We start from the raw sequence: 72,089 nt of genomic DNA, 5'->3' as shown, positions 1-72,089 counted from the left end.
CATGACAACCGTTTTTTGAGATCGGAAAGGGGTATTGTTGGTCGACTTCATGCCCACTGGGACCACAATTAACGCTGACAGGTACTGTGAGACTCTGAAAAAACTCAAACGGGCAATTCAGAACCGGAGAAGAGGAATGTTGAGCAAGGGAGTACACATTCTCCATGACAAAACTCGCCCAAATATCGCTCGGCAAACTGTTGCACTCCTGCAGCAGTTTCAGTGGAACGTAATCATCCACCCCATGACTTGGCGCCCAGTGACTATCACCTGTTCCTTAGGTTAAAAGAACATTTGGCCGGAAAGCGATCCAGCTCCGACGACGTGGTGAAAGAAGAGGTTCATAACAATATGAACAGCATGGTGACGAGCTGGTATGACATGGGCATACAAAAACTGCCACAGCGTCTACAAAAATGCATCGACAGAAATGGTAAAAATGTCGAAAAATAGCTAAATGTTCAAGGTGTAAACTGATGTAAATCATTGTAGAAATAAACAGGTCTAAGTACTTATAAAAAAATAGGAGACCTTACTTTTGGGATTACCCTCGTAAAGAAATTGCGTTTTTTGGAGTGACCGTAGTAGAGAGAGAGAGAACAAAATTTTAGTAGACAAGAAGTCTATTACCGGTTTAAAGAACTAGCAGAGCATTGACTTCAGGTGATTCAGGTAAACAGAAAACAGAATTATGGATCCCGAAAGAGAATATGAAACTCGTTTCTTGAACATACTAACTCATTGTCTTAATTATTGTACTATCTGAGCCATTCGGCTTCCTTTTATCAAATTCTTTTGCGATGGTTTAGCTGCGCCTTCTCATTTCTTGGATAATTCGATTGTTCTCTCGAAATTTTGCCGTCAGAGCAGCGAGTTCGAGGCTGTTTGGGCCCTCGCGCGCTGCCGTGGGTTGTTTTCGAGAATAGCGCCGTGGATTGTGTGGTGGCTCCCTGCGACGTGTCGCGAATGACACAGACTGCGACAACAGGCGCCGGGCAGTCGGCTGCGGTGTGTCTAAGATGGCTTACTTGAGTAGCAGTGTGGGTCTGCTTCCCATTGCTAGAGGCAATTGTGTCTCGAAGGATTCTGTTACCATCCCGAAGAGCATATCAGGAGATGCTATGCTACTTTGGACTACCGTGAAGCGGACTCTTGTGGAGTATGCAATGAATTGGTGACATTGTGAGAACCTTATCAGTTATCCTTCGTCTGGTGTCCTGTCGCCACCGGCTTAATCCCAGCTGGTCTAGAGAGCTAAGCTGTACGCCGGTTTCTTCTACCGAGTCTTCATGAAGGCAGTGAGAATTTTTGTACTGCTCACACTGTTCCCGCTCCCTGGTTACATCTGAAAGCCGAGTTATGTTTATTCTCTAGTCAGAGCTTGAACAATGCTGTGAGCTCAAGTTGGTCGTGTTTTGTTAACATTCAAATCAATAGCTATTGCACGTAACAAGCGCATAAGCGCCATCCTTTATGTTTTAGTTTGGCTGGTTGCTTGTGGTAACGAATCAATGTTCCAGGCGTTTCTACCCAAATGTTGTTCTTTGTTAACGGGGTGTAGTGGCCCCTTGATGACTGGCGTTTTGTTAAAAATCCAGGAAGCAACCATTTGACAGTGGGGCTAGTACTTGTGTGTTATTATTTGGAGCCAGGCTCTTACTTGGAAGGTCTTACTATATTAATCTGGGCTTTAATTTATTGTGTTGTATGCTAGTCAGTGTTCCAATTTGTCATCTCGTAAGCTAGTCAATGGTAATTATTACTTGGTGTTTCTTACAGAAAATCACTATTTAATTCGAAGCTTTCGTTACTGTTTTCTTGGACCTACCAGTGTTTCTAATGACATGCATCTGCTCCTATGCGTAAATACCGTTAGAAAAAGCTGTGCCAGAGATTTACATTATTTGGTATTTATGTTAACATTGATTTTTAAATTTTAAAGTGTACAGTAGCTGAAGTTATGTAATTATTATTGCTCTTTCGAAAATCTGTTCACTGCAGTGAACTATGCTGGAACGGCTTTTATAAGTTTTACTAATGTACATGGGAATTGCAAGATCATTCTTCTGGAATTATTATTATTATTATTAGCGAATGTCCCCATGGGAGAACGATAAGCAGGTGATTAACATTTCTTAATGTTCTTCTTATTTTCCCAGTATTTCTTCATTGCCTCCCCAAAGGCCTTCTTCCTTTCTTCGGTCCACTTTGGTCGGAAAGGTTTAGATTCCGTCTCTGGAGTAAACTTCCACTTGTCGATTTTTCTTCTGAATGTATCCCGGTCTGATGTGTTTGTTATGTCAATTTTTGCCTTTTTCAAATCCTTCTTAACTTCAGTTACCCAGGGTATTGTTGCCTTAAGTGATGTCATATAGTCCAATAGACGTTTAGTTAACCTGTTTCCAGGTAATCTGTCTATATGTCCATAAAACTTCATCCGCCTCTTCCTGATATCTGCCTCGATGTTTGATATTTTTTCGGTTGTCTCGGTAGTCTGCAGCCTGTATCCATCTTGTGTGTATCGTGGTCCTAGGATTTTTCTAATAATTTTTCTCTCTACTTTCTTAATTTCGTGTAAATCTAATTTTCTATTCAGGGAGAGTGTTTCACTTGCATATGTGACTGTTGGTTTGATGACTGTGTTGTAGTGTCTGATTTTAGTGCCTTTTGATAGACATTTCTTGTTATATATATTTTGGATAAGTCCGAATGCTTTCTTGATTTTCTGTAATCGGTTTTTTTGTGCTATTTTCTCAAGTCCTGTTGGTTCAATAACTTCACCGAGATACTTAAAGTTCTAGACTCTAGTTATTTCACCATACTTTGTTTTTAGTTTCGAAATATCTAATTTTGAGCAGATGAATTCTGTCTTCTCAAAGGAGATTTGCAGGCCAACCTTCTCAGCACATTCTTTAAGTGTCTCAATTTGTTTTACTGCTGTTTCTTCACTGTCAGTTATAATTGCCAAGTCATCTGCAAACGCTAAGTAAGGGATGTTCAATTTTCCTTTACCTCTTCCTAGTTCAATTGGCTTCCAAAAGCTTTGTTTCCTTAGTGTTACTTCCCACTCTTTCATAACTTTGTCCAAAACTATATTGAATAATAGTGGTGAGATCCCATCTCCTTGTCTTACTCCTGTTTTAATTGAGAATGGTTCCGAAATTTCCCCTCTGAATTTAATTTTTGATTTGGTTTCTGTTAGTGTTTGTTCAATTAGTTTTCGGGTTTTAGTGTCTAGGCCTCGTTCTTCGAGAATGTGACATAGAGACTGTCTGTCTATGGAATCGTATGCCTTTTTGAAATCAACGAATGTGCAGATTATTGGTTTTGACCTGATTGCTTTAATCTTTAAAATAGTTTTAAGGTTGAATATCCGTTCCGGGCATGATCTATTAGGACGAAAGCCTGCTTGGTAGTCTGAAATTGTATGTTCTAGTTGTTCTTGTGCCCTCTTTAGGAGACATGCAGATAGAATTTTGTAGGTAACTGGTAAAAGTGAAATGCCTCTGTAGTTGTTTACGTCTGATCTCTCTCCCTTTTTGTGCAATGGGTGAATTAGTGCACACTTCCACTCCTCTGGGATATTTTCTGTCTGCCAAATTTCTTGGATGATGCTAGTGATCTCTTTTAACGAATTTGGACCAAGGTTTTTCAGTAGTTCAGCTACAATTCCATCTTCTCCCGATGATTTATTATTTTTGAGTTTTCTAATGTGACTATAAATTTCTTCTTGAGATGGTGGTAGTGAAGTCTCATTCGTGTGTTCTGGTTGTAATCTGGGGAATCTTGTACTTGGTTGCGGGCAATTTAGGAGTTGTGAGAAATATTTAGCTAGTTCTTGGCAATTTTCTTTGTTAGTTAGTGCCAATTTTCCATTCTGTTTCCGGAAGCAGAGATTTTGTGGAGTGTATCCTTTGATTTGATTTGCGAATATTTTATAAAAATCTTGAGTGTTGTGGTTCTTAAAGTTTTCTTCAATTGTGTTTAGCTGTTCATTAAGGTATTTTCTTTTAGTTTGTCTAAGTATTTTAGCTGTTTGTTTTCTCACTTTGAAAAATGTTTGTTGTGTGGTTTCTGATTTGTCACAATTGTAATTTAAAAAGGCTTGTTGTCTCTCTTCTAATGCGTTATCACAATTCGAATTCCACCATGGATGCTTGGATATTTTCTTTAACGGAATCAAATCTCTTGATTTCTGTATAATTTTCGTTCGGAAATCTTTCCAGTTGTTTGTTGGTTGTTTATCCCATGCTTCTGTAATTTCTGATTCCTTGATATTTTTCAAGTCAAATTTGGGAATTAGTGGTGATTTCCTTTGGCGTTTCCTTTTTGGAGTGAATTTAATTTTAACTCTGGTAAGGTAGTGGTCAGAATCTATATTTGCCCCTCTGCGGACTTGAACGTCGTGTATTTCTTTCTGGAAGTCATAGGAGATCGCAACATGGTCTATTTGAAATTCACCAAGCTGAAGGTTTGGTGATCTCCATGTTTTTTGTTTCTTGGGGTCTTTTCGAAGTGATGTTGTCACGATTTTTAGGTTGTTTTGCTGACATAACTCGATGAGTCTCATGCCGTTCTTGTTTGTGAATTTGTGTGCAGGGTAATTACCGACTGTTTTTTTATATTTCCTCTCTTTGCCAATTTGCGCGTTGAAATCCCCTAGAAGAATTTTTACATCCTCCTCTGGAATTTTGGACATTTCAGTTTCGAGTTTTTCCCAAAATTTTTCTGTCTTCTCCGGTTCTTTTTTGTTGGCAATGTTGGTAGGTGCATGAACATTAATAAATGTATATATTTTGTTGGTGTGCTTGATTCGCATGGTCATTAGTCTGTTACTGATTTGATTCATGTCTATAACAGAGTCAAGGGTGTCCTTATTTACAATAAAAGCCATGCCAAATATTGCAGCTCCTTTGCCAATTTTCTTGTCTGTTTTACTTTTAAAGATACGGTAATTGTTGTAGTCTATTGTTTCTGAATCAGTGAATCTGGTCTCTTGGAGAGCAAGGATTTGAATTTTCTGTTTGTTGAGTTCTGTTGTAAGATTATGAAGTTTGCCTGTCTGAATTAGTGTCTGAATGTTAAAAGTGCCAATAAATGTATGGGACTTTCGTGGACGTTTACTAGAGAACTCCGACTTTCTCTGTCGTACGAGCCCAAGCTCCCCAGAATCCGATAGCTTGGTTGTCGCCACAGGGCGAGTGGATTGGCCACCTGGGGTAATATTAATTTTACTTGTACGAATCATACTGCTTGTAATTAAGTTCCAGCTAATGCTGGGTAGTTAGAACCAGGGATTGTTAGTTCCTGGAGCTTGGTGTTCAGCCGCACCTCATATGGTGAACAGACGCTGGCCAGAGTACCGGTGGTTGCCACACAGACGTGTCTGGGCTTTTCAATATGCTTTATCTTGTTGATAATGCTTGCCTCTTCCGCCAGTTCCGTCGTACCGATGATCTTCATCTCCGTCTTCACTACCGTTGAGGTCTTCGCCGTATCCCTGGCAAGGGACCCTCACAAGGTACTATCACCCGGGCCAGGTGAACCAAGGTTTTTTTACGAGGTGTTACTCCTCCCCCTCCTCCTTTTACAACCGGGCTTGGGACCGGCTTAGGCGGAGTTATTCTTCTGGAATTGAATTATGTCAAAATTCGCGGAGACTGTATAAAATTAATGTCACTTCTGAAACCATATTTTCCTGAGATACTGTCTGTGTGTAATTTTTGACTTCATGTGCGCTGCCATAGAAGTGTTATGCTGTCATTTTTGTAACATGGTGTCATCAGAAAATGGAATACAAATTAGGGGATTTGACGTTTAATTATGAAGAAAAACTGAGTATTGAGCTTTAATGTTAATACCCAATCTCCATCTAATAAATAATTTTTGGTAAAATGTGTAAAGTAATTTGTGTCCTGCACCTTAGCACGTTCTCCTCGCTCCTATCGCTACACTATCGACTTTCGGTACATTTGGTTTGCACATGGTAATTTATTAAAGTACTTTACGATATCAAGAAAGAAAATTCGTCCATTGTTTGGTGTTTCAGTGAGTTTCGTGATTTTACGTTAGGTTGTGGGAACTAGCGTGGGAACTAGCCGCGGAAACTACCAGCGCAGTCAGCTCGTAAACGAACGGAAGTGTCTTTGAAATTCTCTTAAGCTTTATGGTCTTGAGTGGAGATTTTAGTCAATTGACACCGGCGAGGCGAATGGTGGATTGAGAGGCTCTCTGCGGACTGTCTCTCATTCATCGCGCTGGGCACGTGCGAGGCGGCAACTCGCTGACACAAGCGGGCAGGCGCCGCGGGACCCGTGGCGTGGAGTGGGGCGGAGGGGGGGGGGGGGGGAGGGGGCCCAGCGCTGGCTGCTGCGGGCAGGAGGGGCGCCACCATGCATAAACCATGGCGCAGCCAAGCCGAGTGCAGGCGTCCCAGGCGGTCACGTCCTTACACAGACGGCGCTAACTCTGATGCGACCATCTTCTTCACAACTTAGGACCAAGACGCACAGACAATATTTCCACTTTATTTTCATTCAAACTCAGCAGTATTGATATAAAACTTCCTGCCAAATTAAACCCGTGTGCCGGACAGGGACTCGAACCGGGAACCTTTTCGTTTGGTTAAACCGAGCGAAACACGATCTATAGATCCATTGATTACGAAGATTGTTTACTTTTTTATATATTTTTGTGCTTTACCGATTTTCTTAAAAACTGATAGAAAAGATGATTTTGTATACATGTTCACATACCATTTCAAGGGAAGAACATCTCCCAATACTTTTACTGAAACTAGACACAAACCTTTTACTCATCTGCAAGAAACTTCGGTTTTCTTTTCAGCGAATTACATCAAGAAATAAACACGTACAAAAGCAGTTAAAACGCTAATTATTTTCCAGTGCACAATATGAAATTAACAGTTAATTTCTTTAAAACTGCAACAGTATAACAAATATCTAGAGTGACATAAAATTAGCACTGTAATACACTGAGGTGACGTTTCCTACTGTGGTGTTGGACCTCATCTTTCCCGACGTAGAGCAAAAACTGACGTGGTATGGACTCAACAAGTCTTGATGTCCCCTGCAGAAATACTGCTTTATGCTGCCTCGATATCCGACCATAATTGCGAAAGTGTTGTCGGTGCAGGACTCTGTACACGAACTGAGCTCTCGATTCTTTCCATCAAGTGTTCGATGGGGCAAAATCATTCGCTTTAATTGTCCAGAAAGTTCTTCGCATCAATGGCGACCAATTGGGGCCCATAGATATGGCGTGCTGTCATTCATAAAAACTCAATCTTGTTTGGGAACATGAACTTCACGAATGACTGGAAATGGTCTCCAAATAGCCGAACATAATCGTTTCCAGTCAATGATCGGTTAACATGGACCAGAGACCCAATTTATACGATGTAAACACAGTCCATACATTATGGAGCCATCACCAACTTGCACAGTGCCTTGTTGACAACTTCGGTAGATGGCTTCGTGGGACACGCTCCGCACTATAACCCTAAAATCAGCTCTTATCAGCTGAAATCGGAACTCATCTGGCGAAACCACAGTTTTGCAGTCGTCTAGGTTCCAACTGACATTGTCACGAACCTAGGAGAGCCACAGCAGGCGATGTGCTTTCAGCAAAGACACTCGCGTCGGTCGTCTGCTCCTATAACTCATTTACGCCAAATTTCGCCAAGTCGAACACTGGTGTGGACCTTGTTCGGTGTAGTGCGGGCTATGAAAGCGTGCTTGTGAAGTCGGGTCGTAGGCATACTTATTACTTGGCCTGCCAATTGGAGTTGCCTACGCTTCTGATATTGTGAAACGTTGGACTGGTTCGTGATGTAATAAATTTCATTATTCAGTATCTCCGTCTCTCACCGGACTCCCGATTCCTGTCATTGCCGATTTTCAGATGTTAGAAGCTTTTGCACCTCCCTTTTAGTTAGTGTTCAGCTTTGTCAACCACAGAGAACAATATTGCGTTTAATGGCTTTGTAGAACTTCGGTTTCGCAGAAGGTGATACGACTTTCGACTTGAACGTATCCCTGAGGGCCTGTAGAGATTTAGAGTGAGCAGAAATTCTTTCGTTTAAATCCAAGGGCATTTGATTACAAAAACTGTAACAATTTTCCAGGTATCTGAACTAAACAACAGATTTGAACATGTCACTGTCAACTGTAAAGTGCTCTTGTGCATATATAATTCTACCTACTTGGATATGTTCAGTTTTTTATTGATGAGTAGTCCTGCTTTACTTTCTGCTGTGGCGATCCTTTCTACATCTACGTCTACATCTACTTCTACATCTACATCTACACCCATACTCCGAAAGCCACCTGACGGTGTGTGGCGGAGGCTACCTTGAGTACCTCTATCGGTTCTTCCTTCTATTCCAGTCTCGCATTGTTCGTGGAAAGAAAGATCGCCGGTATCCCTCTGCGTGGGCTCTAATCTCTCTGATTTTGTCCTCATGGTCTCTTCGCGAGATATACGTAGGAGGGAGCAATATACTGCTTGACTCCTCGGTGAAGGTATATTCTCGAAACTTCAATAAAAGCCCGTACCAAGCTACTGAGCGTCTGTCTTGCAGAGTCTTCCACTGGAGTTTATCTATCATCTCTGTAACGCTTTCGCGATTACTAAATGATCCTGTAACGAAGCGCGCTGCTCTCCGTTGGATCTTCTATATCTCTTCTGTCAACCCTATCTGGTACGGATCCCACACTGCTGAGCAGTATTCAAACAGTGGGCGAAGAAGTGTACTGTAACCTGCTTCCTTTGTTTTCGTACTGCATTTTCTTAGGATTCTTCCAATGAATTGGCATCTGCTTTATCGACGATTAATTTTATATGGTCATTTCATTTTAAATCATTCCTAATGCCTACTCCCAGATAATTTATGGAATTAACTGCTTCCAGTTGCTGACCTGCTATATTGTAGCTAAATGATTAAGGATCTTTCTTTCTATGTATTCGCAGCACATTACACTTGTATACATTGAGATTCAATTGCCATTGCCTGCACCATGCGTCAATTCGTTACAGACTCTCCTGCATTTCAGTACAATTTTCCATTGTTAAAACCTCTCGATATACTACAGCATCATCTCCCCAAAATCATGCTCACTCCCGTTCACTAACACTATGTCGGCCTCACAATCAAGCATCTGAAACATGTTCACGGTAAACAAATCCACCACACTTGTAAAATACTTTTATTGACCAAAGTCTATACGCTACCACAGTTTCGGGATCCTAGCCTCATCATCATGCGTATGTGAAATCTGAAGTAAAACAACAGTTGTAATTTACGCCATTATACAATTAAGAAATTTCAAAGAAATGAAGATTAACACTTACAAACTGAAAACTCAGATAAAATTATTAAAAAGTATCCTACCTAACAGTAGTAGGACGTCAGGTCCATGCCCAAACAATATCTCGTATATCTTAATTAGTTCTTATACATTTGATTGTTGATCTAGAACAAGTAACAAGATGAATTCTCGACTGTTACTCTCACAGCGTAGTTTAAAATCACCAGCTGCCAAAAGCACTCAGATATGACCCTCTTTAACCTTCTCCACCTCCAATGTGATCGCTGTCTGTGTCCACTCAGTGGCCACACCCCGTGCGACTACGGTGACGTCCGGCTGACAGTAACTAGAAAAAACAGTTTGTCAGAGCTCTCTCTCTCCTCTCTATTCGTCTTCATGCAGCGACTGACTCCAACACCTTCAAGCCCTGTCCGCCGTACGAACGCATCAGCTACCACATCAGTCCAGTTCCTGGCGATGCGACGAAGGCTTCTCCACCACTTCCAATGCGGCGCCGCTAGTCAGCAGTGGTCGATGCTTCAGTGAATATTCTAGGTATGTAGCGCCACGGTTCCTGCGCATGTGCTGAGTAAACTTTTATCTTTAATGGAGTTTCATTCGTGACGTGCGAGGATGAGATGTCAATGTGCGCTCTTCAACCAAAAGTAATTTAAAATGCAAAGACATTTTAAAATATTTAAACACTTATACGTTTTTCTGAATGCCATTAAAAAAAACTATTTTATGTCGATAATATTAAAATTATTTTGTTGTTTTTGAAACCAAACACTGAAAAAAACGTTTTGCTGCGAGAATGAAGTACTTCACTGCACTTTATTATACAGACGTGTTCAAATTATTAGATTAAAGATTCTTTTTTCCAAAACTTTACATTTATTACAAATTTACACCCACATACAGATTATATTTGTACATTCTATACTTTGTATGCATGCCTTCGTTCTTAATCAACATTTTATCCTGTTTGGCATAGTTTTCATTTACTTTTCACATGACTTTTAATATAATTGTCATGGTAACAGGTTTCCTCTAGTTTCTCCATGAGATCCTGTTTGACGGTTATTGTAAATTTCCTTATCCTCTATAAATTTTCAATTGGGTTCATATCAGGGTTATTCCCTGGCCAGGGGAACATTTTCAGTTGGTTTTCTTCCAAGTACTTGGAAACACTTTTGGCTTTGTGACAAGGTGCCCCATCATGCACAAAAATAGCATCTTTATTAGGAAACCGCTTATTTATTTGGGGGAAAAGTTCATTTTCTAGGATTTATTTATATTGTTCTTGCCTCAGTGTCCCTTCAACAATGTATATTATCTGCCAGGACCTTTCACGGACATCACACTCCAGACCACAACGGAAGTTGGATGCTTCACACTTCAACTTTGAAGTGTTCTCCAGGTCTGCGTCGAACATATTGGCTGCTTTCTTCCATCACAGTGAATACAGATTCATTACTGAAGCATACCTGAAGCATGGGTACAAAATTGCAAGTTGAAAAAGTTGGGAATAGTAGCATAGGAGACCTCAACAGTCCCAGAATTCAAATGTGCATTTCTCCGGTATCAATAAAATATCATAATTTCAACCCAAAACTCCTAACATTAGAAATCAGACCCACTTAATTTACCGTATCGTTGCACATACCTTAGCTCAGTCCTCACTTGTCCACTCCTGAAGTTGTTTAGCCCACTGCAATCTCTTGGTTTTCACGATTATCTGCTTTTCCATGATTATCTGCTTTTTCCTTAGTCAGCATGTCTTTAAACCGCATTCAAACAGCCTCCTCCTTACTGTCTCAGGTGAAACTTCCAACACGCAAACCTTTCAGTTGATGGCTCATGTCTGGAAGTAAGTTTACAGTTAATTGTTGCCATGTTTGTAAGTCTTGTCATTGTTACAGGACTGAGTTTTCTTTTATGCCCACATTTTCCTTTCATGTTTGGCTTGCATTCACCAGCTTTCTGCACTGAAAGTTACATTCTGCTGACAGTTTTCTGTGATATTTTCATTCTGTTAGCAATTTCTTGTCGTGTGTAACGATTGTCAGCAGGAAGTGCTACCACAGCCGAAACTTTCCGAGGTGAAACGTCTTTTGTCTTCCCCATAACCTCACTTACTTTGGAAACTCCACGATTTATTCCTATAGCTAAAAACATGCAACATCACAGGCTACATAATGTCTTGTTACTTAGCAAGAAATGGATAGAATAAATACCAAGCTGAAGTACACCACAGCAACATAAAACATTACTGGAAACACAGTTTCAAAGTATGTACATAGACAACTAACACCAACACGATTTGGAGGGAAAATGACAAATCTAACACCTAACATCATGTCTAAACGCCTTTGTTCTTACGTCTGCGCGACGACTATTTGCTTTGTTAATCTTGTACCTACTCCACACTTCGAAAACAGCCCGCACTTATTCGCGTATTTCAGGAGCCGTCATTTCAAATTAAAAGTGGCATCTGCTTATATTAATACTCAAATAATTATATATGTATATTGCTATGCAATAGTCAATAAACAGAGTTAACGCTAGTGTTATGTATTTAATAGTTACTAGCTTCAGTTAATAACTAGCAATAAGTATTGGTAGTTTGCCGCCTAAATCGGTAGTTCAACATTTATTTGTCAGTCGGCAGTATCCGAGTTTCCCTTGGATGCCTGCCGCTAACTAACCTCTCATTTGTGATGAACTCATGCTTATAAAGAGCTATTCTAGTGTACTAAAATGAAGCGAATGAAATGAAGTAATTAAAACATGTAAGTTCTACAATGGAGAGGTCACGGTAGTATCAGTGGAATGTCTTTGCATTGATTCCATTGCATTTCAATAATGGAAACTGTGGAGCCAAGTATGGACTTACCGGAGCCAAATTTATGGGTTGCGTAAGTTAAACAGAATTGAGAGGATAATTTGAAGAACACATAAAGGATTCGAATAGCATAGGGTAAGAGGATGTGTTAAGAAAGACACAGCGCATGGCTTCCAAATATATAACAGAAACTGGACGGAGCGGATATCAAGGCGACATTGGCATACGAGAAGAAAGGTCAGAGTAATTCTTGGTAGACGAAGGGATGGGTTTTCTGTTTACCAAGTTAGCTTACTGTTGAAGAGTTAGTCTCAGGTATTTTCGTACCTTTCTTTTTTTTTTTTTTATAGGACAGTCATAAATGATTAGGCAAAGGCCCTAGGATGAACGCAAATTTGTGTGTGTGATTTAACTGAACAATCAGTGGGAGCAGGTGCGAGTATGGTGAGTGCAGAAAAAGTTTAGAGCTCCGTCACACTGGATAAACCGGATGATTAAAGGAGGAGAGAGAAAAATATCATTCATGCGTTAAGGAAATCGTAGAATGTCGTTTATATGCAACATTAAATCTCTGTAATTTGTCTTAAGGGCCTAGTCGTGAATTAGAGAGAAATTCAATGTGTGTAGGAAAACTGAACTCGTCTGGAGTATTTCTCAAACTGTAAAACTGAACTTTAAACACTAAACCCCACACATTAGAAAGCAATCAAATATTTTTACAGCTGATGAATAAGTCCATAGTAAATTAGGACACTCTGAAGTAAATTCACTAGGACAGGATTCCTGTCCATTTGTGTGATCTGGGATAATCAGGGATGTAAGACAGAGTTTTTAGCCACACCATGATTATCATTAAAATCAACCAAATTTCAGAAAATAACTGGTCTATTTACAGAGTGCCAAATATAAACTATTTAGTGGAAGGCTGGTGGCACTGATGGCGTAATTTGCGGTGGCTGTTAATGATGTGTTGGTAAATGTGCCAACACCTTGTAGATAGAGGAGGCCTAAATGCACGCTATTTACTGCAGACGGGCGTGAATTCTGGAACAGGATAAGTAGTGAAAGCTAATAAGAAAAGTATGCAGCTCCTCGAATACTTAACTTTTATTTATCCTTGTTGTATACATCGTTCTTCTTGTTGAGACATTTCATACGACAACTATCAAACTATGTAAGGCTAATGGCGCCTTGCTAGGTCGTAGCCATGGACTTAGCTGAAGGCTATTCTAACAGTCTCTCGGCAAATGAGAGAAAGGCTTCGTTAGTGTAGTCGCTAGCAAAGTCGTCGTACAACTGGGGCGAGTGCTCGTCCGTATCTCGAGACCTGCCTTGTGGTGGCGCTCGGTCTGCAATCACACAGTGGCGACACGCGGGTCCGACATGTACTAGTGGACCGCGGCCGATTTAAGCTACCACCTAGCAAGTGTGGTGTCTGGCGGTGACACCACAGTTAACATGGCGGCGATGCAGTCATGGCAGTACTGTTGGCGTCGCCCTCTTACAGATCTTCTTGGCGTCGGAATTAATTGTTACAGGGCCAAAACCCATGCTATGATAATATTATCACAAAATGCAGCATCTGAGGCCCATAAATACTGCTCTTAAGCTCCTCTGGTCTCAAAACTCCAAGAATACGAGCCACAGTGATCCACTACTGTTAGCATGATGTTAGCCACAGCACTGCTCACAAAGGACAAGTTGCCACGTGCACGCCAACCACCCCTTTTCCACTCCGCCCGGCTACTTCTGTAGCTGTGGGGCATCCCCACATCTTTTACATTCAACACTACGTTTCCTAACTATGAGCCAAGTCATTTACAGTACATTATATAAAATCATTCCAATGGTTATTTAAATCCACAAGCACAATTTAAACAACATTGTCCAAAAAAGTTCACATAACTGAAATATTACAGATACAAAACGCTACAAAGTGACATAGTAATATCGATACAAATATAAAATAGGTCGAAAATAGGTGTTACAAGTCCAGTGACGTTCGGTTAGCATACACTGACTCAAAACATTATGACCATCTGCGTAATAGTGTGTTGGTCCACTTCCAGAAAGGAATACAGCAGAGATTCCGCATGTAAGGGATTCGACATGTCCTTGAGAGGTGTCTAGAGGTATTTGGTACCAGATACCTACACGCAGGTCACTCGTAAATTACAGGCCAGTGATTCCTGAGCGCGGGGCTGGTGCCCGATGGCATCCCAGAGGTGTTCTGTAATCTTAGGGCCAGGTTAATTCGACGTACAAAGAAACAAAGCGAATTCACTGTCATGTTCCTCAAACCGCCGTAGAACGATTCTGGACTTGAGACATCAAAAAAGAAGGGTTGTAGGTAGTCGCCAATAATCTTCATCATGTACGCAGTCTGTGCTGTCTTCTGTTAGGCCCCATGGAAGCTCATGTGAATTTCCCTTCTGGAATGCGCCCGATGTGCCTTTCCAGCAGTCGTTTGCTTGGATGTTGACATATTCGAACATGTCCATGAACATGTTACAAGAAACGTGACTCATCCGGTAGACATGTTTCCACTATCCACGACCTCGAGCCACAGCTGTCGTAATTGGTGATATCGTTGGGTCGGCTACTGTGTAGCCCAGTGTTCTACAATATGCCGTTACCGATATGTTCCATGGCCTGCACCTGCATTGTACTATTGTGGCAGCTTCCGCCACTGAACGTATCAGGATGAGCAAATGTAGCTGGAAGACACCAAATGTAGTGGGTGGGTGCCAGGAGGTACCGTATTAAAACTCGTTCGAGCTTTTCAAATGATTTATTTGCTTCTGCTACAGTGCTCCGTTCACCTCAGTCTGTGTCACAGGACCCTGCAATGCTGAGGAAGCACCCCGGTGGTATGTGCAGTGCAACGCTGTGTCGTGCCGGCCTTGGCCGGCCTGCTGAGTTCCGATGATGTCAGGATGGCTGCGCCAGCGGCCAACTCAGTGGCCACTGTCCCTGTTGACTCCACTCTGCTCCGCCAGGAGCTGTAGGCCAGCCCTGCTGCTGCTTCTTCCTTGCTGGCATAGCTGAGAATGCGGCAGCAACGACCGCCCGTAGTCCGGTGTCCCAATCTGTGGCCTCGCCTCGGAAGTCTCCAGCGTGTGTCGGAAACCGAGGCGACTGCCCGTGGTAGCCAACTGAAGAGTGGCCCGGAGTGGCCCGCTGCTGGCTGGCTGCAGACCCCGCGTTAGCCTCAGAGCGTCGAACGAACGACCCACCGTGGACTGGGACGCTGTAGCCCCATTTGTTGCTGCGTGTAACCCGGCGATGTGACACACCCCACCATCCAGGAGAGCTGCCACACTTGAATGAATCTCGTTAGAAAATGGCACCTATTTATACTTGGCTGTGCGCCTGTGTTTTGTCAAGCGTGTCACTTAGTGTCACATATGCTTAACACTTACGTTGGCCAGTGGCCCTCTTCTGCCTGTGACGTGCGCCGTGGAAACTGCTGTGTGCGCCCTCTCCGGCAGTTCTACGCCCCTGTGACCTCTATTTGGCTTCGCAACTGCTGGTATGTGTAACTTGCTGCGATCTGGCCAGCACCTGGCTGTAACTCATGCTCCGAATATCGCACAAAACTAACTTTCTCTATTCTAAACGGTGGTGCTGCTACAGTACTCTCCTACAGATCTCAAAAATGGTTCAAATGGCTCTGGGCACTATGGGACTTAACATCTTAGGTCATCAGTCCCCTAGAACTTAGAACTACTGAAACCTAACTAACCTAAGGACATCACACACATCCATGCCCGAGGCAGGATTCGAACCTGCGACCGTAGCAGTCCCGCGGTTCCGGACTGCAGCGGCTAGAACCGCACGGCCACCGCGGCCGGCCTCCTACAGATCTCCCGTCTATCATGATCTAGTTGGGAAACCTCCTATGTCCAGGTTCTTCGATGAGGCACTGACGTCCAACACCTAGTGGCCTGCTCATAGTTTCACTGTCCTTCAACCAGTTTCCATATACCACCATGAAAATAGCTCTAGAGCTTTCCACCGGCTTCGCAAACGCTTGTTCGCAGGACATGGACCGTAACAATCTGCCATTTGTAAGAGTCGCTTATGTCAATGGATTTCCCCATTTTCGCCTTTGTATCCCCATTCGTCTCTTCTTCACTTGTGTACCATCCTTGTTGCATATTGTTCGCACTTCGCCACCAAACACCTATAACAATCACGGTGGGCAGTGGTCATACTGTTTTTGTTTCACTGGTATGTGTGAGGTGGTGGCTATAATCATCGTAGTGAGGAAGTGCTCCTGGTTGGTAGTGTTGCTCATCAGCGAGCAGTTTGGTGGACTATGGCCTGTTGGACCACGGTCACATTTCCAGTAGTCGTCGGTGAACCGTCTCATCAACATGTGAACGATACACCATTGGTACAGAGACATGTGAATAGCCTAGTGTCAGCTAAATCTCGGAGAGTCCCATGAGACGAGCACCGTATCTCCGATACTTCTACCTCTGATTTGTTTGCTAATGACTGTACTTAAAGAAACATCTAATATGTGGACATGGGCGTGGTCTGTGTGACGAAATTAAAAAGCTTTCTAGTCAACTTCTTTTGATTCAACACACTAGTTACCCGTTAGTCTTTCTACATGAATCTTCTTATATACCTCAGTGTAGGTCCAGTCTCGCTTGTACCGGTCGCTCATACAAGTCGTTCTCCCTGCGTTAAATTACAGAATGTGTGCGCATAGTGGATGCGTCTTGCAGAATTAATTGAGACAGCAAGGCGACTGAATAATCGAAAGCCACTTTATCTCAAAGAAAACAAAAAATTGCTTGGAAAAGTTTGTTGTGATGTAAGTGTTAAGTGCATGACGAACTGTGGGAAAAGCAGAAAAGAAGAGAATCGAAGTGTTGCGGTGTGGCGCTATAGAATATTTGGAAAATTAGGTGGACTGATACGAAACGAGGTTCTCCGCAGCAATGACGAGGAAACGTCAATGTGGAGAACACAGAGAAAAAGCAGGGACAAGGTGATAGGATATGTGTGAAGCCATCTCAGAGAACTTCCATGGCCTTTTAGGATCTGTAGGGGAAGACAGAGATGGGAATATATCCAACAAATTACTGAGGTTGTTGGGAACAAGTGCTACTCTAATACGAAGAGTTTGGCAAATGTGTTTAAATTGGTGTGAATTTTTAAGTGACCAAACTGCTGAAGTCATATGCCCCTAGACTTACACATTACTTTTTTAAAATAACTTACGCTAGGGACAATACACACACCCATGCCCGAGGGAGGACTCGAACCTCCTGCGGGAGGGGCCTCGCTGTCAGCGACATGGCGCCTCTAACCGCGCGGCCACTCCACTCGGTAGTTTGGCAAAGGAGGAGAAGTTATGGTAGACCGCATCAAACGAGTCAGAAAATTAATAATGCAAAAAAGTAATCTGGTAGTTTGACGACAAAAACAGTATTACTGAGTTGTCATGGGTGGCAGCAACAGTACTACATCTTAGTATTAAATACGAAGATGACTAAATAGGCAGAAATCGATCATAAGAGTTAATAAAACGTGCTTTAATAACAGCTGAAACTAATAATAGTTTATAAACAGATGAATGTTATAAGAAAAGTGAATTCTTGTCTTGAGAAATAACGCACCGTAAGTGTTCTCTAGTGATCAGTACAGTATAGTATCAGCGGTGACATTTGTACAGTTTATTGCGTAGAACAGACCGGAAGAGACGTCAATATCAGATATAAAGAGCATTTATTAGGAAGAAAGTGTACTAATGTGCATAATTCGTCCCTAGCGTATCATTTGTTATTACGGCTTCCTAACCGATGGGTGTCGATGAAGTCACTATCCTCCATACAGAAAAGAAAGTTTACGGGCTTGACATTCTCGAGGAAATGGAAATTGTCAAGCGTGTATCTCATAACAGTGGTCTCATTCTCAATGAACAGCTACAATTGATACATGATAATTCCTCTAACGGCTTTAAACCGGTATTCACAAGAATTTGACATGCTGACAGTTTTCGGCTGAAGGTCTTTACACACAGTTCTCAAATATCGTTTTTCTCCCTCTTTTTAATTGTTGTATTTTATTGAATACCTGTTATTCCAGCTATGCTGATTCTGCTCATTTTACGTAGTTTAATGGTATCTGCACCGCAGAGATGGCGCTAAAATTTGCTGTTTCATTTTACACCACTTCCTTTACATTTTATTTATTATCTGTCTTCATACTTCCGTTATTAGGCTTGGCCTCTTCTTATAACTATTATCATTAATAATGCAATTGTTTTCTTAATTTGTGTCACTACACGCTATTTGCCCCACATGGGTGGCATGCATTGCTTTGTTTCTGCGTAGGGTTGAAATTAGTTGACAAACCTTTCAGTCTGATGTCAGTGGTTTTAATTCTGGCCTTACAAGATGAATTTTACTTGCTGGACTTCAGCACTTTACCTGCTATCTTTCTATTATCTCTCCATCCAATGTTAATCTATACATGCAATACTTCTTCTGTTTTTGATACTTCTAGTGCTACTGAATATTTTTGATTCGGTTGTTATTTTCAATTTTTTTTATTGGTAACTGTAATTTATTCTGATGAAGATACTCTGAGTTGGTGTCGGGACCAGTTCATGCGATAGAATTACTGCAACCGGCTGGCTGTTTTTATCCTTCATTAAATCTCTGGAAAATGGTTTCTTCTAGAGAGAAGTGTCGGGATCTGCAGCGGCGACCTCGCATACATAACGATGTACTTGCACTACAGTCTGCCCACAAAGGGGTGTGCCGTTAATTTTTTTTTTCCTTCATTTTTAAGGGAGCGTATCCGCTGTTTACTGACGGGCAGCAAGGAAACTTTTGCCATTGTGGCGTCTTTTGCCATAAAAGTACATTTCGCGAGCCTTAATGAGAATGAAATCTCTTTTTTATGTCCGGGCCAGCGCTGTTTTCGCCTCGGGTTTCATGAATACTTGACAAGAGCGCAGAGCGGCAGAGGGAGCGGGCAGTGGGCGGTCCGACCACCCAGCTCACGAGTCGGCGCGTTACGCAGGGGCGTCGTTTGCATTAATGGGGAACGGATGGCGTCCGCAAATACCAGGCGCTGGCATTCACTCTCGTCTAAATATCAATGTCTTTCCGCCAGTGCTGTACTGAAATACCTTTGATTCCAAAATAATGAGGTGAGAAGAAATAACGTAACCGTAGCCATCACAAATTCTCCACTTTCTTTAGTCAATATTACGAGAGAGTTGCTCTAAGGGAGTCGGAAATAGAAGCGACGTCGTCAGAATGGACGAAGCAAAACGAAAGGCCAAAATTTAACGTCTAAAGATCATTAGCTATGGAGAAATCATTTCCTTGTATCTGGGGCCGGCCGGAGTGGCCGTGCGGTTCTAGGCGCTACAGTCTGAACCGCGCCACCGTAGCGGTCGCTGGTTCGAATCCTGCCTCGGGCATGGATGTGTGTGATGTCCTTAGGTTAGTTAGATTTAAGTAGTTCTAAGTTCTAGGGGACTGATGACCTCAAAAGTTAAGTCCCATAGTGCTCAGAGCCATTTGAACCATTTGAACCTTGTATCTGGGTGAGATATGAGTGAGCCGTGTTCTCTGAAGTGACTGTCGTTTCGACCCTCCTTTCCCTCATCCCACCCAACCCTCCACCTCTTCTTCATCCTACCTTTGAATTCAAGTTCAGTGTTCTCTCAAACTGGTAGGGCTGAACGCCACTGTACACTGACGTGACAAGTCATGAGATACCTCCTAATATCATGTCCAGCCTCCTTTTGTCCGGCGTAGACCAGCAACGCGACATGTCATGGACTCAACAAATTGTTAGAAGTCCCCTACAGAAATTCTGAGCCATGCTACCTCTACAGCCGTCAATAATTGCGAAAGTGTTGCCGGTACAAGATATTGTGCACGAACTGACCTTTCGATTATATACCATAAATGTTCGATGAGATTCATGTCGGGCGATCTGGGTGGCCAAACCATTCGCTCGAATTGTCTAGAACGTTCTTCAAAACAATCGCGAACAATTGTGGCCCAGTGATATGGCGCATTTTGATCCATAAAATGAAGTCAATGAAGGCTACAAATAGTCTCCAAGTAGTAGAACATACCCATTTCCAGTCCGGTTAAGTTGGACCAGAGGACCCAGTCCGTTCCAGGTAATTACGGCAGGCACATTTATGGAGCCTGCACCGGCTTGTAACAGTGAAACGCCCGCTAAACCTGCTGGGCAGAACAGGTAATAGGATTGTGGAAAGGGCCAAGGGTTAAGATCAGTTTCTGCTTTTAATTGTCATTTATTGTAATTTAGCAACTCTTTCACGGCTTCACGGCTGAAGGCTTTCACCAAGAAGTCTTAACAAGATACACATCCAATTAAGATAGCAATAAAATAACTCAAAAAACAACATACGCAAAACTGCAATACAAGTGTCTGAGGGCCACAATTAATTTCCAAAATTTTAGAATATATTACCATAGACCTTTAAAGGCAGAAGGCCAACAAGAAATCTTAAAAAAAAATTCAATTAAGATAGCAGTAAAATAATTTAAAACTCAGAAGGTAAGATATGCAAGGTGCAACAAAAATGGTTGAGGGCCACAGTTATATTTCAAAACTTCAGAATATATTACCATACACCTTTAAAGGCAGAAGGCCAGCATGTTTAACAACAAGAAATTTTAAAAATCAACAAGATAAAAATCCAATTGACGTAACAATAAAATAATTTTGTAACCTCGCCGGAGAAATTTTGAAAAGACAAAGATTAAATGTTATTGGGAATGGAACCTAGTGTAACCTTCCCACAAAAATTTTAAAGACAATATTTAAATGACAATGAAAATCGTGCTAAGTGTAACCTCCCAGCAAAAAAACAAAATTTAACGACAATGAATGAGAACTAGCAATCTGAGCCATGTGTAAGCTCCCCGCAAAAATGTAATACAATTCAATGATAATGAAATCCCAGTGACAATGAAAACGCAAATAGACCGAAATGTCGATCTTAGGCCCTGTTCACTAATTAAACTCAAATTCTTACCTCAGTAAAACTGCATCTGCTCTTATTTTTTGCCATAGCTTGAAGGAAATGCATCGCAAATATTCCTTGAATTTAAGTGAAATTTTTCTTTAAGGAAATGCATGGGAAACTTTCTTTCAATAAAAATGTTTGTTTTGTTAATATGCTTGGTTTGAAAACAAAATTATTATTGGGGCGATTCTTGAACAAATTAATTACACTTAAGATGCATTACATTATCAGATGAGCGCAATGCTGCTTCATTACCTTATTTAAAAATATACCTCGTCCTGAATCTTGACCAGAGTCCCATGTCGACGGCCGCCGACTCCTCACACACAACTCCGACTGTCTCTCGCGCGCTACTACATGCTCTCGCGACTCGCTACGTACAACTGAACTCTCTCGCAACTCGACCGCAACTGCACCTGCCGACTCCCTACATGCAACTGCACTCTCGCGCGGTCAAGCGCAGACTAGCAACTCTCTGGTCAAAGATTTTATCATGCCTCGCCATCGCTGCTACGAGTACATACGCGTTTCAATTTAAAGATACAACATATGCAAGGTGCAATACCAGTAGCTAAGGGCTACAATCAGACTTCAAATGTCAAAATATATCACCATATCCTTAAAGGCAGAAGGCCGCAGTTATTAAGATTGAAAGATAAATTTAAAAATAAATTTTGCAAAATTGTAAGAAACAAACAATAACCATGAGCCTAAAATTTAAAATAGCTGACAACAGATAATTAAACACCGGTGGCCCTCAGAAGGCCTCTAGGGAGGTCGGTCTGCCCTCGTTCACTTAGGTGAGACGGGTACTGAGCCCAACTACACTTGATCTGTCGGAACCCAACCGGGGAGGGGGGGGGGGGGGGGGGTTGGGGGCAGGCAGCCACGGACCAACCGACACAACAACTTGCTTCCCGTTAGTCAGTACATGAGAACCCCAACCGGCAATGTTACAAACATGATAATCCACAATGGAGTACGTATTAGCTGTCAAAATTACACACCCTGTTGGACAGCGACAACAGGTGAGGAAACGACGCTGCCTGAAATTACGTTAGTGGCCAGGGCAGGTAACCGGAACGCTAACGGCCACTAGGCAGAAAATTCCGCTGGTACACTTGAATTTGAAACACGGTAATAGTTAACTCGCTCAAAAGAACACTGCCTGAATTTACGTCAGTGCCCAGGGCAGGTAACCAGAACACTAACGACCACAAGACAGAAAATTTTACTGGTGCACTCAAATCGTAGTCGACCAAAATAGTTAATTGCACCGCATGGGGCTAAATCTCAGCAGTAGAACCATTTGGTGTTGCTCACCGGGAAACCTCCCCAACATCAAACCACGGAAGCGAACCACCACAACATGAATAGACGTGGCTCGGGTAGTTGAAACCGCTACGCAACTTTGACGTCCAGAGTCGGCGAACCACGAAGCTCGTAGCGATCGGACAGCTCCACATACGCTCCGACACTACGCAGGGACTGCCAGCGGCCCCAGCCGACAGCACCACTCAGAGAACTTCTCGTCCGCAACAACCGACCGACAACTTGGGTCCATGGCTTCGTGGGGCCTGTGCCACATTCGAACCCAACCATCATCTTTTACCATGCGAACTGAAATCGGAACTCATCTCACCAGGTCACGGTTTTTCTATTGTCTATGGTCCAACCGATACTGTCAAGCCCAGGAGACGCGCCGCAGGAAATGTCGTACTGTTATCAAAGGGACTTGCGTCGTTCGTCTGCTACCGTAGCCCGTTAACGCCGGATTTCGCTGCACTGTGCTAATGGATACGTTCGTTGTGAACGACCCACATTGATTTCTGCGGTTATTTCACACAGTACTGCCTGTGTCATAGCACTGAAAACTTTACGCAAACGGCGCTGCTCTTTGTCGTTAAGTGATGGCCGTCGGCCACTGCGTTGTCCGTGGTGAGAGGTAATGCCTGGAATTTGGTATTCTCGCCACACAATTTTCCCGTTTTCGTAAATCTTTATCCGTTATCTAGACGCACCTTAGAAACTTTGATTCTTGTGTACCAAAAGTACCAGTTGTGGGGAGGGTCACTTCTACAGTTTACAGTCCTGACAAATCATCGAAAATTTTACCACATGTTCTCAAGATGATGTTCTCGGGCTTCGCAACTTTTTTCGGTATCATTAACCTCTACAGAACTCCAGAGGTTCTAAAATACTGTACGAATGCGAGTAAAATATGTACGTAATATCCAGTTTGAGGCGTAAATGTAGCTTTGACTGACGTAACGATCACATGCAAAGTGTTCTGCTGTCATGAAAGGGTTCTGAGATCACTAAACATTGATTTAGTCACCATTATAACGTATAATATCTCTGTATAATGGGCACTTCATACTTATGCAGGCTGTCTTGGCCTCGAAATTATTCGATGGTTCCACCTGGCGGCCTAAGCACCCTACAAAAAATTATTTTGTCATGCGAAATTCTTTGTTGCTGCAAATCAAATAGCCGGCCGCTGTGACCGAGCGGTTCTAGGCACTTCACTCCTGAACCGCGCTGCTGCTCCTGTCGCGGGTTCGAATCCTGCCTCGGGAATGGATGTGTGTGATGTCCTTAGGTTAGTTAGGTTTTAAGTAGTTCTAAGTCTCGGGGACTGATGACCTCAGATGTTAAGTCCCATAGTGCTTAGAGCCATTTGAACCAACCGAATCAAATACCGCATTTTTTTGGTAAACTGTAGGTGTAGTCTAAAAGTCTTTTTGCACTTTTGTCTAAATTAATGCAAAGTGAGTTTATGCTGGATGGGAGACGATTATATTATGCGTACTTATTTGTACTTTATATTTTTCAAAGTACGTAAAGGTGTTGAAGTATCACTAATAACCCAAAGCATTATGACCACTGCCCACCGCGACGTTGGATGACGCCTGGTATCGTTGCAGGCACGTGACGATCTAACAAAAGTATGTAAGCAGAGCAGACACGGATGGGGGATCACCCTAGCGGAGATATGGGCTGTAAATGAGGAACTCCATTGAAATAAGCGATTTTGACGAAAGGCAGATGATTAATACGCAAGCCTGTGACCGAGTATATCGAAAACATCAAAACCGTTCGAATATTCACGTGCTACCGTCGTGAGCATCTACTGAAGGAGATAGGACAGTGAAACCACCACTACGCGCTAAATGGTAGGATGTCAACGACTCTTCACAAGACTCACAAGACTGGTGTTCGGAGGCTTCTCTGCTGTGTAAAGTAGGACAGATGGTGATCTGTGGCATCTCTACCGAAAGAGCACAACGCTAGTGCACCCACAATTGTTTCGGAGTACGCCGTTCATCGTATATTGTTGAACATGTAGCTCTGCAGCAGACTTCCCTAAATGTTGACCCAACGACATCGTCAGTTACGGTTGCAGTGCGGACGTGACCATGGGGATTCGACCGTTGGTCAATGGAAACGTGTCAGCTTTTCGGGTAAATCACATTTTTGCTACGCTAGATCGACAGTTACGGTCGTCTCCTCAAACGTCAGTCGAGGTGAACCGCAGCTCCAAATGTGCAGTGCACAAGCGATGCAGGCTGGTGGGAGCAGTATTACGCTGTGGGAGGCATTCTCTTGCGCTTGCAAGCGATCTGTGGCAGCTGTGATAACTGCGAATCACTTGCATCCCTTCATGCTCCGGCCATGTCATCTTTAAGCTGTGTGATGGTCCGTATATCGGGGTCAGAACCGTGCTACAGTGATTTGAGGAGCATTGTAGTGAACTGACATTGATGCCTCGGTCACCAAATCTGCCTGATGTAAATAATGTGGAACCCAAGTACACAAATTAGCGGCCCACTGTTTAAGCGAATTACATGATCAGTGCGTAGAAAAAAATGTTCAAATGTGTGTGAATTCCTAAAGGACCAAACTGCTGAGCTCATCGGTCCCTAGACTTACACACTACTAAAACTAACTTAAACTAAGAACGGTAGGCACACACACCCATGCCCGAGGGAGGACTTGAATCTTCGGCAGGAGCGGCCGCGCAGTCCGTGCATGGCGCTTCAAACCGCGCGGCCACTCAGCGCAGCTGTGCGTGGACATCTAATGCTACATACTTGCACAAACCTACCAACAACTGCCAGACGCCTGATACGCAGAATCGTATTTCCTTCGATAGATAAACAGCTATTAAGCAGGTAGTCATAATTTTTTGCTCATCAGCGTATAGCTACATAAATCGTTTTATATATGCAGCACATAACAAGGAAATGAAGGGAACCAGCTAAAAATGCTCCTGATGGGAGCACGAAAAAGACTAATATGCTTCTCTGTAAATGACTGACAGTAAAGTGAGGAAGCAGCTGCGTCAATCCTCATTCCGCCTTCCTCACCTAAAATTTTGGCGTGCATTCATATTCGTGTTCTTCTGTGCTGAAAAAGAGTGACAGATAAAGAGTAACACTGGAAACAGAGCAGACAGTGCCAGTGCAAGAGAAAGAGAGAGGAGACACGATTCTAGAGAGAGAAAGTAACAGTGAAAAGACAGACAGATGGATGAACGTAGTACTGTAGCAGTAGGAGGTAGTACTGGGAGCAAAGGGGGAAAGAGACAGTGGAAATGAAAAAAAAAAAGAGAAGAGTGGAGACAGTATGTAGGCTTCGTGTGTGTGTGTGTGTGTGTGTGTGTGTGTGTGTGTGTGTTTCTCTGCAACACCTCCCGCCACCACCCATCTGAATACGTCCCCCCCCCCCCCACCCACCCACCCGACTGGCGAGCATGAAAAAAATTGCCCATTTTCCTCCACTCCCTGACACCCACATGTCAACATTTCCCTGCAAACCATCCTCATGGACATGTGTGGAGTGGGGACAGCGGCGGTTCAAGAGAATGACAGGACGCTGTAAACAAGAAGGAAAGAGACAACGGCAATAGGAAAGAAGAAGAATGAGACAGGAACACTGGCAATGGGACAGAGAGACAGTGAAAGTTCCACAGAATGAGATAGTGGTAAGGAAGAGCGAGAGAAAGTGATGAAGACAGTAGCAGTGGAAGAGTCAGGAAGGAGAAAGTGTGAGTGGGAGGAAAAGAGTGAAAGAGAAACATAAATAGATAGAGGCAATGAGAGGGAGATGCTGATTATAAAAGGTTTTACAAAGAGAGACTACCTAAAGTGATTTCGAATTTGCTGTGCTAAAAGAGTGCGAATGTGTTCGGATACCAAAACTTTTGGCGAGAAAGATAGGATGAGTATTGATGCAGCTGTTTCTGCACTTGTCTGTGTGTCTTTACAGAGGAGCAAATTCGCCTTTTTTGTGCTCTCAACTGGTGACGTAAATGGGAAAATTTAATTGCGTTCTTCGGTACTTTTCTTATTTTATTCCTTGTCATTATTTATTACCGACCTCTGTAGACTGGGTGAATGACTCACGTTTGCGAAGTAGCGCTACCTGCAGTGTGGAAGCAACATTCATAGCCAATAATTGGTCTTGATCTTTCCATAGTGACTCATAGAGTCTCATTGTTAATGGTAATTCGTCATCGATGGGGACGTAGAATTCTGCGGTCCGCTTTGTGCTCTTCGACCAGAATATCGGCTTCTCTAAGGGTATTGGTTTCGTCCTCACCTTGCCTTCATCCATTATAACATAAACACTGCACTTCATACTAATCACACTCAAATAGACGAAACACACGTACGTATCTTATTTTTATAGCAGATTACCGAACGAGATGACGGGATGGCGACTGGCATTCGGAAGGACGGTGATTCAAATCCCAGTCGGGTCATCCAGATTTAGGTATTCCGTGGTTTCCCTAAATTTCTTGTGGCATATAACAGGATAAATCCTTCCTCGTCGTGCAATCCGGACGGACATAGGCTAAATATTTTTAATACATATGATATGTAATTGGATACCTATATAGATAAAAATGTGAATGTTCGCTTGTATAAAATCCTAACTCTCTGAAAGTTCTCCGATTGCATTGAAAATTTGACACAACATTACATTCGAATACGCGCGTGTTTTTCTACACCTGAAAGAACGAATGGGGTCCCCAATTAGAAGTTATGAAATACTGGCCTGGTCCACCCTCGCAGTGTGGAGATGGGGTTTCACGTGTCATTGGATGCTGAAGGATCACTGCGTTGCACATCATAAATTACGATTGTGTACCCCTTCCTGTTGCTTTGATTACAGCGCCATCTGTGGTGAAACAAAGAAAATGCTTCTACATATGTAGGTTTTTGCCATAGAATCGTAATATGAGATAAAAACCAGCGGTTCCCTTTGAAAATTTCAAAGTTTCCCCCCCCCCCCCCCCCGCCACCCACTCACGGGGGGGGGGGGGGGTGACAGGTAGAATGTGGTATCGTTGCATGTCGCCCTCCGGGACAAAAAAAATGGAATTATACGTTTTTTTGATCCGATGTGTACTTTCCGAGAGATTTCAGTTAAAATGACCAAACTGCATAATACGTATATTCATCTGACATATGATATCTAAAAACTCTTGCGCATTCGAATGCGATGTAGTTCCTTATTTGTCTACATAGACAAAAATGTAAATGTTCGTTTGTACAAAATAGTAAATCAATGTCTTCGTGGACAAAAATGTAGCTGTTCGTGTGTTCAAAATCTTAAATTAAAATGCCTGTTTCTTAAATACATCTTAAATATAAATAGATATGTTGTATATAAAGGGGGAACGTTATTACAAAAAATCACGAATAGTTCTTTATTGATATTTTAAATTTTTACACAATACTCTAATGGAAGTTCGGCTGTACATATGCTATATACAGGGTGATTATAATTAAAGTTAAACTTTCAAACCGCTGTAGAAACAACATCACTGGTTAGAATGACGTCAAATTCCAACGGGATATTATCGGAGAAGGGGGAAAACGTATGGCAGAAGAAAAATAAATACTTAGAAAATGTAGCAACAGATGGCGCTGTATGCATCATAATTTAATAGTGGTCGACTACAAATGACAAATGAATCATACAATGCCTAAGGCGTACGTTTGACGTTAAACAAACTGTTCTACTCTGTGTGCATGAGTGTACAGGTGTGATACTGTTAGTGACGTAAGCCCATCCACCTCGGCAAGGTCATATCACATCGGCTGGGAAAAATCGGTTTTTAATTCTCCTGAGGCCAAAACCGCATAAAATGCATCAGTCACATTGGTTTTTAAGTGTCTCGAGGCCAAAAACCGCATAAAAAGCATCAATCAAAATCATACTGGATTATTAATTTCCGTGTTACTGGCGTAAAACGTGTTCAGTATGGTGTCCACCGTTTTCTGCGACAAGTTGAAAGCGAGAAACAGCATGTTTCACAACTGGTCGAAGTGTTTCCGTGTTCACAATGTGTTGCGCAATGCGTGCCTTCAACGCAGCTAAGTTCGATATCGGAACACTGAACACAATATCTCTCAGGTAACCCCACAGCCAGAAGTCACACGGATTAAGATCAGGTGATCGGAAGGCCAGGCTGTAGGGAAATGGCGGCTGATAATTCTAGTATTTCCAAAATGGCGCTTCAGCAGCTGCTTAACTGGATTTTCATTGTGCGGAGGTGCGACATCTTGCATAAAAATGATTCCATTCACACATCCACGCTGCTGGAGAACTGGAATGAAGTGGTTGTTGCAAAAGACACTAATGGCACTTACCAGTGACGGTACAATTAACAGGACCGGAAACACCTGGTCTCTTGGAAAAAATACGTCCCTTTGATAAACGATGCCGTAAACCCGCGCCAGACAGTGGCCTTTTCAGGATGAAATGGTACTGTCTGATTTGCGTGTGGGTTTTCCGTTGCCCATATTCGACAGTTCTGTGTATTGACTTATTCTGTTAGATGGAAGTGGGCTTCTCCTGTCCACAGAATCTTGCACGCCAATTATTGTCCACTTCCATGCGAGCAAGAAATTCTGAAGCAAAGGCCTCTCTTGCTGGCAGGTCAACAAGAAGCAACTCGTGCACATGGGTAATTTTGAATGAATAGCAATGAAGGACGTTTCGTAGGATTTTGCGCACCATGTTCACGGGTATGTCCACTATTGGAGCAGTTCTCCGTGCACTACACGTGCTCACACTACCATTAGTCTCCTCCTATATTGCTGTGGTCGCTGCTTCCCCTGACGTCGAGACAATTCGTTCCCTCCCTCTACTAGGTTGCACACCAAAAGAACCCGTCTACTCGAATTTCCCAATCATTTTCTGCAGACCCACGGCAGACATCGGACCAACGCCTTTTCTCAAACCCTTCAGTGTTCAGAGCTTATGCAGAGCGACGTGTGCACAGTGATCATTCTTGTAATAGAGCTTTACAAGCAGAGCGCGATCCTGCATTGGGACAGTCATGGTGAGCGTCGCAGAGGCGAAAGAAGGAAAAGCCGTGTAGCTGGCGTGTTTATACCAACTTCAATGGGTCATGCGCATGACAGGTTTTTTTCATTTACGTATTCTGACACATACAGCGCCGTTTATTGATCAATTATCACACAACTTTTCTTCTTCTTCCACAAGTTTTCCCCCTTCTCCGATACTATTCCGCTGGAATTTGACATCATTCTGACTAGTGATGTTATTTCTACAGCGTTATGGAAGTTTAACTTTAATTATAACCACCCTGTATCTTTAAAATAGATAATAGATAAAAATATAAATAAAATAGATAATAATAGAACAATGTTAGCAAACAGAGAAGTTGTATTTATGGTGAGTCGGCCTATGATTACAATACTACTACAGAATCTGAATATGGAATAACAATGGACAACGGCCAAGGTCAGAGAAAGGGAGCAAGAGGTGATAGCCAGAGGTGTGGGAGGAAATGGTGATAGAAAGCGGAAAAGAGGAGATGGACAGAGAGAGGAGACAGAAGAAGAGGGAAAGAGAGGGGGCGAAGGGGATGGTCATATAGAGGACCGAAGAAGTGATGGACAGCGAGAGGGGAAAGGAGGAGGAGAGGGGCAAAGAGAAATGGGGGATGAAATGAACAGAGACAGGAGGGGAGATGGAGAGTAGGACCTGTACCCAGGTCCCATACATGTTAGAACGTGTGCTTTCTGTTTTTTGCTTTTTTCTTTTCCATTTAATCAGACTGAACCACAGCAACATGTGACGAAGAGCAGCTAGACACATTTAAAAATAATTTCCATAGCTGTTAAAAGTGGTACGCACAGGAAAAATTGTAACCGACGCTTCAAGATTTGACACGTGGGGTCTTGCTTTCAAAAACTCAAACCCGAAGGCCATTCGTGGAATTACACAGGATGTATTAAAATGTATGTTACAATGCCTGGTGGCTGATCGATGGATGCAACGTGACCACATTGTGCTAACGAACCTATGTTCGAAAATGTTTCGGTTGCGTGATAGCGATGTACATTACTGTCGGAAAACACCAGCTTAATTCACTTACAGGGGGTGCTAAACATGAGCGCCACCAACTTCGATACATGTTGTGTCTAACGCCTGATAATGTCTTGCCAGACTCTTTGAAAGTTACTACATGTATTCGTGCCACAATATCTTGTGTTGATTCCACACACGTCTCATACAGCAGGGTTTTCGTGTACCTTCAAAAATGAAAATCCAGTAGTGCCATGGCCAGGTGAGTGAGAGGGATAGGCCACTGAGCCTCCATGTCTAATCCAGCTGTTGCCAAAGATACCATTGAAGTGGCCACGTATCACACTGTCGAAGAGTGCTGGAGCGCCATCCTGCTGGAACCACATGACATGAGAGATAGCTGTAGGCGTCTTGTCCAGCAACATGGTAAGACTTCTCACAGAAATACAAGTTAATTAGGACCAACAACATGCACAGGTTCGAGGTACAGATCTATGACTTGCTTGTCAATGAGAACTGCGCACACGTTGGCAGCAATGTGATGTTTGTGGCTTTCCATCCAAATGTGGCTGCTCCTGATGTTGAACATGCCATTCAAGGAAAAGGTGCACTCTTCAGAACACAGGACACATCATAGAAAATGGAGATCCTGAATCACCGCATGAACCTTCTGGAGTTTGTGGGGATGAAGGTGCTCACTGGTAAACTCTCCGACCTCGTGGTGCACACAGTATGCTCTCTGCTGCTTGTCTGAGTTGTCTGATTATTTGCAGTCCCATTTCAGAAGCCCTAGTGCAGGGGTGGTCAAGAACTTGGTAACTTGGTTCGTGAGCCATGCCCTGGAATGGGAGCCATAGCACTCAGCTCTGTCGCGCTCGTTCCCCACCGCCACACGATGTTGTCTGAGTTTATGTGTGTGTGTGTGGGGGGGGGGGGGGGGCGGGAACTGCGAACGTGCCGCATTTAAACGGCAGTGCATTCGTGCAGCATACGATCTGATTTTATATTTCACATTTCGCAACAACATAGATCACAAAGAAACAAATATTTCGTGTTGTGTAATTATTATCTGGTACGAACTGTTGGTATACGGACGGACTCAGACACTTTCACAGATTTTTGCACTGAGGCTGTCACGTAATCATGAGTTATGTAGTTTCATAATCGGAATAAGGTCTTTCACAAACATATTTTGATCAAAATATCATAGCACTTTTGAAACCTCATAACGGAGATGTGGAAGGTCTACCTGAGCAAAGCAATGTAGACGTCGTGGCCAGTTTTTACATAAAAGGATGTTATTAAAACGGGAATTACCTTGCAGGTCAGTCAGGTTTATCTGTTCAAGCACAGGGGTGCTTTTAACATAGATGGCAAATGGTCTCGAAAACAGCTCGGAAACGGTAGTAAGATAGGCATAGACCTCAAAATGCTTAGGAGTACTTTCACGGCCACAATTATTTCTTAAAACATCGAGTTTTCTTCAATGGTTGTGAGCTTAGGGAAGTAGACTGTGTTTATCAGATTGTGTCCCTTCTATAACACAATTTTCTGTTTAAATGCATCCTCATCAAACCAGAAATAAGTTGTTTCTCACTTTGAAGTGTCTTACTGTCAACTCTGGGCAGTGAAGTACACATAAAATGCGAGGTCTGTAATTCATTTTGGATGTGCTAATTTTCGTTCCTGCATTGATTGTTCTTTCAGAAATTCAAGAATAGAGAGTTTTAAATCGGAAAATAGCTTCAGCCAAGCCACTTCACTTAAACAACATACTTTGCAATAATATATAAAGTCTCCATACTCTCTGTTCAGTTCCATCAAACTGTTGCAACAGACAGTGGAATAATGCGTGAGACTTCAGAAGATTTTATAATGTTACTTTAAATCCGTCTTGATTGCAAATTTTTTTTATTATTCATATGACCGGTTTCGGTTCATTCAGAACCATCTTCAGATCTGATATTTAAGTTACAGGAGTAACCCGTCCAATTCAGCAACTTTCACATGCTACGTCACATGTGACGTAGCATGTGAAAGTTGCTGAATTGGACGGGTTACTCCTGTAACTTAAATATCAGATCTGAAGATGCTATGTCACATGTGACGTAGCATGTGAAAGTTGCTGAATTGGACGGGTTACTCCTGTAACTTAAATATCAGATCTGAAGATGGTTCTGAATGAACCGAAACCGGTCATATGAATAATAAAAAAATTTGCAATCAAGACGGATTTAAAGTAACATTATAAAATCACTGATTGCTGTTATCCCATAAGACACTATGTCTATTTTTGCAAAGTTCAGAAGATTTGCTACTCATACTACAAACAACTGTGGTGTGAGTCTCCTTATTTCAATTTGTCAGGTAGTACTCTACGTAACAGAGTCACCCTTCAACAACACAATTATAAAATTACACACAATGGAGATCTGATTTATGTAATTAATATTTTGGCCCCAAATGGTGATACTGAAGTGGATACAATGAATAGCTTCTCCACTACTAATTAATATTTTGGCCTCATATGGTGATAGTGAAGTCGACATAATGTAATAGCTTCTCCACTACTTGAACTACCTCGCACATAAATCACTTTAAAGAAGGTTGGAGGCTTCCACTGAAATTAAAGATGTTAAATGTGACTACACAACATATTTCACACCAGTGTGAAATATGCTGAGGCAAGGTAATTACTCATAATTAGAGAGATGATGAAACATGGTGCAGTGCAATTGAAAAAGTTGGGAATGGCTGGTGTCTTACACAATGGTTCCTGCTTGGAATGTGGATGACGAATTCTGACTATAACTCACTGGGTGAACAGAGAATATGAACAGCAAATTACATGCTAATGCGCTCTGTATATGTCGAGCTATGACTGCTGCTGTTAGCAGGGGTCAACGCCGCACACAGTCGGCAAATCACCTCTGATGCTCCTATCAAGTTGGAATAGAGCAATACTTACCATGCACCATTGGGGGTATGCATTTCAGTTAACTGCACGCCACAGTGGGGTCTCGACTGACATACCACCACCTCTACTGCTCGATATACAGGATCCAGAATTGTGTCTCTAAACCAGACATGAAATTGTGATGCATTGCGAATCAAGGCTCTTGGTCAGAAAATTCGCTCAGATTGGCCCTTGGCAACAAACCGAAAATCGACCAAAGTTGCCTTGCACTTAACTCCAAGGGTATGGTGAACCTTGCGGCTGCCACACAACAGTTACAACTGCAGCAGTCTGATCTCGAGTCCTCTCTTGCAGTTAATAGCGACCCAAGTCCTCTCCTCACAACATCCGAAACGCTGGTCCCTTCTCCAAAGTCTTGAGAGCATTCCAGAAGCATATCCTCCATGTGGAACAGCGTCAAAAAAACAATGACGAGCTGGGAACGGTATTTTTCGACAGTAGCGTATATTTTAGTGGCTGGTACTGGCTTCTTCCTCCAGACAGGCAGATCCTCTCCGACCGAGCTTTTCTCTGGTACAGGATCGAATATGCTCCCTCTGGTACATATTTCAAGGTTACAGTCAACTCGCCAGCCAAGACATTGCTTCTCTCTTCATGCGGGAACACTGCAGTGGGAACCAGCCTATCCCTAAAGAATGCAAGAATCCTTGGAAAGCTTGGGCGGCAGATGTATAGCCGTGCTGACCAATCGTGGTGACCAATGCAAAACGTTTTCCTGAACAGGCTGAATCAGAATCTACGGAAAGCTCACGGGAAAAAACGATGTCAGGCCTACATGAGAAAGCTGAGGAATTCTCTCTCTTCTGCACAGTTACTAGCGCCCTGTGTCAATGTGATACAGAGAAGGAACCATAAGATCTCTGGCGCCGGCCTCTGCAAAAACTGCCTCATGTCCCACTAAGTGCATGTCCCTGTGGGACACCAGTCTACCCCCTGCTGCTAGGGCCCCTCCACCCCAATTCCACCTACATGGAGAAGCAGTGACAGACTTTTCACCTGTCATCCAGCATACCCTAGCTGAGCCTCGAATTTTCTGAACTGCCTGCCATAAAGTGACTGTTTTACTGTCAACACAGTTGGTGGCTGTTGTGCTCAACAGCAGTCTTACATGGCCATTAGGAAGACACATATCCAACATGAGCACAAGTCCTTCACCTCAAAATAGAGCAAACAAGACTACATTAAACCAACACTGAGCCTAATATGCCCTAATCTTATTACAGTCAATGAATAAGATTAATCGGCTGAAAGAGAGGCGAGTCTACAGGACTAGCCATCAATCCATACCAACAATTTCTTGACGTCTGCATGCCTGCAAATTTATTACAAAGAGTTTCTAGAGCTACAGAGCAGTGAATCTGGTTGTCAATCATTCTAAATATTTGCTCTTTCATTGTCAACAAAATTTTTAAATTCTGTCTGCATGAAATCCTAGTATTGTTCCATCACAAATTCGTAGTACACATCGCTTATGCGTCTGCATAATATGTGCTGAGAATTATCATCCCTCTATTCTATCATTCAAATCTATTTTTAAAGAGTTTTGACGATAGACCGATAGACTGTCACCCTTGACTGTGAGGAAGGATTCGTATAATTGGGGGAAAGAAATTTTGGTGAATCTCTAAAACTGATCACTGGAAATAACAATTGTTCTATGGCAACTCATGGCCTGAGCGCTCTTTGGTTATGTACGTAGCAGGAGTTACTATGTTTCGTTACCACGTATGAGCTAGAAGAAATTTCAGTGAATGATTCAACATGAGTATGTAAGAATGTGTGTGAAGGTGTAAGAGAGAGTGAACAGTCCCAATCACCTAAGAATGAAGAATGAGGGCATGTCCTGACCAGTATTTCCTTGTGCTATTACGATGCACACACACACATATTACACATTCCTTTCACGCAGAATGTAGGCAGTTTCCAAGTCGAATAAATCGCGACGTTCTTTAGAAGAAAATAAGATTGGCGTTCATACTGTCTGTCGCCTGGTACTTTACCACCATCTTATCTATCCATTCTGGCATTGCTGACAGTCTCCCAGTTGGCCTATGTAACATTTTTGAATACATAAGTGGGATGTGGACCTGTAAGCCATATTTATTGAGTGGCTCACTGAGCATTACTATCATTGCTTCATTTGTTTTCCTTGTTAGCGTTATCCATTGCACAGCTATGTAATGCAGATTGAGATTGTATAATCAGATATGGCCGATGTTTTCCTCCATAAAAGTCATTATTTTAATGGAATCGCATGACTGGGTGGACCTATATAGCATTCACTGTCCACTTCTCCTACCTAGAGGATAGGTTCCTAGATACATAGAAAATGGTACCAGTGTATGAACTGACCATTAACCAATATAAAACTAGTAATTGTAAATGTGTCACAACATTATTTTACGAGAATAAGAAGAGTACTCACCTCACAATCATTTCAAAAATATGTAATGCAAATCTTAGTATCATAAAGTGAAACATTTCGAACATTTCAACTTTATATGTTTGAGAGGCTACACAGTAATATCTCGTTAATTCGTCCAGCATGTAAACAGAGGTAAGTGAACGTTAACTCGTGTTAAGTGCTCTCAGTTTGCAAGTAAACAATATTAAATATTCACTGATATATTTTTAAGAATAAAATTTTGCATAGAATTTACATTTTTAAAAATACGATGTTACTCTAGAATAGAAATATTTTGAAAATATCACTTATCTTAATAAAGGCAGCATAATGGATGTACTTGAACAATCTTATGTGTGACATGTATTAACTTCAGCATGCAACTTCTTAAAAAAAAATCAACTTCTCCCTTATAGCTGTTAAGAACCAAGTTCTTCACATATGAAAATAACTATTACCAAGAAAGAATTATGGTGTTCAAACCAGCTTATGGGCCAAGGATAGATTTACCTTAAAAAAAAAGATCACCTAAAATGATCATGTATTGGAGAAACTGAAATGCACATGGAGTGTATAAAAAGAAGCAGCAGTGAGGACACTTTCATGGAAAGCAGACATAGAAATCTAGGTGTAGTTCCTAGAGATATACGAAAATGACATGATTGGACCAAAAAGGTCTGGATTAAAAATTTTCATGAGCCTAGAGAGTAAAATAAAACATCAAGCAAACAAATATTCTCTCGAATTTAGTTATTATGGAAGGACGTTTATCAATAAAGAAGATCCACATAACAGAGACACTAATTAAGTTAAAGAATCTCAAGATATAAAGATGGCTGTCTTGGAAAGTACCATAAATAAATTTTAAAAATGGAAAAACACCTATGATAGTATTTACGTGGACCTCACACTTCACAGCAAATAAAAAAATATTTTTGTAAGGATTAAACGACATATGGGAAAATTCCTGATGATTAGCCAGTGTCTCAATCATTTACATCTAAAAGCAGAGGAAAAACAAAAATTGAGAAGATATATCAATATTGAAATCTTTTTACAATATTTGACACATTCAGATATATTTAAATCATAATTGTAACCAATAACAGCAAATATTCTACAGGATGAACACAGTGGATTCTGAATTCATGCATTGTTACAATATTTAGAATTAATCAGTGAATGGAGAAAATATAATACAAGTCTGTTTATGTTATTCTTATACACAGTCCTTGATTTCAAAATATCTCAAAAACAAAGATCAACAAATAAGTTATGTTTATTGCGAAAGCTGTACGAATCTTCTGAAGTCTCGAAATATTTCGAATAGTTGCTAACAGATGGCAATGCATGTTGTGCAGCTCCTATTATACCCATATTCATAATTAATTATGTCCTCTATGAATGGTCTTTGCAGTTACATCACAGTCTTTTCGAAATGTCCACCACTGGCAGTACAAAGATGGTACAAGTAGTAGGGCAGAGCCTAAACTGGGCCAATTTGTATGTTGCCAAATTTGTTCAAGACAGCAATGGTAGATGTGGCAACATCACACTGTTGCCATATCTACCACTGCCATCTTGAATAAATTGGACAACATGCAGACTGGTCCACTTTAGGCTCTGCCCCACGACTTGCACCATCTCTGTACTGCAAGTGGTGGACGTTTTGAAATGACTGTGATGTGATTGCAAAGACTGTTCACAGAGGACATGATCAATTATGAAAATTACCTGATGATTTCATGGGTTTTCCACCTCCCCTCCCATTATCTATTTTCCTCTCCCTCGCCTCCTCCCTCCCTGCCACCCTCACCTCCTCCACACCTGTCTGTCCCAACTCTCCCAACCCCACCACCTCCCATCACCCACCTGGGGATTGATGGGGAAAGCTTATAGTCTGTTCTGAGTTGTTGGCGTGGTAGGATCTGTCTGTTTCATCATTTATTGGGATTTGTAGGTGTTATCCTGTTGGAGGAAGTATCCACTACAATCAGAAATTGTCGAGAAAATGCGGGAAGGTGCAAGTATTTCCCTGTTATGTTAAATAACACTACAATCAGAAATTGTCAAGAAAATTCGGGAAGATGCAAGTATTTCCCTGTTAGGTTAAATAACAACTACATGTTCTAATTACACAGCTATAGATCATCAATTTAAAAAAATCATATCATCTATATGAACAGCTACTCTATCCAATACATACTGCAAAAAAGTGGTAGCAAAAACCTCAACTAAAAATTGTATAAAGATATGTGAAATACTTAAGAAAACAGAACCCCAGTACAGCAAAAACCCTCAGGTCATATAAATATCTAAACATATTGTAAATATTGTGAAGTACAGTACCCCAACATTCCTAAACTACATGTACAGATCATAAACACATACCCTATGAACCGCAAATGGAGTCTGTAATAACAGTTGCACCATCCAGTAACTGCTCTGAGCAGAAAACACCATTACTTCACATGGACTGCTGACAGTTCCATGAATTTGTGAGCTGTGACCCAGAGCACTGGGAGTGCATGGCTCCCTACATCTCCTTCCTATGGCGACTGCTGTCTGACTGTTCATGCATGTGCACACCATGTGTGCTGCTGCATGATGGCCATTGGAACTACCGCAATAGCTAGCACTTGGACTGTATGCGCACAGTGCCCAGCAACCTCCGCATTGATATCTAAGACCTTGTGTAGTCAGGTGGTCAGCGATGGACTGGTGCTTTGTTCATGTAGCCTGCGGCTTTCTATTGTTGCACAGACTTTGCTGACTGCTGGTGGCTGCTTGTAATGCCCAGTGGACTCACGCTGTGGGAAACTTACTTTGTTGTTGTTGTTTGGCACATGCACACATAAGGGCTGGTGACCACTTGAAACACTAACAAAGAATACAGTGCTTCCGTTCTCGTGCTTCCAGTCTTTCTCACAAAGTTCAGGAAGCGTATTTCCCAGGACCAAATGGGCAGCATCTGGCTTGTGGAAAAACCAGTAGCAGGTGGGACAAAGACATTTCATCCTTCCAGGAAGGACTGGTGAACAGCTGGGAGTTAAAGGTCGCCAACTATCTGAAACACTGACAAAAGAATGGTATATTTCCTGTACCCATGCAGACACACACACACACACACACACACATGCAGGTGCTTCAAAGACATTCTTTGACTTTGACTTGTAAAAGCTGTCCTTCTCAGAAGAATGGGTAAACACCCGCAAAGTGTCACTGACTTCCTGAACTGGGGAGGGGAGGGGGAAATATCTCTTGTATAGTGGTTGCTTCAAAGATGTTCCAAAACAGTCCTAGAGCACATGGACACTGAGGGAAAATGCTTGTTTTGATGTGACACATCCGATTTGTAGAAGGTGGGTTAAAGACCGGCTGCTTTACAATATGTTTCCAGTTCTTCCACTGCTTTCTATATGTGAGCGGAGCTGGAGGATATGAACATTACCTGCCTAATGTGTTTGAGCCTGCAGACCTGTGTTCTGGCTCTGTAGAAACATTCCTATAGGTTTCCACCAAATATAAGCCTGGGCTTTCCCATGTGTAAGGGTACCAATTGATTCGCGCCAAATTTGTCACTGGCCTCCAGAACTGAGAAAATCCCAGTCCTTCTCAACCTCCACCCCCATCCCACCCCCACCCCTCATCTGTTGTCGCTCCCCCCTCCCACCTGGAAATAGGTGGGAAAAGCTCACTCTGTGCTGAGCTGTTGATGTGAAAGCAGTATTGTGTGTGTGTGTGTGTGTGTGTGTGTGTGTGTGTGTGTGTGTGCGTGTGTGTTTTTTCAACAAATTTTTATGTCAAATCACAAGGCCAGGAGTAAACATAGTTATTGACAGCCACCTTATACACTTTATAAAGTGTCCAGACACGTAACTACGAGACACTTTTAAGTCTCTATTGTTTGTCCTAGGAACATAGCATTATCAGGCTGTACTGGAGTTTATACAGGAAAATATACAGCAGTAGTTCATACAGATGTGTTGGTCACTTTGGCTCAGTTGGTACTGTACCATACTCTAGCATTTGTAATAAAAAATTCGGTAGATTCGTAAAGTAGGCCACATAACTAATTCATATTGCAATAGATTCCCAGCTAACTTTATGATTCTCAGCCCCTGTACCATAGCGACCCAGACATTCTCATGATGGTTGGCAGTATAGCTTTTTCTGACTAACTAACACCGATTTTCTTTCGAGAGTCATGGCAAAGTTTATTCCTATATGTCAGCTACAAAGAAGGTATGTTCTTGAATTATAATACGTATCTTCTTTTGTTCCTGTAAACTATAGACTTTATGGCTTCTACAATTAGCTTTGTTTATACTAGCAGTTCTAGAGAACAGAATTCGGGGATTTTAGCTGTGTCTCTTATTTCCTCCATGACACTATTGTTGAAGCACTTCACATCTTTCTGTGTGTACTATCAACTCTTCTCCTACACATTCTTACGGCATTTCCGTATAGAACTTAAAGAAATGTGTGTGAATTCCTAAGGTACCAAACTACTGAGGTCATCGGTCTCTAGCCTTACACACTACTTAAACTAACTTATACTAAGAACAACACACACACCCATGCCCTAGGGAGGATTCGAACCTCCGGTGGGAGGGGACGCACAATCCGTGACATCGCGCCTCTAACCGCACGGCCACTCCGCGCCGGCTAGAATTTAAAGTTTACAACTTTAGCAAACGAGCTTCCATTAAAGGTGGCTGCTACATCGGTTTTAAACTTCGAAAACGGATGTTCTTTGCTAGGTGCACAACATCCAGTTCGCTACATTTAGACGTAATATAACCATTATTTTAAGTATGTCGAAATGGGAAAGGAGATTTATAAACTTTTTTTTCCTGTATATACGTTAATGTGGTAAGCATTCACAATTCCATAAATCGGCCAGCACTCCAACACGTGACCAATTTCCAGTGCTGTTTAGTGTAAATGCAGATATTTTGTATTCCCCAGTCCACATTTCTCCGTATACTGTGGTTAGAGCCACATGTAAACCTGCAACAGCTACCTCTTGTTTATATTCTTCCTTTATGGCGGTTGTCTCCGTCATATACTCCAGTTTTCGTCTCTTTACTTCGATGTCCTCCTTTCCCAGTTTGCTTTTTCGTGCACGCAATACATTAAATGTACTTACGTGAGTGATTTCCGTAATAGGGAATGGTTTAAGTATGTTCGGCACATTGGTTCTTTTCCGTAACACTTGTGGAATAACGTGGTCTATGGGAATCAGACCCAATTCGGCAATACCGATGATATTGTGGAGAACAATGTCCTCGATTGTGAAAAATATGTTTCTCCCGCTTTAATATAACACTTCTGTATGACACTTATATCGTGTTTGTTAGAGTCAGTGCTAAGAATCTCCACATAGCTAACAGGTAGGTCATTAAAACTGTATGCAGGTAGAACAAGACTTATAAGCTTTTCTCGGTCTTGAGAGTCTGGCAGCAGTACTTGTACACCAGTCAGTTTACGGGTAATCCTATTACGCCTAGAAACAAAGTGAAGAACATTGTTGAACACCACACAGCAAGTTATTAGTTAACTGACACCATATGAATGCGATGGACGCTGAGTACAGTGGAGCACATTGTAAATACTATTTGTTAGAGTCTAATACATTTAAACAGTCTTGCACAGGTTCGAACACACGACCCATTCTGTGGTTGTACATTATAGCCTCCAGCCTGATAATGCCATGCTCCTTGGACAAACAACGAAGACGTAAAAGTGTCTTGTAGGCACGTGTCTGGACACTTTATAAAATCTATAAGGTGGTTATCAATAACTTTGTTTACTCCTGGACTTGTGATTTGACATATAAATTTGTTATATGTCTTTGCTCTGCAACTGGAGCTCATCCACCTTAAACACTCAAGCCCAAGTGTCGTATCGTTGTCCACTATCACACTGGTGTTTGCCTGGCATATTGTTAAAAAGTCCAGCAAAATTCTGCGTTATGTCCAAATCTAAAGGGGAACAGTTGTCTATATCAAACTGCTGCAATATTCCAGGCAGATCTTCCATTATAACGCCCATTTTAACGTGGACTGATTCCACTCTACATGGCGTAGCCAAAGGGTTTTTGTATTTCTTCGTAAAGGTTTCCAGTGTTTCCTTGCCGATTTTTTTCCAATATTCCTCTTACCGTTACACTGTCGTTCCCACGTAGGGGATAAACGCAGTTTCGCCTTGACACCATGTCTCGCAGTGACGAACTTGGAGAATTTACTTCGTAGATAATAGTTAAGCGATCCACACATCTCCTTCTTTAATATTACATACCGCCCCCTCTCTAATTGCTGTGGTGGTGTTTCGGAATTTTAATAGAAACTTGTAAGCTTGTAACACCATTATCGATTGTAAGTAGTTTATACAATGTAATTATGTGTATGTAACTGTGAAGTGGTTGTTCTTTACCAATTAAGATCTTTGAATTGTCCGAGGGAAGTGGAAGTTCGTGAGGTATATATTCTAAAGATTAATAATGTTTAAAAATAATGAAACTATATAAAATATTTATGCTCATAAAAGAGAAATTGTACTTTGAATACTGGTTCATAGGGAAGTTGGATTATGTAATGGAAAAGATGTAGGCAACCCCCTCTGCTACGGAAGGCGCTTGGTGCGCGATAAAAGGTGGATTTGGCGGTCAATCTGGGTGGCAAGAGAGAGAGCACATTAAGCAGTCAGGGCCAGCAGATGTACAAGCAATACCGTGGGTGCCAAGTGAGAAATTCGGAAGCTGATTTATGTTGAAATCGCCTCGGATGTGATTTCGGCTGTAATATGGGACTCTTGTATTATCGAATGGCTCTAATATGATTAATACGTCGCCAAGAAGAAACCTGAAAAGAGCATTAAATAGCAAGAGATGAGACCAGATAGCCGCCACGTGCTTGCCACCACTATTGTGCCACTGCTCCGCCAACTTCAGGTTCAAAAATGGTTAAAATGGCATCTATGGTCATCAGTCCCCTAGAACTTAGAACTACTTAAACCTAACTAACCTAAGGACATCACACAACACCAAGTCATCACCAGGCAGAGAAAATCCCTGACCCCGCCGGGAATCGAACCCGGGAACCAACTTCAGGAAATCAGATATGTATCTTACTGTGGACCTGTAAGTTTGTGTGTGTACTTTTTCAATAATAATTCAAAACATCTGTGTGAACTTTGGAATTTTCCTGATCATAAAACCGTTTTTGAATCCTATCCTAAACGTGCAAAAGACTGAGTATCCTGTTTCTGGATAATCACTGAATTGTTTCTACTTTGAATGTGCCAAAGTCTCAGTGCTAAAGCGTATAAATGTTGCTAGCTGAGCCACCTGCTTCACAGGTAATGAAAAAGTCACATAATTTGATTTACAGGAAATTTGATTTTTGCTTTGGCTATTATCATGAACTAATTTCTGAAACTTTATTTGAGAATAACGGTTGAATAAATTGCTATATAGTATTGAAATATAAACAAATTCAAGTGGGGTAGAAATCCATACTAGTGTAATGCAATTTGTCTCTGAAATAGTTGCAGAAAACTAAACATTGCTTTTGCTAAAGGAATCTGGAGTGTTTCCATATAAGAGAGAGTATAAAAAGGTGTTAGTACAGTGTTATGTTATTGCATTTGTGATGTTTGTGTTTTAGTTAAACCAAGAAACCAGGACTCCTCACTTAGTCTCGTGATGTCATTGATAACTTTTTGGTGCTAAATTGGATAGTGGTTGAGATGTTGATTATTATTAACAGGAATGAAGTACCATTTATCCTTCTGTGACTGCTAATTTATGCGAATGATAACTACTGCTAACCACAGTTCAGTTCATCTGGTAGTTGTGTGTATTCATTGCACTTCACAAAGAGAGAAAGAATGAAAGTCCCTGTTGCAAAATTACAGTTAAATTCTTTGAAATTAATGTTCCCACATTATTATGCCTAATTAGGCTGGCGACCATTTATTATTTCATTCACGAAAACTTTCACTACTTTCATTATTTCCTAAATTAAAGTCTTTCAGTATTCTATTAGTTGCCCTAGTTACGAAATTCATGTTCTATCCATTAGGTAAAGACACGGTCAAATACAAAATTCTTCCTCGAGGGTAACGTTGGTTGTGAGGGCGTTATACTTGGCGCTAACTTGCGCCAAGTACGTTATAGGCTCTGCCTCAGTATTCTCTGAGTGCTGGAATGCTTCAAAGCAGTCTCGGTTGCAACTCTTCAGACGCATTTACCGTGGCGACATTTTCAGGAATAACTACAGTTTTCCTGGAGCCAACATGCCCAGCTAGGTCACCGGCCACGCTGCCTGTCCTTTGGAATTTGGGGATGAGCTCGCGAATATTTTTCGGGTCGGGTACTTATACTAAATCCCGTTTGAAAACTGCGCCTTGTTGCCGCAGTACTGTGTTCTAACCACTCAAGCACTATAAAAACACGTTGTTCAATGGAATACACATTTTCAACCTCCTTTCCCGTTTCAGCGGTGGAACTAATCGCTCCGATCTGCGGCGCACTATTTAAAATCACTACGTATTGCGATTACAGCGCCATCTGTTAGTAGCTTTACGAAATGTTTCGAAACTTCTATGTAACTTCAGCATACAATTCTTACAGACTTCACAGTAAAAACACTATTATTTGTAAGAAGTGAATCACTCACAAGCAATGATCTCAAACACGCCACATACAGCAGGATGTGTAGAACAGCGGAAGCATAATACGTGATTTAAATGGCAGAGACGCGACATGCACATAGGCCCAACAGTACCCTCTTTTGTGTGACTGGATAAGTCAGTGTTATGCAACGCTCAGTCGGTGCGGAACCGTCATACGAAGTGGAAACGTGTAAACAATTGCCACTAATGCCTGGCCGATGTCACAGAGTGGAATATTGGCATGTGAGTGCGTTCGAATGGGGGAGAATGATTGGAATGTGGGCGGCGGGTCTGTCGTTCCGTGACATTGTGGCTTGTACAGTGCGCGCTGCTTCAACAGTGATGCGTAAGTGGAACTGGTTGACATAAGAGGGCCGTACACAGCGCTGACAACGTCACCACAGCGCGAGATGACCGCCATCTTGTCCGCTTGGCCGTAACGGATCGAACAGCTTCGTCCACAATGTTGGCGCGACGTGGTGAACTGCAACGGGCGGTCGCCGCCGTCTTCTGTGGGCTGGACTGGTGACACGTGTGGTATCGATAGCAACGATGCCACGGCGTAAATACAAGTTCTAAGGTTGGCACTACGACAGAACAGACACCGACGACAGCGCACTCTAGCCGGAGCGGGAGAGATCTACGAACTCCGTTCCTGATTCTGCCTATTTGATCATGAGCAGACGGCCGGGACACTTCGCTTCAACTTCGCACTTCAGAGCAAAGTTATGTATTACTCTTGTTGCTAAAGTATAGGTGATTTAAATTCACACTGCAGTACCGAGGGATTTTCACCTTTTCCTGCTCCTACCCACACGCCCCCTTCCAGGCGGAATACAAAAGCACGCACGGCACCTCTTCGGCTTCCATTGACCAGAAAACACGAACGCCACTGTAGTGTTTTCGAATGAGCCCCGCTTCGGTTTTTCCTACAGTTACGACCGCATATGCGTTCGACGCCGCCGCGGTGAAGGCAATCGGACAGACTATTATTGAGCGGTTTGGAGCGACATTGCCTACAACACGTCTTGAGGGCAATCGGAACAGCTGTCGCTACATTAACAAGGTTTTACAGTCCGAGGCACTGTCCATCCTGCAGGCCGCTCCACATGCCATGCTTCACGACAACGCCTGACCGCTTGCGGCGAGGGATGTGCAAGCCTTCTTCGAAGAACGACGGGCACCACTGCTCCCTCGTCTGCCCGTTCGCCTCACACGTCGCCCATCGAACATGTCTGGAATATGGTCGGTCGGCAGCTCGTTCGCTCAGGTCGTCCTGCAGCCACAGGTGATGCTTTGTACACGTGCCTACCAACCCCGCTGAGTATTCTCCACCATCTGATTCAGACGCTTATTGACTCCATGCCACGACGTCTAGCGGCTCTGACTGCAGCTCGTAGTGGCGCTACACCGTGCTGAATTTCCACAGTCACAGTGCGTGTACAGGTCTGCAATGCTAATCGTTTGTCCCTAGTCGGGGGCATAAATTTCATTGTGATCACATCTCAAGGTGTTGGTGTTCCACTTTTTCCAAACAGTAGCTCACGTCGTTTGTTGCACTCGTCTATCGATTCTTCCATTATCCAAATCGTGGTGGTTGCCTTTCATACGCCCCACAATATATATTTACTATACGGAATTTTCACATAATTCTTTTTCGATGATGGTGTTTGGTTTGTGGGGCGCTCAACTGCGCGGTTATCAGCGCCCGTACAAATTCCGAACCTTTTGCTCAGTCCAAACTTGCCACTTTCATGAATGAAGATGAAACGATGAGGACAACACAAACACACGGTCATCTCGAGGCAGGTGATAATCTCTGACCCCGCCGTGAATCGAACCCGGGACCCCGTGCTCGGAAGCGAGAACTCCACCGCGAGACCACGAGCTGTGGACTATTCTTTTTCGATTTTTCTACGATTTAATCTCATAACAGCTCTCAGATCCAAGCTGCTGCCAAGAATAATATACAGAAGGATGGAAAAGAAAACTGAGGATGTGTTAGATGACGATCAGTTTGCCTTTCGAAAAGGTGAAGACACGTTCATAGGATTTGTCGACCTGAAAAAGCGTTCGACAGTGTCAGGTGGTGCAAGATTAGAAGATTAGATGGATAGATCACATAACTAATGAGAAGAGAAATTTGTGGCACAACTTGACTAGAAGAAGGGATCGGTTGGTACGACATATTCTGAGGCATCAAGGGATCACCAATTTAGTATTGGAGGGCAGCGTGGAGGGTAAAAATCGTAGAAGGAGACCAAGAGATGAATACACTAAACAGATTCAGAAGGATGTAGGTTGCAGTAGGTACTGGGAGATGAAGAAGCTTGGACAGGATAGAGTAGCATGGAGAGCTGCATCAAACCAGTCTCTGAACTGAAGACCACAACAACAACAACAAACTATAGGGAAAGATAGGTAATATTCAATATGCACAATAACCAAGAGCAGACAATAAGAGTGGAAGACTCAGAACGAAGTGCTCGAATGAAAAAGGTTGTAAGACACGAATGTAGTCTATCGCCCCTGCCGTTCACTCTACGCATCGAAGAATAAATGGCGGAACTTAAAGCAATGTTAAAAAGCGGATTTAAAATTCAAGGTGAAAGGATATCAATGACGATTCGTTGAAGACATTGTATCTTCAGCGAAAGTGAGGAGTAATTACTCGCCCTGCTGAATGGAAAAGTCCATTGAATACAGAATATGGATCGAGAGTAAATCGATGAAAGACAGAAGTTATGAAAATTAGTAAAAGTGAGAACAGCGGGAAACTTAACATTAGGATTGGTGATCACAAAGTAGTTGTTAAGGAATTCTGCTATCTAGGCATCAAAATAAACCATGCCGGATGGAGCAAGGAGGACAAAAATCAGACTAGCACAGGCAAAAAAAGGCATTCTGAGTCAAGAGAAGTCTACTGGTGTGAAACATAGGTCTTAATTTGAGGAACAAATTTCTGAGAATTTACCTATGGAGCACTGTATTGTATGGTAGTGAAACAGGGACAGTGCGAAAACCGGAACAAAAGAGAATCGAAGCATTTGAGATGTTGAAAATTAGACGGACTGGTAAGATAAGGAATGAGGAATCGGCAAGGAAAGGAATATATGAAAATCACTGACAAGAAGAAGGAACAGGACTTGTAATATGACGTCACGGAATAACTTCTTTGGTATTAGGGGGAACAGCTGCGGGTAAAAACTGTAGGGGAAGATGGAGAGTGGAATACACACATCGGATAATTGAGGATGTAGGTTGCAAGTGCTACTCTGAGATAAAGAAGTTGACACAGGAGTGGAATTCGTGGCTGGGCGCATCAAACCAGTCAGAAGACAGATGACTAAAAAAAAGTAGTTTGCAGTTATCTTCTCCGTACACAGTTTCAATAACTTCTTGCTTGATTCTAGACCGCTCTTTGAGAGCAGTAGGTTTCCAGAGCCTGTGTTAGTTTTATGTCATCCGTATTTCTACAAAATGTTTATGTACATCTTCCAGTGTATTGCATTAGATCGTCTTTGTTTCATTCCATTTTCTTGAGGACAATTTCATTTACGATGTCGACAGGTATTTTGGCATGTACGATATTCATTAGGATCTCCTTGCTGTGTATCTATTAATATTAGCTGGTTGATCTTTTGTTTCTGCTTATTTCCTCATTCTCCTTCTCTCTTTTTGTATTTCTCTACAAATTTTTAGCGAAAGCTTTTCGGTTCTTTCTCCTCTCGTGGCTTCAGCTGTAATGTAATCTTACCCGTTCTCATTTCTTATCAGTGCTTCAAAAATGGCATGTCACATATCTCACTGAGTAACATATAGACGGATATTAATATTAATGTATGAATGTCACTGCACAAGGCCGTAATATGTGCGGATCGGGCTGATGTCAGCAGTGCTGAATATTACCGACGATCCGCCGGACAAGGATGTGTCAGAAACCCATAGGTCGATACCCATCGCGGTAATCAGGTTTAGGGCGGCAAGTGTTTCGGTGCGACCGATACTGTCGCGCACTAAGCAGGTTATCGGATACTGTTTAAGCGCTATGAGGCGAGGATCGTGTCCGATACTATCGAAGGCGCCTCCCTTATCACATTACTGAAAGACAATTACACATACCTGGGCACAATGAAATTACGTTCCTCTTAGACCGTATACAGGAGAAGGGATCTAACCAGAAGAATTTATTCAATGTTGTACATTATTTCTAGAAAAATCTCTGGATCAGATAACTGAATGGGTTGGTTTCATGAAACAATTACCAGCATTTCTAAGAAAACTAGTTAATAGTGGCAACATTGCTAGTCGAAGGTTTTCTTTATACGTCCAGAAAATACCGCCCTTCAAGATTTGAACTCGAACGGTTGGTCTAGGAATAAAACGCATGAACTACGAAAGCGATGAACTGTGGTGAAGAGCAATGTCGGTTAGAATCTTCATTGTGATTTCTGTAATCACCTAGACGAGAAACGCTGGAACATTTCATCATAATTATTACTGTAGTGAGTGCTTTCACACGCTGAATTTTGTCATGAGTTATAGATTGTAGAGAAACAAACATAATGAAGCGAAAAATTCTTTAATAAAAGTGATAGTACATGATGAATGAACTATCCACACTAAAGAAACATTCGTATCCGAATATGAAGCGATTGTAAAATATTATTTTCAAATTGTAACGTTCCCTGGCAAACTCACGCTATTAATGAACAAGAGTTTATTTGTACCATATACGCCGCTCTGAGCAAGTTGTATATACCGTAATTATTGAACAAAAAATATTATTGAATTTTTGTGTAAAAGACATTTGTTATTATCGTAATATTTTTTGTAGTAATATTCTCTCTGTATTTAGGATAGTAATTTTTTTATATTTGTTATGTGATTGTGAAATGTGTCAGTATCTGCGATAACAGAGATGTGAAATTTAGCCAGAGGAGAATAATATTGTCAAATTACAAAGAAATATTAATAGTCAGCAGTAGTATAAAAGAACCATGTACAGCGTATTCTTTGGTCTTCTCTGTGTAGAGCTGAATGCGAGAGGAAGCTGTGTCGAAGCGATTTATGAATGGGTAGACTTCTTTTGTCTCTGTCTAGATTTAGCCGCCATTAGAGGAGGCGTTACAAATTAATGTGAGTTGAATTATTGTTGGATCTAAATATATCAGAATTTATCAAATGTGTGTATTATTAATGTAAATTAACTTGCCCATGTCATCTATAAAATTTCCTTAAAGAATTTTCAGCATTTTTAGCGGTGTTGCTGGGCTGTGCCGCGACCGATCGATTTGCAGCGGCGGCACATTTAAAAAATTGTTCCGCTAAAGGAAAAATCAACCAAACCCTTAAATCGGGAACAGATAAAAATTAACAGTGAATTAAGAAAATGTTCTTCTTTTACAGTGATCCTGAGACTGATGAATTTTTAGACTAATTATACGTTTGTGCATTCGTAGGCGGATAGTTAATGTTAGTTAACATTGAAATTTAACAATTTTGGTTCTTTCAAATAACTTAAATGTATAGCGAAGTAGGTTTGATCAGCGATAATTAAATGTCGGCTTGGCAATAATTAACCATTTTCTGCTAATAGAGATAATCTTGTGTTCCATAGCTAACGCCGGGATAGAATTCAGTAAATATTTAACAAAAAAAAAAAAGAAAAAAAAACCACTGCATTTAGAAAATGTGTGCCAAGGCCGGATTATGTAAAGGATTTAATTCTCAACTAAATATGCTTAATCAGTTAATATGAGTTCACATCATTCTTAAATGTACGTAATTCTTTTGAAAGTGATTTTTTTTATTACCACACGTAAATAAGAGAGAGGTTCTACAACAAAGTTCGTACTTACAGAAGACAGTTAAAGAGAGAGGCAAATTAAGTAACTAAAAGCAATAATAATTAATAATTATTCTTTAACGAAAATAACAGCGATTTCGTTAAAAAATGTAGATCACAATAACCACTTGAAAATGACGGAGCTATTGACAGAAGCTTTCGAGGGTATGAAAAAGAAACTGATGTACGTAATAAGTTACAGATAATTTTATTTATGGTGTTGTGAAGGCAATTCATACGTTCTTGAGTACCGGTCAACATTCATCATTCGATAGGAAGTATGTAACATACGGACATTAATAGATGTTACGGGAAACGGAGACAGGAAAAATCAAACTAGAGGTATTAGAAGTTACCGACATGCATAATCAGGACCTGAAAAATTTAAGAAAAGATATATTAAAACATTTTCTAATGCTCTGGGCAAGAGCTCGTTGTTGAATTTACGTCGAAATATATTTTGATGTCGCCTCGTCCGACAGATAATCTGGACAACAAGTTGTTGTTAAGAAATTTGGAAATTCGGTCCAGATGGAAAGATAGTGCTCTGCTCTAGGAAATACATCTCGCTTCTTTGTAAGTAACATGAAGAGACAGTCAGTATTAAGTCACTTATTGGCTATATGTTATTGAAACAGTTAATTGTATGGCAGCAAGTACAATATCAACGCGGTATCTTGAACCCCACAGTTCCGAAAATATTTCTGTCTTGACACACGAAGTCTTTATAGTAAATGAAATTGTCAAAGGAATCTGATTTCCTACACGACGACACTGGAACGAAGCTATTTTCTTAACGGAAATAATGGAAATAAATAAAACATCATCGTATTTGCACAGAGCTATTATTCAGATAATTAGCTAACTGCACCACGAACAAATTGTTATTCGAATTTGTGATACTTCTTCTAATATTATGAAGCACAATGCACGCTTTGTAGTCGGAGAAGTGGGTTTTCACGTAAAATGAAACTGGTCTGCCTGTTTTATTTATGCAGGGTCTGTGTGTTAAAGTTCTTAATAAAAGACTGGAATGAAAGCAACGGTGGGGCTAATGAAACATTGTATACGGCTTCATAGTTCCAACAACCATACAATGGTGCGTTGTTTTGATTAAGCTGGAGAAGATACATTAATAAAGCGTTTCGCGGAGAAATTCTGGTCGGTGTTTTATACACCCAACGAATGAAATAACTTTACGCAATGTTGTTCTGCAATACTGCACAGTATATTGTCAGGAGGCAAGCCCTTTACCTTTCAATAAGTTGACTATGTCGAAACTTACATTTTTTAACTGCAAAGTGAACGAAGATATTGTCATCACTGTTGCCCTGCTTGCCTACGTGTTTGCTTATCTATCTGTTTCATAAATTAAATGCAGAGTTTTCCACGGAAACTATCACATACTTTTTAGCGTTTTCAATGTCTCAAAATTAATTTGTTCTTGAAACAGAGTGACAGGTGTAAATGACAAAGACTAACTATACCTTTGTTTCTTTATCTCCTTTCTTTTGTCCCCCAAAAATACCTCGTGTGTGTCTATCTGGCAACGGGATACTGCGATCGTCGTCTGTTGTACTAGAGTCCTCGTACCATTGACATAGTTCACAGGTGACATACAGAATGCGTGCGTGGGGCATGTTATTATATTCTTCCTATTTATATTTCACGTCATAAATGTATGTGGATTGTTTTATCTATTACCGGGGCTGTCTTTAAAGATGGACAGGTGACTATTTCGACAGAATAAGGAGAATTGAGTTTCAGCTCACAGACTCCATGAATTGTTTCTGTTCCAGAGTTTCTTCAAACCATTCATCGCCATTGGCATCAATCACTCAGACAGACCCACGCGCGCTTGCTCATGAGTAAAATTTTGATATATTGCATGGGAAGGGCTCGGACCAATATAGGCCCTGTGGGTGCAAAATTCCAGGTGGAGCCTAGCTACGTCTACCAATGAGATGTTCATTTTAACTTGTCGGAGGATGCACGTCAACGCAGTTCGTTCTGCAGCTTGATTTGCTTCTTGAGTTTCCTTTAGACAATATTTCTTAGCTGGCGGTGGTGAGTAAATTTAATTTCTTTGAAAATAAGGTTTTATTTGTAGTGTACTTCTAGTTTTGTTTACCTTTAATTGTGCAAATATCAGTGTCCTTTCACATCTCGCTGGAACCTGTTCGGTTCTCGAGTGGTTCAAAGTTCCCTGTGAGAAATCCCTAATCTTAATTTCACTTCGAACTTCTGTGAAAAATGAGAGTAAGCTATAGGGGACGGCGGGTATTATAGAGTATATAGAAGAACCAAGATCAAAAACATAGTGATACAGTTAAAAAGACGTAAGGGAGGGTTTCAGTGCTCTGCTCCTGCTGTTCAGTCTATACGTAGAAGAAACAATGATGGAAATAAAAGAAAAATTCAAGAATGTGATTAAAATTCAGGGTGGAAGGATATAAAATGGTTCAAATGGCTCTGAGCACTATGGGACTTAACATCTGAGGTCATCAGTCCCCTAGAACTTAGAACTACTTAAACCTAACTAACCTAAGGACATCACACACATCCATGCCCGAGGCAGGATTCGAACCTGCGACCGTAGCGGTCGCGCGGTTCCCTACTGAAGCACCTATAACCTCTCGGCCACACCTGCCGGCTGGAAGGATATAAATGACACGATTGGTTGATCACATTCCTTTTATCACTGAACTTGAAAAAGAACTACAGGATCTGTTTTACGTAATGAATTGTGTAATGAGGACAGAATGTGGATTGAGAGTAAATCAAAGAAAGAGGAGAGTAATGTGAAATAGCAGAAACGAAAATAATGGAAAGCTAAACTCAGAATTGGTGACGACTTAGTAGACGTGTTTAAGGAGTCGTTCAATGTAACTTGTAAGCAAAATAACCCATGACGGAGTAAGTAAGGAGGACATAAAAAGCACTCTAGCAAAGGAAGAGGGGGTGTTACTGGAAAAAAAGGAGTTCACATGTATCAAGCATACGTTTTAATATCGAAAAAAAATTCTGTAAATGTGCGTTTGGAGCACAGCATTGTACGGTAGTGAACAGTGAACTATGGTAAAACTGGAAAAGAAGGGAATCGAAAGGTTTCGGATGTGGTGCTACAGAAGAATGTTAAAATTTAGGTGGATAGATAAGGTAGCTGAGGCGTGTACGGCTCGCGTGGATGCCGTTCATAGCTTTGCATCTTGTAATAGCGATAGTGGCATCTCGTTTTCTTAGTGTGTTCACTGGCGCCACTACGTTTGCTCGCCTTGTCCTTCCGTGAGTGGCAACAGCAGCGCTTATCGATAGCGCGTACTGTGGTACCGTCTTTGGAGCGGCCTCTAGTATTTCCGGGTCGCCGTGTCGAGCCAGTTGAGTTGCGACGGAGCTGCAGTGAGGTCCGGACAGCCAGTACTCGCCCGACAGTTGGCGACACACATGCACTGTCCGACGGAAGGATGTGGTCGCGGGAGTGCACCATCACGTCAAGGACCGGATTCTGCGAGTTTTAGTTGAAGGGACCGTCATATTCGAGTAGTGCTACTTTCACCTGTGTGTGTGTGTGTGTGTGTGTGTGTGTGTGTGTGTGTGTGTGTCTCCACCTGTCGAATAAGTTGTCAGTCGACGATTTACACTGGGATCTTTCCCGTGCCTGACTTGGGTGGGGACGACTTGGTTGGTCTTTCGGTCGGTCGTCGCAGCGGACGATGTGCATTTGGTCTTCTGACCGCTTCTGGCTTCTCTGTGTTTGTGCTAATTTATAATTTGTCCGTGTTGTTTCACAGTGACTGATTTTAGTATTGTGAGTTGTTGGTGGAATTGTTTCCCAGGATCCATGTGTATCTTGTGGTTATGATGAGCAGTTATTTTAATGCTGTCTGCGTATTGGATTTGGCGAGGAGTTGCGAACGGACATCAGTTCGGTTGGGGGTGCAGCAGCGACCAGGTCCGTTCAGCGCCACTGCAAGTGGGGGCCGCTGGCGGCGTGCTGCCGCTGCCGGATTGAGGAGGGGTAGCTGTAAGAGCGACGACTTCGTTGCACACTGAACTCTGGACATTTAAGTTGAGTGAAGAGTTAACTGCTAATGCAGTCTCTACTATTCAGAGATCTCGCCTTTGGTCAGCAGGTTATTACTCCCCGGGCCGCTGAGCATGGTGGCAACAAGTGAAGTGTTTCGAGGCGGTGAAATTTTGCTGCTGTCTTTCTCTATTTGTTATTCACCATTTAATTTAGTATTATTCTTATTAGTGAAGTGCAACCAGCGGTATTTTCTGCCTTGTGGCCGCTAACGCCCCAGTTACCTGCCCTGGGGGTTAGCATACTTTTCCGGCTGTGTACCTTTCTTCGTCGTGTTGATGCTGTCCGACAAGGCGTGTAGTTCCACAGCCTCTTGTATTGTACTGTGCATATTCTTTTTTTTTATGTCTACCCTGGTTCTAGTGTTTCCTTCTTCCTTCGGTGTTTTCTGAAGATGTAGTACTATCTGTCTCTTCACCCTTGCCTAAAAATATTCCATCGTTGTACCGGTGATCGGCCGTTAGGCGGATTGGTTAGTCGGTACTTAGGCTGCCCCTAGTTTGAGTTGCTATCGTGTTATGTGAATACAACTCTTGGCTGTCTGTCTCACTTTACCTCATGTTTGATTTACCTTCCCAGGCTGCCCATTGGAACACTTGCTGAGAACCCCTTATGCTGATTGCTTAAATTGTGATGCCTGTTTTAAGGATATTTGTAATTTTCTAATTATTGTTGGTGTGGCCTTCAGCCGAGCAATAATTTCACTTCTTTTATAATAAGGCTTTCAGCTGTGTTACAGTTTGTATTAAAACGCAGTATTTATCTAAATATGTGTTATTTGGAATTGTTCTTCTCACTTCTAATTCAGGCCTTCAGCAGTTTTTGTTTGAGGTTATTGTTGGTGGCCTCCGGCCCTAAAATTGTGGAATTTTTTTTCCTGTGATAAGGCTTTCAGGCGTCATACACTTAACTGTGTTTTTTAAGAGATTGTTTTAAAATTTTAATTTCTTTAAATAAAGTTTACGCATTTGTTGTGCAACCGAGAGTAACTGATTACAGCCCCATCCACAGTCGTAACCTTATGCTGCCCCAGCCTAAGAAATCAGCTCTCAGCTGGTAGCAGAGAGTAGTTACGATTGTGATATTCCCATTTCAGTTACACTCGGTACAACTGTAGTTCTGTCAGTGTTGCTGGATATTTGTTTTGGTATTTTGTTGTTTTAGGTGACTCATTATAATGGTGGTTAGGCAGTGCCCCAGGATCAGCCTGTTGAGTAAGGACCACCTCATTTATGAGCTGTCGATGAGGCATCAGCCTATTGAGGGTTGTGTTCAAGACTTATCGGCCCACTTGCGTGCTACCGTTCTTCAGCCGGTTGACGTCGGGCCGGATGTTGTGGGTGAGACAGAAGCAACTATCGAGTTTTGTTTAAGGCCATTAGGGGCCTTGAACACACCACAGGCTTTTTGGAGAGCACTCAACGTAGTGGCAGTCAGTTAGACAGAGTGTGGACACAATTAATGTATGTTTTGGGGCAGGTGGCCAACCTTTGGTGCCCTTTAAATTCTGGTAGCTCCTTCTGGTTGGTCAGCTTCGAATAGTTCTTGAAGTTGGTCATCTTGTGAGACTTAGCTCGGTACCTTCTGCAGCGCAGGGATGTCAGGTTGCCTAAGGGCATGTGTTCCATCTGCATGGTTGAAGTCCGAGCGGGTATCTAGCTTCTTTGTTGCTGAGCTAGCAATGGTATCTTGAATTGGTCAACTTGCGGTACTTAGGTCGGTCCTTTCCTTGTGCAGGGATGTCGCACGGCCGGTGGGCAGGTGTACCCACGGCATGGTTGGTTCCGAGCGAGTGTCTTGCTTGGAGTTTTCTCATGGCCATTGTTTTCCGCCATCGTTAAGGAGCTGCCAGCCGATTTCATTTTAAGATGTGATTGTCTGTAAATTTGCTTGTGTTTGGATTATTCGATTAGCGATGACCGAGTGCTTCCTTATCAAACTAAATTGGTTAGGCCTCTAGTTGGTACCCCCAGGTTGATGTTTAAGGGGGGGAGGGGGGGGGGGGAGATAGAGCCGTGTGCGGCTCGCGTTGATGCCGTTCATAGCTTGGCATCTTGTAATGGCGATAGTGGCGTCTCGTGTCTCGTTTTCTTAGTATGTTCACTGGCGCCACTACGTTTGCTCACCTTGTCTGTCAGTGAGTGGCAGCAGCAGCGATTATCGATAGCGAGTACTGTGGTACCATCTTTGGAGCGGCTTATAGTATTTCTGGGTCGTCGTGAGTCAAGTAAGTTGAGATGGGACAGAGCAGCTGTGAGGTCCGAACAGCCAGTACTCGCCCGACCACTGGCGACACACATGCGCTGTCCGACGGAAGGATGTGGTATTGAGAGTGCACGACCACGTCAAGGACCGGATTCAGCGTGTTTTATTTGAATAGACCGTCATATTCGAGTAGTGCAACTTTCACCAGTGTGTGTATGTGTGTCAACTCGTCCAAGTGACCTCATGGCAATAAGTTGTCAGTCGACGATTTACACTGGGATGTTTCCCGTGCCTGACTTGGGTGGGGACGACCGTTGGTTGGTCGTTCGGTCGATAGTCGCAGCGGATGAGGTGCATTTGGTCTTCCGACCACTTCTGGCTTCTCTGTGTTTGTGCCGACCGACCAACGATCGACACCACCCAAGTCAGGCACGGGAAAGATCCCAGTGTAAATCGTCGACTGACAACTTAATGTCATGAGGTCACTTCGACGGGTCGACACACACAGACACAGGTGAAAGTTGCACTACTCGAATATGACAGTCTATTCAACTAAAACACGCAGAATCCGGTCCTTGACGTGATGGTGCACTCCCGCGACCACATCCTTCCGTCGGACAGTGCATGTGTGTCGCCAACTGTCGGGTGAGTCCTGGCTGTCCGGACCTCACTGCAGCTCCGTCGCAACTCAACTGACTCGACACACGACGTCCCGGAAATACTAGAGGCCGCTCCAAAGATGGTACCACAGTACGCTATCGATAAGCGCAGAAAAAAAAACAACAGAAACCAGACATCCCCCAGGCTGTGGTTAAGCCATGTCCTCGCAATATCCTTTCTTTCAGGAGTGCTAGTCCTGCATGTTTCGCGAGAGAGTTTCTGTAAAGTTTGGAAAGTAGGAGACGATGTACTGCCAGAAGTGAAGCTGTGAGGACGGGGCGTGGGTCGTGCTTGGATAGCTCAGTTGATAGAGCACTTGCCCTCGAAAGACAAAGGTCTCGAGTTCGAGTCTCGGTCCGGCACACAGTTTTAATCTGCCAGGAAGTTTCACTTTTCTATTGTCAGTAACTTTCACCTTGACCATGTACATGTTGTAATACTGAATGTGATTGCATACCGTAACTAAAACGAAGCCCAATAACTGAAAATTTGTTTGTTGGGACCTGAAGGAATTTTTCGCATCCTGAAGGAGAAGGCAGGTTTTCTGACAGTTAACGTTTGGTGTCTTATAGAAGCGATTTAAACATCCCAAGCATCAGTAATCACTACATTCCGTATGGCAGAAGATACACACTGTCGCTGCAATTACGAACATTTTACTCCTGCTACATTAACTCATTTTGACTAGGACTCGTGAGTACTTTGTAACGTTATTAAACCAGGCTTTCTACAGTACTATGGGTTAACACCTGACTTACCCGAACAAATGCCAATAGGGTGTGTACCATTAGGTGCACTGCAGACGGTCCTCGACATGAGAATAGCTCCCGGCCGAGCTATTGGGAAGTAAGGTAAAAGTAATAGTGACAGAGGGCATCAACAAATTTTTATATAGATATTTTTATATGGTGAGAAATACCTTATTTTAGGAAAGCTTTCTAAAGTGTTCTTCTGATGAAGTTCGTAAGTGTTTTATAAAGGCTACAGGCCAAGTCTTGCTATGACATGAATCCTTTTGTAAACATTTACCTTCTAATATACGTTATGATGTACCTGGCCAACTGTGTGTGTGGAATATTGTTTAGGCTTTAACAATTTTTGTCATGAATTTTTATTTTCGCTGCTAACAGCAAGTATCAAAAAGAGTCATCTGATTTGGCTCGCCTATATTTCTGAAAATAATAAACATATACAATGAATTTTGTTTTTCGATGAACAGCACACTCAAATTTTTTTTCATGGCTTTTCATAGGTGTTCAATATGCCCCTCTCGAGATGCACGGCATATGTCGGTGCGGTATTCAAATTGTTCTCACACTGCAGCTAGTATGTCTTGAGCTGCAGCTTCCACAGCTGCTGTTATGTGATGTCTTAGTTCATTCATTGTTGTTGGTATCGGGGGCTCATAAACGGTGAATTTTATAAACCCCCACAAGAAATAATCACACATAGTCAGGTCCGGTGACATTGAAGCCCAGTAATGTAAGAGTGAATCATTTGGTGCAGTGCGACGGATGCATCGTTCAGTAATTCTTTGATTTCAAAGTTCCCGCACTTCCAGATGCCAGTGTGTCGGTACGCCAACTTGTTGGTAAATGAAGTCGTTCGAATCGGTCTCCAACTGTGGGAAAAGAAAGTTCTCAAGCATATCGAGATATGCGCTTCCTGTAATAGTGTTATCACCAGCCGGCCGAAGTGGTAGAGCGGTTCTAGGCGCTACAGTCTGGAACCGCGCGACCGCTACGGTCGCAGGTTCGAATCCTGCCTCGGGCATGGATGTTTGTGATGTCCTTAGGTTAGTTAGGTTTAAGTAGTTCTAAGTTCTAGGGGACTGATGACCACAGAAGTTAAGTCCCATAGTGCTCAGAGCCATTTGAGCCAATTGTTATCGCCAAAGAAAAATGGACCTTATATCTTTTCCCGTGAAACTGTACATAACACATTAAATTCTGGAGAGTCCCTCTCATCTTATACAACTTCATATGGTTCACCTTTCCATTTAAATAGTATGTTGCCTCGTCATTGATCACTAAGCGTGGAAGAAAACTGTCATTCTCCATCTTGCCAAGAACGAAATTATAGAACTCCACACCTTGTTGTTTGTCACTTTCACGAAGAGCTTCCAGTAGCTGGATTTCGTATGGTTTCATGTGCAAACGTCGACGGAACACGAGCCAGACGGACATCGGTGGGCATGTTGAATTGTCGAGCTGCACAGCAGACGGACTCCTTGTGAAACTATGGCCGATACGTTCAACGTCTGTCTCAGACACTCGGGGACCTGTTCGTCGAAATTGTTCAAACCATCGTCTAATGCTCTGTGCTGTAGGAGGATCCACACCATACCCTGTACGGAAGTTACGCTTAAGAGTTATTACTGACCCGCACTGCGAAAATCGTACAACAGAAAACGCTTTCTGTGGTCCCGACACCGCTTTTACTAGAACTGAAGTGGGTGCACACTGCTGCTACCTAGCGGGAACCATGTAAAACTAGAGAGTTTGCTCTCTCCAACTGTACTTTGTTCACGTACAAATCCGTCCGCCCCCGGTAGCTGAGTGGTTTTCACTCCTGCCCGTGACTAGGATTGTCATTTACTTTATTCACGTTACAAAAAAAAAAAAAAAAAAAAAAAGAGGGCGGTCTTTACATTGAAATAACATAATAGTTATGACTTTCTCTAATCGGATGATTCTTTTTGATACACTCTATATATTCCCCTTAACGTAACCATTTACACATTTTTTCTGTTAATCATTTACGTTTATTTATTTACAGCATGCTCCATTACAACGTTTGTATTACTACGTGTCTATGGAGTAATGTTTGTGTTGTATGATGATGATGATAATAATATAAGGGAGAGGGTGAAACCGGTTGTAACAAATAGTTTGCTCCTCGCGAATGGCATCAACGCTGCCCCATCCGACGGATGGATCAGCAACAGTGTCACATGCCTTCACTTCAGGAGACACTGCGAAGAGGTTTGGCACTTAAATCACAACATTGGCGCGAAGTCTGATGGTCAGGAACATTACACCACACCCCTCACCTCCCACTCCCGGTCAAACACTGACAGTGAAAATTTTTTCCACCCCTCGGATTCGAACCGGCTTACCCGCATATCGAACGCCACCGTACAAACATGCGTTAGCGACCGCGGCCGCGGATTAATCAGTGGTGGCAAATTCCCTTCACGTAACGAGTTATATTGCCTATTATAACGCTGCTCTCTTAAACTGTAGTAAATTGGACAGATAGAGTGGCTTTTCGTAACTGGATTAATTATCGTACGATCAGGTGTGAACGATACGGTCAGCTGTAAATGATGTATCAAGCTATTTGATCGACACTTCTGCTACAGAGAAGGAAATTCAGTGTAATAATTGAAATATGTATTGTATTCGGTAATTTAAAAAAAACTATAACATCGTATTTTGCAAAATAATGATTTTGTTGTATCTTTATGTTCATTTTCAAGATCGTCTTTTAAATAGTGTCAAATTTCCTTCTTTAATCGTTCTGGGAACCAAATAAAATTTTGAAACAATTATACCTTTTATGGCCTACCCCGATTGTTTGTTGCTCCATGCACTACCAACATTTCAAAAACAATTTTTCTGTATTTTGACCTCGTACATCGATTGCTTGAAAGTATTTTTAGAGGGCGTGTCAAACAATAAGCTGAGCAGTGTTTCGTAGTGGGCTTGGTGAGATAAGTGCATGGAAGCTACCCGTCACAAAATCTGTTACGTCGCTGTGAATAAGAGATGGGTCTTTCGGTGAGTCTTAGTAATGTTGGAAATAATTCCTAAAGCAGAAGCCCAAAGCGAAAACTTTAGTGAAATGATGAAACATAACTGAACTGTTTGATGTGAAAAGCGACGGATAATTTCAAGTAGTTCTGTATTCGGACGTATTATATTACGTGAGGACCAGAAATTATTTCAAGAAAATTTAATTTCGGATTCACAAAGAACTTTCCATCTGATGCAATCAATTAAACTGCTGCAATCTGAACGATATGCCGAAAAGCTTTGTTCGGAGATAAATGGGTAGGAAGACCCTACTGAATATTAGCGATGGTGCTTCATAAGTCCTTGTGTTCAGCTCCGTTTCTGTGTAATTCTTGACAAATTGGTCGATCACGATCAGTAGATGTATTTAATTAATTCATTTTGTCCAATACGGACCTCCAGATTACATTTAAACACCTGGCAAAGAGTTTATTGAATCAGCTTCAGAATAATTCTCTATTATCCGAGTCTATAAGAGCGCGAGGAAAAAATGAAAACCTATATCTTTCCGTGCGAGCTCTGGTTTCCCTTTTTTATAATGATGATCGTTGCTCTCTATTTAAGTCGGCGTCAACGAATTATTTTCGCATTCAGAGGATACCTAGTTTTAATTTCATGAAAATGGTTCAAATAGCGCTGAGCACTATGGGACTTAATATCTGAGGTCATCAGTTCCCTAGAACTTAGAACTATTTAAACCTAACTAACCTAAGGATATAACACACATCCATGCCCGAGGCTGGATTCGAACCTGCGACCGTAGCGATTGCGCGGTTCCAGACTGTAGCGCCTAGAACCGCTCGGCCACCCCGGCCGGCATTTCACGAAAAGATATCGTCGCAACTACAGATGCCTTTTTTAATGATGCCCACCTCCATTTCTCGATAATACAAAACATGCTACCCTTCTTTGAACTTTCTCGATGCACTCCGTCAATCGTATCTTGGAGGGATCCCACCCTGTGCGGCAGTACGCCAAAAGAGGACGTTCATGCATAGTGTAGACAGTCTCTGTAGCCGATCTGCTGCATCTACTAAGTATTCTGCCATTAAAAAACGCAGTCTTTGATTCACATTCACCACAACATTTTCCATGCGTTCCTTCCAATTTAAGTTGTTCGTAACAGCAATTCCTAGGTATTTAGTTGAATTTACGGCCTTTAGATTTCATTGATTTATCGTGTAACCGAAGTTTAACGAATTTCTTTTAGTACTCAATGTGGATGACCTCACAGCTTTCATTATGTAGAGGCAGTTGTAATTTTCGAACCACACATATATCTAAACTGTTTTTCAATTTGTTTTGATCTTCTGGTGACTTAACTAGACGATAAACGACATTATCATTTCCAGACAACCTGAGATGGCTAAGCAGATTGTCTCCTAAATCGTTTACTTAGATAAGAAACAGCAGAGAGTCTATAACACTATCTTGGGGAACTTCCGAAATCATTTCTGTTTTACTGCATGATTTTCCATCAGTTGCTAAGAAATGTGACCTATCTGACAGGAAATCATGAATCCAGTCGCATAACTGTGGCAATATTCCATAAGCGCGCAATTTGATTACAAACCGCTTGTGAAGTCCGGTGTCAAAATGTTTCTGGAAATCTAAATACACGGAATCAATCTGAAATCCCTTGTCGATGGCACTCAAATTCACTAGCGGAAACGATAGCCTTTATTTACAGTAAGTAAGTACGGACAATCGTGTGTTGTTTATTGTTCTAATTATTCTCATACTGCCAAAAAATTCAAGCTACTCTTTGATTTAGAAAATTAACATATGCAAAAACACTCAGTGAATTGCTGCACTCTGGAAGTTCAGGTATACTGCAAGCACTACGAGAATGATTAGACTGAACATGATGTGGAAAGAACTCCAATTTTGTTCCCAGTATCACAAGGATTATTTTATGCTGCTGGCTACAGATTAACGAGCTGTTTCTTCATGGGAGCTGATAGTTACTGGCTTGATTTGCAGCAAATCGAGAGAATAAACTTAAGGAACATCTATAAAATATCTAGGATGTGACATTACTTACGAATATAACAGTGACATGGACCAAATATTAAATAACTTTACTCCCATACGTTGAACAAACGCAAAAGTTTCAAAATAAGGCCAGGGAAGAGACTCAACTGAAGCCTCGGCTACAACAACACACCAAGAAAGTAGAATGCAGGCTAAAGAAATGAGATCCCTAAGAAGAGCAGATGGATGTACAAGGGAAGATCGAAAAAGAAATGAAGATATAAGAAAGATTTTAGAAATATATAACCTTAACTCAAAAATATAGGAAAATAGTAAATGGGAGGAACATGTAAATCCTATGGGTGAAGAAAGATTGCCAGTAAAGGCTCTAAATTACGAATGCACTGGAAGAAGAAATGTGGGAAAACTACAGAAGAGATGGGTACCGTAACAGGCAATTTGCCTAATACATGAAGTGAAGAACAAGAACAAGAAGAAGAAGAGCTATTAAAAAATTGTAATTCACTGCACCTGTAGGGACCTCAGAAGGAGTTTATGGACATTTCGTAACTCTTGCCGTCCGGTCACAAAACTGAGATTCACTTTGTTGTGATTATCCTGTTACAATGTGCAGGACTGATAATTGTAAACAAACAAAAGTTGTAGTAAATGTTACAGTAATAAGTCCTTATGACGGCTGGCACAGTTGTTTCAGATTGAGATAGAGCTACATGTTCCTAGGACCAACATCATCGTTTCAGATCAGGCTAGAACTTCATGTTCATAGGACCAACACCTTCACGAGACAAATTTAGCGACAGTTGGACGATGCGTCAGGAATATCATGCGGTTCGTTAACCTTGGTCACACGTCTTTAGTGCCGTGAATGAACGGCCGTCATATGACTGCCAGTGAAATTCCGATCGTCTTACTTCGTCTCCATCGTGTCTGTTTCAGCAGGAAGCTTCGTAATACTGAACGAAAAAAGAAGTGTTCACTTTAAATTATCGGAACTATCACTTACTGCAATATTTGGCGATGCTCAGACTTTGACTCTACAAGAAATATTAATAACATCCCACCCAATGAAAGAAATATTACAAAAATTAAATGATTAATTAATACATCACAGAACAACTAAATGGACACATGACATAACAAAAGAAAGAAAGGGAAACTGTAAGTCTCCAATTTGATCATCAACTGAACTCGGAACACTATGTCGTGCACAATTAGTTCCATTGTACTCAAAACTACGTACATGCGTCAACATACAGATGTATCGTATGCATTTGAGATGTAAGACAACAATCATTCCTTTATGGCAGCCATGTTGTATACTCTTCTCTGAACTAATTGTTCACTCTAGGAAGACTCACGCCACAGTAGTTGACTGAGCAGCAGCTTAGAACAGTTTAGGACGATGCTGATAGGTATTTCGGGGCCGCCAGTCTTCTTATACACTACTAGCCATAAAAAATTGCTACACCAAGAAAAAATGTAGATGATAAACGGGTACTCATTGAACAAATATATTATTCTAGAACTGACATGTGATTACATTTTCACGCAATTTGGGTGCATAGATCCTGGGAAAACAGTACCCAGAACAACCACCTCTGGCCATAATAACGGTCTTGATACGCCTGGGCATTGAGCCAAACAGAGCTTGGATGACGTGTACAGGTACAGCGACCCATGCAGCTTCAACACGATACCACAGTTCATCAAGAGTAGTGACTGGCGTACTGTGACGAGCCAGTAGCTCGGTCACCATTCACCAGACGTTTTCAGTTGGTGAGAGATCTGGAGAATGTGCTGGCCAGGGCAGCAGTCGAACATTTTCTGTATCCAGAAAGGCCCGTACAGGACCTGCAACATGCGGTCGTGCATTATCCTGCTGAATGTAGGGTTTCACAGGGATCGAATGAAGTGTAGAGCCACGGGTCGTAACACATCTGAAATGTAACGTCCACTGTTCAAAGTGCCGTCAATGCGAACAAGAGGTGACAGAGACCTGTAAGCAATGGCACCCCATACCATCACGCCGGGTGATACACCAGTATGGCGATGACAAATACACGCTTCCAATGTGCGTTCACCGTGATGTCGCCAAACACGGATGCGACCATCATGATGCTGTATACAGAACCTTGATTCATCCGAAAAAATGACGTTTTGCTATTCGTGCACCCAGGTTAGTCGTTGAGTACACCATCGCTGGCGCTCCTGTCTGTGATGCAGCGTCAAGGGTAACCGCAGCGATGGTCTCCGAGCTGATAGTCCATGCTGCTGCAAACGCCGTCGAACTGTTCGTGCAGATGGTTGTTGTCTTGGAAACGTCCCCATCTGTTGATTCAGGGATTGAGACGTGGCTGCACGATCCGTTACAGCCATGCGGATAAGATGCCTGTCATCTCGACTGCAAGTGATACGAGGCCGTTGGGAGCCATCATGGCGTTCCTTATTACCCACCTGAACCCACCGATTCCATATTGTGCTAACAGTCATTGGATCTTGACCAATTCGAGCAGCAATGTCGCCATACGATAAACCAAAATCGCGATAGGCTACAACCGACCTTTATTAAAGTAGGAAACGTGATGGTACACATTGCTCCTCCTTACACGAGGCAACACAACGTTTCACCAGGCAACGCCGGTCAACTGCTGTTTGTGTATGTGCGTATGAGAAATCGGTAGGAAACTTTCCTCATGTCAGCACGTTGTAGGCGTCGCCACCGGCTCCAGCCTTGTGTGAATGCTCTGAAAATCTAATCATTTGCATATCACAGCATCTTATTCCTGTCGGTTAAATTTCGCGTCTGTAGCACGTCAGCTTCGTGGGGTAGCAATTTTAATGGCCAGTAGTGTATATAGTTAGCAGAAGACAATGTGTTCGTCACCTCTAGGTACTATTAAAGAAAAGCTGAAGTAGCAAACGCATTTGGAAATTACGTAAATGATATTTGTAATTGAATCTCAATTACAGTTGTTGATAATATGTTCGATGACGATAGTATTCGCCCTGCGGTTGGTAGGGACCGGAAACAAGACCAAGTCATACACATTCCACTGAAACAGCATCGCCGTCAGACACAGCGCCTTACCTTCTCTTAGAGTGAACGGTGCTCGTTTCTCATTGTCGAGTCCCTCATATTCGGTCTGCGATGCGAGAGATACCCGTGAGAATTTGTGACACTCTGTAGCAAAATGGATTGTGCTGCACACAAGGAAAACTGTCCGCGTGAACAAAGTGATCTGTCACGCGTTATCTGGCGACAAGCACGGGACTGCCACAGCGTGTCTGACGAATCATTTATTCTCAGGTCACGGGTTACCGTATAAGAGGAGAATCCACTGACTCGTAGTTTAGAAGAAAAAACGCCCGTTCATAAAGTTGTAAAAGAACTGTCATGGAAACCAACAATGTGTAAATGTGAACATCTCTCTCCTTTTTAAAACTATGTGCATAAGTTTTAAAGTAACCTCTTCTCTAGTAACTAACAATGGTGTCCGACGCTTAGTTCAGAAAGTATGCTTTAGGATTCCTTGTCAGTTGATCTCTTAGGCCTACTAAAGGGATGATCAGTTTCATTGCTTCTCTGATGTTTCTACTTTACAGTATCTTTGCTAATAATAGACCTAGGACAAAGCAGCATCTGTGAAAGCTCTGTAGCGTTCTGTGTGAAAATAGTAGTCTGTTCAATCAAGTCTCGTTCGAGTTAGCTCAGTCATTAGTCTCCTCTATTAACCAATTCTAACAAAACACACGTTTCTGAATTCATTTTGCACAATGGAACGTCCATTCATAATGTTGTGAAACAACTGTCAAGGAAACCAAGAAAATAAAAGTGTGAAACTGACTCCAGCCCTGAAGGTGTCACAATTTACGCACGAGTTTGAAGTTGACCCACAGTCAATGCTGTTAGCTTCTTTGAAATGGTCGGCCAGACGTCACGAAACTCGCTTTCAGGCTTCCTGAAAACTTTTTGTCCACAAAGTGTGGTGCTGCTTTACGTCATGACATTTTTCATACACTCACTGGCTGTTTCATCTTTGGTTCAATGGTTGAGCGAAGTCCATTATCCTTCCTTTCCCGGAATTGTCGACTACTCTGTCGAAAGCCAGAAGGACCGAGACCCACTCAGGTAAATGGGCGCGGCTGCTCCCTTTCTCTTCTCAATCGTCCTGCGGCACGTCGCCGCAGAACTGTTGCGGAAATCGTTGCCAACGCAGCAGCCGCTTAGAGAAGACGGACTTTTGCTGCCGCTTTCTTTTATCTGTCTCCTGTAATAAAAAAAAGTAGTATTTTGTTAATTTTTTGAAGAAACGGAGAAGATCAAAAATTGTTAATGTATTCGCACTAAGTACTATTTTATTTTTATTTTCAAGTCATCAACAACAAAAGCGGTAAGTAGTAGTTAGCAAGTACATCATTTTAGTATTGAATGGATGATGGGAAGAAATGTGTATCATTTGGAAATTTGTTGTAAGTTCTATACAACCAAACTGCTGAGGTCATCGGTCCCTAGCCTTACACACTTACTCTAACTTAAACTAACTTACGCTAAGGACAAGACACACACACATACCCGAGGGAGCCGCGCGAACCTTTTCAAGAAGCCTAAGACCGCGCGGCTACCCCGTGCGACAAATGTGTATCAGTTCCGTGCCCATCAGACATGTTCTTTGAAACTTAGGCTTTCACGCATACTCTATTTTGGGCTCTCCGTTATTTCTAAATTACATTAACGATCTTCCGTTTCCACTTTCCAAGATTTTTCTCTTGTTACCAAAGAATAAAAATGGTATGTCCTCTTTCTTAAACAGAAGCTAATATAATATTTCAAAACATCGACAGGTGGTGGAAGAAAATCATTTATCATTAAAGTTTTAGAAGCTTTAATATACAAAATGTAGTACTTCTCGTAGAGCGAGAGAACCTGCAGCTATACTCGGTTCAAATAACCTAGTACATTTTTCAGTTAGTGTTCAGTTTTTTGACTACAGATAGATCAAAACATTAAGTAAAGAATGGGCTCAATCTACATCAACATCTACAAGGATACACCGCAAATCACATTTAAGTGTCTGGCAGAGGGTTCATCGAACCACCTTCACAATTCTCCATTATTCCAATCTTGTATGGCGCGCGGAAAGAACGAACACCTCTATCTTTCCGTAAGAGCCCTGATTTTCCGCTGCGGTCGCAGGTTCGAATCCTGCCTCGGCCATGGATGTGTGTGATGCCCTTAGGTTAATTAGGTTTAATTAGTTCTAAGTTCTAGGCGACTGATGACCTCAGCAGTTAAGTCGCTTAGTGCTCAGAGCCTTTTGAACCTGATTTCCCTTATTTTATCGTGGTGATCGATTCTCTCTATGAAGGTCGGTGTCAACAAAATATTTTCACATTCAGAGGAGAAAGTTGGTGATTGGAATTTCGTGAGAATATTCCGTCGCAACGAAAAAACGCCTTTCCCTTAATAATGTCCAGCCCAAATCCTGTATCATTTCTGTGTCACTCTCCCATATTTCGCGGCAATACAAAACGTGCTGCCCTTCTGTGAACTTTTTCGATGTACTCCGTCAGTCGTATCTGGTAAGGATCCCACATCGCGCAGCAGTAATCTAAAAGAGGACGGACAAGCGTAGTGAAGGCAGTCTCCTTTGTAGATCTGTTAAATTTTCTAAGTGTCCTTCCAATAAAACGCAGTCTTTGGTTAGCTTCCCCCATAACATTTTCTGTGTGTTCCTTCCAATTTAAGTTGTTCGTAACTGAAATAACTAGGTATTTAGTTGAATTTACGGCTTTTAGATTAGACTGATTTATTATGTAACCCAAGTTTGACGCATTCCTTTTAGCACTTATGTGGATGACCTCACACGCTTCGTTATTTAGGGTCAACTGCCAATTTTCGCACCATTCAGATATATTTTCTAAATAGTTTTGCAATTTGTTTTGATCTTCTGATGACTTTATTAGTCGATAAACGACAGCATCATCAGCAAACAACCTAAGACGGCTGCTCAGATTGTCTCCCAAATCGTTTATATAGATAAGGAACAGCAAAGGGCCAGTAACACTACCTTGGGGAATGCCAGAATTCACTTCTGTTTTACTCGATAACTTTTCGTCAGTTACTACAACCTGTGACCTTTCTGACAGGAAATCGCAAATCCAGTCACATAACTGATACGATATTCCAGAAGCACCCAGTTTCACTATAAGCCGCTTGTGTGGTACAGTGTCAAAAGCCTTCCAGAAATCCAGAAACACGGAATCGATCTAAACTTTGTTTAGTTACATATGCACTACACACGACTGTGAGTGTTAGTGACTTGAAAATTAAGCAGTTTGTGTATTCTGCGTATTACCATCCACTATGTCCGCTCCCGGTAGCTGAGTGGTCAGCGCGACAGAATGTCAATCCTAAGGGCCCGGGTTCGATTCCCAGCTGGTTCGCAGATTTTCTCCGCTCAGGGACTGGGTGTTGTGTTGTCCTAATCATCACCATTTCATTCTCATCGACGCGCAAGTCACCGAAGTGGCGTTAAATCGAAAGACTTGCACCCAGGTAACGGCCTACCCGGCGGGAGGCCATAATCACACAACCATCCACAATTGATTTATGGGATCAATTACTGGGAACAGTCGAGTCACGCAGATAACGTCTTATAAAAACGTAATTACCATGGTTGTCTATTTGTTCGATGCGTAAACCAACCCGTCGAAAGACGCATAAAAGAAATCCCAGTCGCCCTTTGCAACGGCTCGAGATCTGCTCGATAAATGGCAGCATTCACGGTCAAGGGTAGGAAGTCGACCACTTGCTTGGCTCAAATGGCTATAAGCATATCATTCTTCGAAGATGTTGTGGTTTTTAACTTGTTACCGGGAAAAAGGGAGGTGGGGGGGGGGGGGGGTGGTGAGACGAGAGCTGAGGAACGACTCCGTGATATTGACACCTTCCTCGTCTCAGGTCACATATGATGTCTCGTGTGACGATACGAATGGAGCACCCTCGGCCATGCTCGAGGAATAGTTTGTAATCCTTCTGCTTAGTTCGGCTGAATTAATTTGAAGATGATTACGTGTACGTGATATAACGATAACGAATCAGTTCAAAAGTACTTTAATTAAAGGGTACAACTGATCTCTTGTACAGAAATTTATCACGTTGTCTTAGCAAGAAAGTAATTGAAAAATGCGGTATTAAAGTTAAATAAAGATTGGTTAGGTAGAAATATGGTTGATTAATTTTGTATTCCAGTGAATTATTGATAAAATTATAAAATAATATGGTGACAAGTTCTCAAGCGAAACTTTGAATTGGCACTAATTAGCGTTATTATTCTCGGAGGCACGCTATAATTATTTGTACTCGCGCCGATGACGTCAGTTGCTACTCGAGCGGATACAAATTGTGTACTTAGAGGATAATAAAACTGATTTTAGTTAGATTTCTGAAACATAAATTTAGGATCATTTAATATAATGACTGAAAGTATAATATGCAAATGAATAACGGTTGCATGTGACACTATAATCACAATACTGCGCGATCTCACTGTGACTATTACTGTCATTTATAATAATAGACAAATATCTTCAAAGTCATTCATTGAATTATTAATACCTTAAAAAACCAATAAAACGCTGCTACAGTACCAGAATACGATAACCGAGACATAGATACATGCACTAGACAGCAAAATATTTTATTTATTATTCATTTATATGTTTTAGCTTTGAGCAGCAACATTGCCGCCCATCGCGTGACTGAATACGGCCTGATGATAGTGAGATCACGTGACGCGGAGGAATCATTCTAGCGACGATATGGGCCGAAAATGTGGTAATCCTCGGATAAAAGAGACTTTCGCAAAGGACAGATTGTTATGGCCCGGCGCCTAGGAACGAGCGTTCCGAAAACCGTGCAACTGGTCGGCTGTTGGCGTGTTACTTTCGTGTGCACGCATGGAAAGTGATTCAAGGCGGTGAGACAAAGGCTAGGCTACAAGGTGTTCGAAGTCCACGCCTCATTACAGAACACGGCAGACTTACCCAGTTTGTAAAGCAGGAAAGGCAGTGATCTGTGGCAGATCCTACTACAGCGTGAAGTTCTGGGATAGGCTCAACTGCTTCGCAGTACACTGTTTAGAGCATACAACTGAACGTAATGCTCCGCAGCAGACGATCCCTAAAAGTTCCGAAGAAGACAGTACGATGACACTGCTCACAGGTTCGAACACATGGGATTGTACACTCCTGGAAATTGAAATAAGAACACCGTGAATTCATTGTCCCAGGAAGGGGAAACTTTATTGACACATTCCTGGGGTCAGATACATCACATGATCACACTGACAGAACCACAGGCACATAGACACAGGCAACAGAGCATGCACAATGTCGGCACTAGTACAGTGTATATCCACCTTTTGCAGCAATGCAGGCTGCTATTCTCCCATGGAGACGATCGTAGAGATGCTGGAAGTAGTCCTGTGGAACGGCTTGCCATGCCATTTCCACCTGGCGCCTCAGTTGGACCAGCGTTCGTGCTGGACGTGCAGACCGCGTGAGACGACGCTTCATCCAGTCCCAAACATGCTCAATGGGGGACAGATCCGGAGATCTTGCTGGCCAGGGTTGTTGACTTACACCTTCTAGAGCACGTTGGGTGGCACGGGATACATGCGGACGTGCATTGTCCTGTTGGAACAGCAAGTTCCCTTGCCGGTCTAGGAATGGTAGAACGATGGGTTCGATGACGGTTTGGATGTACCGTGCACTATTCAGCGTCCCCTCGACGATCACCAGTGGTGTACGGCCAGTGTAGGAGATCGCTCCCCACACCATGATGCCGGGTGTTGGCCCTGTGTGCCTCGGT

This window comes from Schistocerca piceifrons, chromosome 4, assembly GCF_021461385.2.
Source record: "Schistocerca piceifrons isolate TAMUIC-IGC-003096 chromosome 4, iqSchPice1.1, whole genome shotgun sequence".
NCBI classification, from domain to species: domain Eukaryota; kingdom Metazoa; phylum Arthropoda; class Insecta; order Orthoptera; family Acrididae; genus Schistocerca; species Schistocerca piceifrons.
The sequence above is the reverse complement of the archived record's forward strand: the minus strand, read 5'-3'. Positions refer to the sequence as shown.